Source organism: Bufo bufo, chromosome 1 (genome assembly GCF_905171765.1).
Source record: "Bufo bufo chromosome 1, aBufBuf1.1, whole genome shotgun sequence".
Classification (NCBI taxonomy): Eukaryota; Metazoa; Chordata; class Amphibia; order Anura; family Bufonidae; genus Bufo; species Bufo bufo.
The window spans coordinates 721,301,991-721,374,079 of NC_053389.1; the positions used below are offsets into that span (position 1 = coordinate 721,301,991).

General features: G+C 46.0%; 1 protein-coding gene across 7 annotated transcripts; it reads left to right on the plus strand.

Annotated features, from left to right (window-relative positions):
* The first annotated feature begins 11,891 nt into the window (after positions 1-11,891).
* Positions 11,892-48,553, plus strand: KIF23 (kinesin family member 23). Of its 7 annotated transcripts, none has more exons than XM_040414338.1 (24): positions 11,892-12,012; positions 22,314-22,383; positions 24,286-24,414; positions 24,601-24,706; positions 24,783-24,919; positions 25,906-26,021; positions 26,099-26,269; positions 26,483-26,515; positions 26,747-26,859; positions 27,028-27,149; positions 28,659-28,761; positions 29,452-29,531; positions 29,660-29,779; positions 29,869-30,028; positions 30,101-30,268; positions 30,345-30,502; positions 30,610-30,783; positions 31,831-32,013; positions 32,577-32,855; positions 36,232-36,465; positions 37,086-37,174; positions 37,310-37,391; positions 37,517-37,587; positions 47,082-48,553. In XM_040414338.1, the coding sequence occupies exons 1-24, from the start codon at positions 11,999-12,001 to the stop codon at positions 47,095-47,097; spliced, it is 2,928 nt and encodes a 975-aa protein (XP_040270272.1). In that variant the 5' UTR covers positions 11,892-11,998; the 3' UTR covers positions 47,098-48,553. The 7 variants fall into 7 exon arrangements, with proteins under 7 accessions (XP_040270272.1, XP_040270274.1, XP_040270275.1 ...); XM_040414340.1 differs by having other exon boundaries at positions 31,831-31,977; XM_040414341.1 differs by lacking the exon at positions 32,577-32,855.
* Positions 48,554-72,089: the final 23,536 nt, after the last annotated feature.

Genomic DNA, 72,089 nt, shown 5'->3' on the forward strand with positions numbered 1-72,089 from the left:
GCCACCCTGCTGTGAACATGGTTCCTCCTCCTCCATCTCCTCCTCCTCCACCTCGTCATCCTCCAGAACTGTGCCCTGGCTGGACAATTGTGTACCTTGGGTTTGTGGGTGCAGGAACCCACCCTCGGAGCCACTTGGGAATTACTGGCCGGAAACCCTACGAAATGATCGCTCTTCCTCCTCCTGTGCCACATCCTCTTCCATCATCGCCAGGAGCGTTTTTTGAAGGAGGCATAGAAGTGGGATAGTTACGCTGAGAACGGCGTTATCGGCACTGGCCATGTTGGTGGAGTACTCGAAACAGCGCAACAAGGAATACAGGTCTTGCATGGAGGCCCAGTCATTGGTGGTGAAGTGGTGATGTTCCGCCGAGCAACTCACCCGTGTGTGCTGCAGCTGAAACTTCACTATCGCCTGCTGCTGCTCGCACAGTCTGGCCAGCATATGCAAGGTGGAGTTCCACCTTGTGGGCACGTCGCATATGAGGCGGTGAGCAGGAAGGCTGAAGTCACGCTGCAGCGCTGACAGGTGAGCAGCAGCAGGGTGAGAACGCCGAAACGCTCACAGATGGCCTGCACTTTATGCAGCAGCTCTGACATATCGGGGTAATTTTTAAGGAATCTCTGCACCACCAAATTCAGCGCATGCACCAGGCAAGGGATATGTGTCAAACCGGCTAGTCCCAGAGCTGCTACGAGATTTCACCCATTATCGCACACCACCAGGCCGGGCTTAAGGCTCACTGGCACCAACCACTCATCGGTCTGTTGTTCCATGCCCGTCCACAGCTCCTGCGCGGTGTGGGGTTTGTCCCCCAAACAGATGAGTTTTAAAACTGCCTGCTGTCGTTTACCCCTGGCTGTGCTGAAGTTGGTGGTGAAGGTGTTACGCTGACCGGATGAGGAGCTGGTAGAGGATGAGGAAGCAGAGTAGGAGGAGGAAGCAACAGGAGGCAAACTGAAGCGCCCTGCAATCCTCGGTGGTGGAAGGACATGCGCCAAACTGCTATCCGCCTCAGGCCCAGTCGCCACTGCATTTACCCAGTGTGCTGTTATGGAAATATAACGGCCCTGACCGTGCTTACTGGTCCACGTATCTGTAGTCAGGTGCACCTTGCCACAGATGGCGTTGCGCAGTGCACACCTGATTTTGTCCTCTACTTGGTTGTACAGGGAAGGGATGGCTCACCTGGAAAAGTAGTGGTGGCTGGGCACGATGTACTGTGGGACAGCCACCGGCATAAGGCCTTTAAAACTATCCGTCTCCACCAGACAGAATGACAGCATTTCAAAGGCCAGTAATTCAGAAATGCTGGCATTCAGGGCTAGGGATCGCGGGTGGGTAGGGGGGTACTTCCTCTTCCTCTCCAGCGTTTGGGAGATGGAGAGCTGAACGCTTCCGTGGGACATTGTGGAGATGCTTGGTGACCCAGGTGGTGGTGTTGCTGGAAGATCCTCTGTTTGCGGGGTGGCAGGTGGCACTGTCACTCCAGAGGTGGATGAAGAGGCCGAGACTGCAGCAGAGGAGGAAGCAGAAGGAGCCAGAGACCTTTCTTGGTTTTTGAGGTGTCTACGCCACTGCAGCTCTTGCTTTGCACTTATATGCCTGGTCATGCAGGTTGTGCTCAGGTTGAGAACGTTTATGCCTCTCTTCAGGCTCTGATTGCACAGCATGCAAACCACACATGTCTTGTCGTCAGCACATTGTCTGAAGAACTGCCACGCCAGGGAACTCCTTGGAGCTGGCTTTGGTGTGCTCGGTCCCTTGCTGCGGTGGGCAGTAGGAGGCGTACTGTCTAGAGGACAGCTGCTCCGTTTTTGCACCCTGCTCCCTCTTCTGCTGTGCTGGTGGCTCTGTGCGACCACCGCCTCTTCCTCAGAACTACATAGGTTACTCGCATGACCTTAATTCCATGTGGGGTCGAGCACCTCATCGTCCTCCACATCATCTTCCACCCAGTCTTCACCCCTGCCTTCCTTGTCGGTCTGCACACTTTCGAAAGCCCCAGCAGTTGGCACCTGTGTTTCGTCATCATCCGAGACGTGCTGCGATGGTCCTCCCATGTACTCATCTTGAAAGATAAGTGGTTGGGCATCGGTGCACTCAATCTCTTCCACTTCTGGGGCAGGGCTAGGTGGATGGCCCTGGGAAACCCTGCTAACAGAGTCATCAAAAAGCAGAAGAGACTGCTGCATGACTTGGGGCTCAGACTGCTTGGCTGATTTGCAAGGGGGTGAGGTGAAAGACTGATGGACATCGGCTGCAGGTGCCAACTGTGGTCTTTCAGCAGGAGACTGGGTGGGAGACAATGTGAAGGAACTGGATCCACTGTCAGCAACCCAATCTACTATCGCCTGTACTTGTTCAGGCCTCACCATTCGTAGAGCAGCATTAGGCCCGACCAAATACCGCTGCAGGTTTTGTCGCCTACTCGCACCTGAGGAAGGGGTTTCACTTGTGCGTGTAGCTGGCACAGATCGACCACATCCTCTCCCTGCAACAGGAGCTCCACCAGCAGCACCATGACCTGGGCCACGTCCCTTATTTGACGCTCTCCTCATATTTTTCGAATTAAGGATCTTGCCCTAAATGGGTGTTTAATTAATAGTAGAATAGAACGGCAGTATTTAAAGGGTGTATCTCACACGGCCTGAACCAGACTAGGCCTCAATTAAAGATTTTTTTTTGCCCAAAATGGCTGTATTTCAAATGCCTGAATCAAACCCCTGTATGTAGAGGGTGTATCTCACACGGTCTGAACCAGTGTAGGCCTGAATTAAATATTTCTTTGCCCAACAAGGCTGTATTTCAAATGGCTGTATTTCAAATGCCTGAATCAAACCCCTGTATGTAGAGAGTGTATCTCACAGGGCCTGAACCAGTGTAGGCCTAAATTAAATATTTCTTTGCCCAAAATGGCTGTATTTCAAATGGCTGTATTTCAAATGCCTGAATCAAACCCCTGTATGTAGATGGTGTATCTCACAGGGCCTGAACCAGTGTAGGCCTAAATTAAATATTTCCTTGCCCAAAATGGCTGTATTTCAAATGCCTGAATCAAACCCCTGTATGTAGAGGGTGTATCTCACAGGGCCTGAACCAGTGTAGACCTGAATTAAATATTGGTGCACCAAATAGCGGTATTTCAAATCTCTGAATCTAACCCAAATATATTAAGGGTGTATCTCACAATGACATCTGCATCAAAGGCTGCCAACTAAATTTTTTTGGCCCAAACGAGTGTTTGTTTAACAACTGAATTTGACAGCAGTATATAAGCCTGTAATTTCACACGTGCTGATGCTTCAAGGCCTGAAAATAGTGGTTTTTGTAAAAAAAAGTGTGTTTTTAAAACCCCAGAAAATGCACCACAAAATGATACATTGTGCAGATGAAAAAATATATATACACACAAATCACTGCAGAAAATGCACCAAAATGATATGCAACTGACAATACTAGCTAATTCCTCAGGCCGATGTTAAAAGCTGAGAACTTTGCCAATATCTTCCAGTCAGGAACATATCGGAGCCCCTCATCCACCACGTCACGGTGTCTCAGCAAGCATGGGGTCTAACCACTAAAACACCTGTGTGTTTGTGTGTATTTATATTTTTTCATCTGCACAATGTATCATTTTGTGTAAGATGTCCTTGTGGTGCATGTGGTCTGCCCCGGCATCCTCCATTGTATGCATTTTTTGCTGGGGATTGCTGTTGTCTGCGGACCGCATGCGGAGGAATTGCTCACCCGGTTATAGACACGCCATAATGTGTCTGGGTTGGGAGCATTTCCACCCGTTTAGGCCACTTTTTTCAGTGAGTTTTTGTCTTTGTGTTTGGAATGTGCCACTTAATTTTGCTGGTAACGTTCTTTCGCACCTGGTAACTTCTGTGTCACATGGTCTGTTGTGGGTGCGGCTTCTGTGTCACATGGTCTGTTGTGGGTGCGGCTCACAGCTTTATCCTACCTCACAATGCATTGGTGATACCACTATGGAGGCATGTGAGAGCCTGGCTGTGAGTTGGTTTCTAGCACTGTTCAGACCCTGTTCACACACCACGGGCAGTTGAGTGGTAGGACCCCATGCGTGCTGAGACACCGTGACGTGGTGCATGAGGGGCTCCGATATGTTCCTGACTGGAAGATATTGGCAAAGTTCTCAGCTTTTAACATCGGCTTGAGGAATTAGCTAGTATTGTCGGTTACGTATCATTTTGGTGAATTTTCTGCAGTGATTTGTGTGTAAAACGATTGTGCCCTGCACCCACACAATTAATTGTATGTAGATCGCTGAGTTAGATTCTCTCCTATTCTCTCCCTGATATCACAAGTCCAGCAGCATGCTCTCCCTACACTTGTAACAGCAGAGTGACGTGCAGCGCTACGTGACTCAAGCTTATATGGAGCCTGGCCTGGGTCACATGCTGCTCTGGCCAATCACAGCCATGCCATTAGTAGGCATGGCTGTGATGGCTTCTAAGGTCAGACAGTTAACCGCTTGTTGATTGGCTGCTCTGCAGCCAGGGCCGGACTGGGGATAAAAAAGTTGCATACCAGCCCCACAGAATTGCGTCATTATTTACTTGGAGAAAGCATTCATTTTAAAACACGTGTGTAAACGCGAATATGAACTTTGCCCCACGATAGCTCTTTTGTAGAACACCCATTGTTCATATTATCACAGTGTTTTCCCAACCAGGATGCCTCCAACTGTTGCAAAACTACAACCCTCAGCATGCTCAGACAGTGTTTTACCACGCCCTTTGACCCGCCCCTTTTTTGTTGGCCACCTATTTAATGATTGTTGCATGCAACATTTTACTTGACCAGCAATTTTAGATATTCTAAGGCAGTCCTGTTACAATCCCCCTCCCCCAATGAGCCTTTCGACCAAATAATAAAAATATTTATAAAATCTCACCCATATGCTGCAAAAAAAAATAAAAAATCTGCAATGTAAAATAGATAATAAAGATCAACTACAAACAAACATATTTCACATGAAAACTTACAATTTCTTGGCTTGGCCCTTGGGGATCTCGGACACCACTTCAACAGTTTGGCCGGGGGCTCGGTGGAGCTGATGTTGTGCTTTATCCTAATGAGAAAGATTTCATAATAAGGATTTGGAGGAGGGGCAGAGGGATAGCAGAGCAGGGAGAGGCTGGTGCTGCTACTAGGGGGTCATACCATGGGGGAGTAATAAAGCCCACCATAATGCCCCCCCAGTAGAAATAATTCTCCTTATAATGTGCAAAACATACCCCTTTGTAATGCCCCCAGTTGAGCTAATGTTCTCATAATGTGCCAATATAAAATACCCCTTTTCAGTGCCCCCGTAGATGACCCCATAGTGCTCCTCCCCCCCTTCCCCATAGTACCCACCATAATGTGTCCCAGTATAAAATGCCCCTATACAGAGCCCCCCCCATATAAAAATACCCCTTCTTTTTAGCCTCAGTAGATGCCCCTATAGTGCCACCCAATAATCTGCCAGTAATAAGTGCACCAATAGATGCCTCCCAATCATGTGCCAGTAAGATGTGCCCCCATAGATGCCCCCCAATCATGTGCCAGTAATAAGAGCCCCCCCACCATCATGTGCCAGCAGCCAGAGCCCCCCCATATCATGTGCCAGTAGCCAGAGTGCCCCCCCTATCATGTGCCAGTAGCCCCCCCTTATTATGTGCCAGTAGCCCCTTATGTGCCAGTAGTCCCCCTCATGTGCCAGTAGCCACCCTCATGTGCCATTAGCCGCCCCTTATCATGTGCCAGTAGCCCCTTATCATGTGCCAATAGCCCCCCCATGTGCCAGCAGCCCCCCTTATGTGCCAGTAGCCCCCCTTATGTGCCAATAGCCCCAATATCATGTGCCAATAGCCCCCTTATGTGCCAGTAGCCCCCTTATCATGTGCCAATAGCCCCCCATGTGCCAGCAGCCCCCATCATGTGCCAGTAGCCCGCCTTATGTGCCAGTAGTCGTCCTTATGTGCCAGTAGCCCCCCTTATCATGTTCCAGTAGCCCCCTTATGTGCCAGTAGCCCCCCTTATCATGTTCCAGTAGCCCCCTTATGTGCCAGTAGCCGCCCCTTATCATGTACCAATAGCACCCCCATGTGCCAGCAGCCCCCCTTATGTGCCAGTAGCCCTCCTATCATGTGCCAGTAGCCCCCCAATCATGTGCCAGTAGCCCCATCATGTGCCAGTAGTCGTCCTTATGTGCCAGTAGCCCCCCTTATCATGTTCCAGTAGCCCCCTTATGTGAGAGTAGCCGCCCCTTATCATGTGGCAGTAGCTCCCCTTATGTGCCAGTAGCCCCCTTATCATGTGCCAGCAGCCCCCCTTATGTGCCAGTAGCCCCCCTTATCATGTGCCAGTAGCCCCCCCATCATGTGCTAGTAGCCCCCCCATCATGTGCCAGTAGTCGTCCTTATGTGCCAGTAGCCCCCCCTTATCATGTTCCAGTAGCCCCCCCATCATGATCCAGTATTGTACCTATATAAAAAATTAAAAAAAAAAACACTTACCTCCAGCGATGCGATGCAGGCCTCTTCCGGCCTGTGTCCCTCGCTATACGGCTCAGGCGGCGCGATGACGTCATGAGGCCTCTGGCAGCCTATCAGACGAACAGGAGGGGACACACCTCTCCCTCCCCTGCCGTAGCATAGACATCTGTATCGCCGTCCTGAGGACGGCGATACAGATGACTATGGAGATGAGCGCTTCCACAATGGAAGCGCTCATCTCCTGCTGTGCCCTGCCGCCGGCCGCCCCCACTTGTCACCAGGGCCGCGGCCTTGCGGCACTCAGGCCTGCCGGCCTAACGGGAAATTTCCCGGTATCCCGGCAATCCAGTCCGGGTTCAGGTCCGGGGTCCAAAAATCCTAAAGTTCGGTACGAACCCAAACTTTACAGTCCGGGTTCGCTCAACCCTAGTAATGACCAGAACACTTGTCAGGTGCAGCTTGCAGTCATTACTGAGGCCCTATATAGTTCTGACTTCTTACCTTGCGGTTGATATTTACTGCTGGAGTTGGATGAGCTGGTGTGTTATTCCTCTGGATCTCCTGCTCCTCCATTCTGCTTTAAGCTAAGTGCATTTTCTCTTGCATTTTGTTGTTCGCTTGTGTGTGGTGTTGTCTAGGCCTCAGGGAGATGTTGGTTCCTTCATCTGGGAAGGAAACAGTAGTCTTTTTCTCTGCCACCATTCCTAGGGCCTTCCAGGGTCGCCAGGGCCTAGGTTCCAGTGTATGAGTATTTCCACCTTCAGGGTCTACTCATACTGGCAGGAGTCAGGGTGAGGTCTAGGGATTCCTAGGAGGTCACCATCCCTCTCCCTTAGCTTTGAGGCCTAGACTTCGGCCTATTCCTTCTATGTGTCATTTGGTGTTATCCCCTCCCCATTACTTGTGACAACTGCCTCTGAGGACGTTAAATACTAATGGTTCTTATTTTGCCTTGTGTTAGCTAGATAGCCTAGGTATTATACTGTATTGTACAGGGTGGGCCATTTATATGGATACACCTTAATAAAATGGGAATGGTTGGTGATATTAACTTCCTGTTTGTGGCACATTAGTATATGTGAGGGGGAAAACTTTTCAAGAGGGGTGGTGACCATGGCGGCCATTTTGAAGTCGGCCATTTTGAATCCAACTTTTGTTTTTTCAATAGGAAGAGGGTCATTTGACACATCAAACTTATTGGGAATTTCACAAGAAAAACAATGGTGTGTTTGGTTTTAATGTAACTTTATTCTTTCATGAGTTATTTACAAGTTTCTGACTACTTACAAAATGTGTTCAATGTGCTGCCCATTGTGTTAAATTGTCAATGCAACCCCCTTCTCCCACTCTTCACACACTGATAGCAACACCGCAGGAGAAATGCTAGCACAGGCTTCCAGTATCCGTAGTTTCAGGTGCTGCACATCTCGTATCATCTGAAGGCAATCGTCTATGCTGTGAAGATACGAGATGTGCAGCACCTGAAACTACGGATACTAAAAGCCTGTGCTAGCATTTCTCCTGCGGTGTTGCTATCAGTGTGTGAAGAGTGGGAGAAGAGGGTTGCATTGACAATCCAACACAATGGGCAGCACATTGAACACATTTTATAAGTGGTCAGAAACTTGTAAATAACTCATGAAAGAATAAAGTTACGTTAAAATCAAGCACCATTGTTTTTCTTGTGAAATTCCCAATAAGTTTGATGTGTCAAATGACCCTCTTCCTATTGAAAAAACAAAAGTTGGATTCAAAATGGCCGACTTCAAAATGGCCGCCATGGTCACCACCCCTCTTGAAAACTTTCCCCCCTCACATATACTAATGTGCCACAAACAGGAAGTTAATATCACCAACCATTCCCATTTTATTAAGGTGTATCCATATAAATGGCCCACCCTGTATAATTGCTACACAGGGGTACCAAGTGGTAAGTCACAAGTAGATCTAACGTCAAGGGTGACCCGCTGCTAATATGTGTTTGGAGGGATTAGTCCTCCTGGAGGTATGGGAGAGCACTGTCTCCTCCTCCTAATTTGTGTATGCCCTTAGGCCTTGTGCATTGCCAAGCCAAGGAAAATTTTATAGCTACCCCGTCAGACATCAAGGCGACGAAGCGTCAAGCATGATTAGACCTTGGTGCTAGGAAGAAAATACAGGGCGTCTCATAGCATCGTGGAGGGATTACAGTACATGACACCCCCACGCTCCACAAACGACTGTGGCCAGGTCGTGGAGTATTTGAGCACTTTGTGCAGTATTTGTTTGGTTCACTGCGAGAGGGAAAACCGTGGTTAGACACCCTACTCATACAGGCAGGAATCTATTGGTAGCTGTGTCTACGTCTATATATGTGTGTAATAGTCTGCTGGTACTTGGTACTCTTAGAGCACCTCCTAAGCACAAGCCAAGGGCGGTTTGGGTTTTAAGTAAGGAGGAATGTAATGCCCCAGAGTGGCATTACCACCTCTGCACCCTGCTACTATCTCTAATGGGCTAATATCATGCCATCGGTGTATTTATTCCAGATCCTTTACAATGTGCATTTCTAATGTTGGTAACTGTTATGTAAAAGTGTAATTCACCTGGTTCACCAGTAGGTGGCAGCAAGCATGGCAGCGCTGCATTTATAGAGAATGGAACCCTTCTTTCCATTCTAACCCTCTCTCTAAGGAGGGGAGGGACTAGTTAGTTAGAAGTCAGTTCAGCTTACCCCCTTTCAAGGGAGGGTGTGCAGCAGGTACACGTCCCTGCTGGATGTGCTTTGCCCAAGCTAGCTTGAGCACCTTCAGCTCTGCTGGATGTGGAGGCCACATCCCTGGATTAAGCTAGAGTCAGACTACAAAGAAAGACGTTGCAGCATACAGCTAAAGCAAAGTTATTCAGTCAGCCTGTCAGCACAGCAGAGACAGGGAGAAATAGAAGAGTTGAGTTTGTTTGCCTGCCAGAGTTAATGCTAAAGCCTGCTGGGAACCAAGACAAAGCCTGAAACTGTTGGTGAAACGTTTATTTAAGTAAAGCTGTTATTAAACTTCATTACAAGGTCTGGACTCAATTTATTTCTTCAAATCCCTCAATTATTTATCCTATTTGCTCTGCTTCAGACGACAACACCTGGGATCCAGCGTACCCAGGTAGGAGAACCGTGACACGTGCACAAAACATTAAGGGACATTATACGCTACCCTACACCACTCTGGCATTCCTACACCTGGGTACCATCTACCACAGTATCACTAAAAAGGGTCCCTGTGCCCTTGTTGCTGCACTGCAACTCGCGTCACGAAAAACATTTACTTTAACCCCTGGCCGTTGTGGTGCGTCGCACATGCGCGGATGGATGATGGCACAGCACTCACATAAGAAGACAATGCGAGGTCAAACCAGGAGTTGTTTCTAAAAGTCACAAACTTTCCACATTACACAGAATTGCCTATGGTAACTACAAAAAGTACTGGGGCAGGAATTTGGCTGAACCTAGGGCTTTTGCTTTGGAGGTGCCTCTGATATGCCTAGGCTGGCCAAAAGTCCGGTTTTAGGCCGGACAGTCCGGTTTTCAGGCTCCTAGTCCTCTGTCTGGCGCGAGGCCAGGACAGACGGCCAGAAGTCCTCCTTTTTGTGTGGTTACACGAGTGATGGCAGTTGGCAAGGGTCAGGATGGCTTTACGTATCCCCATCACTGGCAACAGGGCCTGGCAGCATGTCCGGACTGCACAGTGCGCAGTATGACATGACTTCACAACGTCATTAGCGCTTCTGCGTGCGTGGCACGTCCGACGTGTTCCTTTAGTTCAGGCGGGAGTGGCTGCGGAGTGCGGGTGCCACTCTGATCAATGCTCACTGGCACTGCCTGCCATCCACGATTCCACGCTGGTCCAGGCCGTCCAGTGCTTGAAGAGCCAGCAGAATCAGCACTCAGCCCACTAGGCACAAGGTTCACACAGATCCCACTGCCCCAGGTACTTACAGGACTATATATCTGAGTATAAATTATATATGGACTAAGCTGAAATAACCTGGGCATCATATGGATATAACTATAAGGGTAATTTCACACTTGCGATGTTGGATTCCGACAGGCAGTTCCGTTGCCGGAACTGCCTGCCGGATACAGAAATCCGTATGCAAACTGATACCATTTGTTTACGGATCCGGATGACACATGCATTGAAATACCGGATCCATCTGTCCGATGTCATCCGGAAAAACAGATCCGGTATTAATTTTTTTTACATTTTTTAAAGGTCTGTGCATGCGCAGACCGGAAAACTGGATCCGTCAATGCGGGAATTTCCTGAACACTTGGTACCGGATCCGGCATTAATACATTTTAATGGAAATTAATGCCGTTCCGGAATTTGGGCTGGAGAAAATACCGCTTATTTTCTCTGGCCAAATACAGTAAAAGGACGGAACGGAAGACATCATGATGCAAAACTGATGCGTTTTTTTCTGGTATTGAGCCCCTATGACGGAACTCAATACCGGAAAACTTTAACGCTAGTGTGAAAGTACCCTAAGTTATAAATCTTTAATGGACCATGGTGATATAACCTGGGCATCTCCTGTATATAATTATATATGTACAGTTGGTATCAGTTATACAGTGTATAACTGATACCAGCTGTACATATATAATTATATACAGGAGATGCCCAGGTTATACCAGCATGCTCCATATCACTATATACAAGAAGATGTATAACTGATACCAGCTGTACATGTAATTATATACAGGAGATGCCCAGGGTATACCAGCATGCTCCATATCACTATCAACAAGAAGATGTATAACTTATACCAGCTGTACATATATAATTATAAACAGGAGGTGCCCAGGTTATACCAGCATGGTCCATTGAAGATTTATAACTTATACATCTTCTTGTATATAGTGACCATGCTGGTATAACCTGGGTATCTCCTGTATGTAATTATATATGTACAGTTGGTATAAGTTATACATCTTCTTGTATATTAATGGTATAACCTGGGCATTACTGTGCGCCACTGTTCCCGGCACCATGTCCTTCTTTTTGAGGCTCTGGAAGTTGCCACCCTAGATATGCCTGCAGATCCCCATGAAGATTAGCCCCACTGAATGGAGCCAATCTGTGTGGAACTAATCCACTGTTAATAAAAACGTGCTGATTCTTCTCCTGGATTCTTTTTCTTTCTGCAGGGTGGACAGACATCCATTCTGCTCATCTTTTTGACAAATCACTAATGCTGCAATTTATCCCTTTGCCACCAGGTGGCGCTCTTACCTAACTGCTCCCTTCGGCTTGTCTAGCCACTCAGAACGCGCTCTGTTGCAGAGCACGGAATGACGTCACTCTGCGCTGTGATTGGCTAAATTTAAAAAATACAAAACGCGGGAAGCGGAAACACTACAGCTGTGTTTGAGTGACCGAAACCGTGTAATCTGTTCTGTAGTATCCGGCCTCTAAGAACCCGCGTTACCGGAGCAGCGACGACCGGCTGCAGACATGATGAAACCCGCGTAAGTACTGTGGTGGAGGGCGCCGCCATCGTAAGTTTTCGTTATAGGCAGGGATGTACTCCAGGGGTTCTATCCTGGCTGCCCCCTGGAACCTCTGAGGTGCGGTCATGAATACTGCGCTCAGTGCAGGTTATAGCCAGGTGTGTACAGTGTCTGAGGAGACGGTGTAATACAGGGGATTTACTTTATTACCTTTTGTCATGGACCTTCTTGTTCAAAAACTATTATTGGGGTGCTGTCACACTAGTGTTATTCTTTTCCGGTATTAAAATCCGGTAAAGGGTCTCGACAGCGGAAAAAAACGCATCAGTTTTGTCCCAATCCATTCTGAATGGAAAGCAATCCGTTCAGTATAAATCAGGACGTCTTCTGTTCCGTCCCTTGTACGGTATTTGACCGGATAAAATATCGCAGCGTGCTGTGGTATTTTTTTCCGGACAAAATCCTGGAACACTATCGCACTTGCTGGATCCAGCATTAGTTTCCATAGAGATGTATTAATGCCGGATCCGGTACCAAGTGTCGCAGAAATTGCTGCGTTGCCGGATCTGGTCTGCGCATGCGCCGGGACATAGGAGGAGCTATTTTCCCTTTTGATCTTTAAAGAAAATGAAATACCGGATCTGTTCTGGATGAGACGGATCCAGTATATCACCGGATCCTGAAAAAACAGGTTTCGGTTCGCTGGATCCTGTCCCTTTACAGCAGGGGTGTCAAATTCATCGGGGGCCGCATCAGCAGTTTGGTCACCCTCAAAGGGCAGGTTGTATCTGTAGGACTATGTGTCCACTCTTTATTATCATAAATTATTGTCACTGCATTCAATTATTACTGTTTTTTGTAATAATGTAAGTAATAACTAGCTCTGAAAGCAGAAACATAGTCAGAATAATGGCAAGTAGATATTCAAATGTACAATTATTGTACAATTTATTGAAAAATGATTTTTGTTAACAGACAGTAATTTATATATTTTTTAAAACATCTGTGGATGACGGACACTGTTATGGGGGGGATCTGTGGATGACGGACACTGTTATGGGGGGGATCTGTGGATGACGGACACTGTTATGGGGGGGATCTGTGGATGACGGACACTGTTATGGGGGGGATCCGTGGCTGTCGGACACTGTTACATATGGGGGGATCCGTGGCTGTCGGACACTGTAACATATGGGGGGATCCGTGGCTGTCGGACACTGTAACATATGGGGGGATCCGTGGCTGACGGACACTGTAACATATGGGGGGATCCGTGGCTGACGGACACTGTTACATATGGGGGGATCCGTGGCTGACGGACACTGTTACATATGGGGGGATCCGTGGCTGACGGACACTGTTACATATGGGGGGATCCGTGGCTGACGGACACTGTTACATATGGGGGGATCCGTGGCTGACGGACACTGTTACATATGGGGGGATCCGTGGCTGACGGACACTGTTACATATGGGGGGATCCGTGGCTGACGGACACTGTTACATATGGGGGATCCACAGACCCCCCACCCCATAACTGTGCCATCCACAGATTCTGTGTAAACCCCCCCCCCTATCCTAATTGCTTGTGTATAATGCCGGCAGTCAGGACGGGCGGCCGGCGCGTCACTCACTGACGTCACTTGCCTGCGCCGCCTGCTTCATTCATAAAGGAGGCGGTGCAGGCACGTGACATCAGGGAGTTACGCTGCCTCCCGCCCGGCCTGCCTGCAAAAAGCGAGAAATAAAGGTGAAGGCCGGCGGCGGCTGCGCGGGCCACTTGACGAGGTCTGGCGGGCCGGATTCGGCCCGCGGGCCTTGTGTTTGACACCCGTGCTTTAAAGAGTTATCCATCTGAGATGTTGATGGTATATAATTAGGTTATGCCATCAAAGTCAGTAAGGTTTGCTGACCTGTTCCTTTCTCCGTGCATGCCGCTAGTCCTGTAGTGGTGAATGGAGAGACGGCCATGCATGTTCAAGCGCTCTCGACTGTGACCTCTAAAAAATAGTTGAGTGTGCCAGCCTGGATATTGTCAGAACCACCATAGCAGTGAATGGAGAGCGTACCTATCTGACAGGGATGCCATCAGTCTGAGATGGGAATGCCCCTGGCACCTAATGAGGATCCCTTCTGACAGTCAGTGTATATTAGCCGTATGCATCGCTCACCAAATCTTTTTTTCTATTCCAAAGTAGTCCTTTGAAATGCACTTCCTCATTCTGGTGACTGCACCAATGTGTTTTCCTTTCTTATTTTCCGGTTTCTCTGTGTAGTGTTCATTGTTCAATGGCTCTTGTGTATTACAGGCTACGTCCTGCTCTGCCAGCGTTTGTTAAAATGGCTCAAATACATCTAAAATACATAAGACAATTTTACACATGATGTAAAGTTGCCTTCCTCTTTTATGCAGATATCTCCATGGATACAGACTACAAACACTCCATGTGTAGTCTGACCTTCCTGTCATGTCTAAGGCCTCTTTCACACTTGCGTTGTTCGGATCCGTCGTGTACTCCATTTGCCGGAGGTGCCCGCCGGATCCGTAACACCGCAAGTGAACTGAAAGCATTTGAAGACGGATCCGTGTTACTATGGCAGCCAGGACGCTATTAAAGTCCTGGCTGCCATAGTAGTAGTGGGGAGCAGTATACTTACAGTCCGTGCGGCTCCCCGGGCGCTCCAGAATGACGTCAGGGCGCCCCATGCGCATGGATGACGTGATCCATGCGAGCACGTCACCCATGCGCGTGGGGCGCCCTGACGTCACTCTGGAGCGCCCCGGGAGCCGCACGGACGGTAAGTATACTGCTCCCCACTACACTTTACCATGGCAAACAGGACTTTAGCGTCCCGGCAGCCATGGTAACCATTCAGAAAAAGCTAAACGTTGGATCCGGTAATGCGCCGAAACGACGTTTAGCTTAAGACCGGATCCGGATTAATGCCTTTCAATGGGCATTAATTCCGGATCCGGCCTTGCGGCAAGTGTTCAGGATTTTTGGCCGGAGCAAAAAGCGCAGCATGCTGCAGTATTTTCTCCGGCCAAAAAACGTTCCGTTCCGGAACTGAAGGCATCCTGATGCATCCTGAACGGATTTCTCTCCATTCAGAATGCATTAGGATAATCCTGATCAGGATTCTTCCGGCATAGAGCCCCGACGACGGAACTCAACAACCGGAACACAACAACGCAAGCGTGAAAGAGCCCTAAGGCTACTTTCACACTGGCGTTTTGGCTTTCCGTTTGTGAGATCCGTTCAGGGCTCTTACAATCGGTCCAAAACGGATCAGTTTTGCCCTAATGCATTCTGAATGGAAAAGGATCCGCTCAGAATGCATCAGTTTGTCTCCGATCAGTCTCCATTCCGCTCTGGAGGCGGACACCAAAACGCTGCCTGACGAAACTGAGTTTTCTCTGATACAACACGGCTCCGTCATGGCTGTAGAAGACAAAATACAACCAGATCCGTTCATGACGGATACATGCGGTTGTATTATTGTAACTAGAGCTGCAGTAAATGATTTATTTTAGAAATCAAGTATTCTATCAATTATTTTTTACGATTAATCGAGTATTCTAATAAGAAAAAATTTAATTAATAGACTGTTTTCCTTTATAAAAACTCATTAGACCCCTACCATTAGTCCCCCAACAGCCTTCGTTCCCCCGCTCCTCCTGACACCCAGAGTGCACAGCTTCATTGGTCGCACCAACTTCCTTTCCAGCAGGGGCGCCGCCGACACTCCATCGTTCCGGGCTGCTTTGCGTCTGGTGTGCGTACGTCAGGAGGACAGTGCAGCGTGCGACCATGGACGTGCTGTGGAGTGTCCGGAGGCCCCCTGCTGGAAAGGTGAGTATTCCAAGTGCAGCGGGAGACCACAGAGCGGGAGTAATAGCAAGTGCTTTACGCCCGCTCCGTGGTCACGTGACACAAACGAATCCTCAATGCAAAAAAATTGCATCGATGACTTTTTTTGTGTGTAATTCCTCTATTTAGTCGAGTATTCGTTGCAGCTCTAATTGTAACGGAAGCGTTATTGCAGATCCATGACGGATCTGCAAAAACGCTAGTGTGAAAGTAGCCTTAAGCTACATTCACATGATCGTATGTGTTTTGCCATCCACAAAATACGTATCCGCAAAAAATACGGAATGAAAAATATCGTTGTGTGCACAAGGCCTAAGATAGAATTTACATTGTTTCCAGTGTCGATGGCTCAGTCTCCTGCACTATTCCATACAGACGTGTACTTTGTATGGATGCATACCTCTTATGTATGATCGGGCTGATAGACCCTTACTCTCCTCTGCTGCCTATTTTGCTGTCTGTAGTTTTTTTTCATATATGTATTAACCGCCTCCGGACCGCCTAACGCAGGATCGCGTTCCGGAGGCGGCAGCCCTGCGCACAGTCACGCATCTACGCGTCATCTCGCGAGACGCGAGATTTCCTGTGAACGCGCGCTCACAGGATCGGAAGGTAAGCGAGATGTGATTTTTTTTAACCCCTAACAGGTATATTAGACGCTGTTTTGATAACAGCGTCTAATATACCTGCTACCTGGTCCTCTGGTGGTCCCCTTTGTTTGGATCGACCACCAGAGGACACGGGTAGCTCAGTAAAGTAGCACCAAACACCACTACACTACACCCCCCCCCCCCCCCCCCCCCCCCCCGTCACTTATTAGCCCCTGATCACCCCATATAGACTCCCTGATCACCCCCCTGTAAAGCTCCATTCAGACGTCCGCATGATTTTTACGGATCCACTGATAGATGGATCGGATCCGCAAAACGCATACGGACGTCTGAATGGAGCCTTACAGGGGCGTGATCAATGACGGTGGTGATCACCCCATATAGACTCCCTGATCACCCCCCTGTCATTGATCACCCCCCTGTAAAGCTCCATTCAGATGTCCGCATGATTTTTACGGATACATGGATCGGATCCGCAAAACACATACGGACATCTGAATGGAGCCTTACAGGGGCGTGATCAATGACGGTGGTGATCACCCCATATAGACTCCCTGATCACCCCTCTGTAAGGCTCCATTCAGACATTTTTTTGGCCCAAGTTAGCGGAAATTATTATTTTTTCCTTACAAAGTCTCATATTCCACTAACTTGTGTCAAAAAATAAAATCTCACATGAACTCACCATACCCCTCACGGAATCCAAATGCGTAAAAATTTTTAGACATTTATATTCCAGACTTCTTCTCACGCTTTAGGGCCCCTAGAATGCCAGGGCAGTATAAATACCCCACATGTGACCCCATTTCGGAAAATGCCCTCATAAAAGGAATGTGGGCCCCTTTGCGCATCTAGGCTGCAAAAAAGTGTCACACATCTGGTATCCCCGTACTCAGGAGAAGTTGGGGAATGTGTTTTGGGGTGTCATTTTACATATACCCATGCTGGGTGAGATAAATATCTTGGTCAAATGCCAACTTTGTATAAAAAAATGGGAAAAGTTGTCTTTTGCCGAGATATTTCTCTCACCCAGCATGAGTATATGTAAAAAGACACCCCAAAACACATTGCCCAACTTCTCCTGAATACGGCGATACCACATGTGTGACACTTTTTTGCAGCCTAGGTGGGCAAAGGGGCCCACATTCCAAAGAGCACCTTTCGGATTTCACAGGTCATTTACCTACTTACCACACATTAGGGCCCCTGGAAAATGCCAGGGCAGTATAACTACCCCACAAGTGACCCCATTTTGGAAAGAAGACACCCCAAGGTATTCCGTGAGGGGCATGGCGAGTTCCTAGAATTTTATATTTTTTGTCACAAGTTAGCGGAAAATGATTTATTTTATTTTTTTCCTTACAAAGTCTCATATTCCACTAACTTGTGACAAAAAATAAAAACTTCCATGAACTCACTATGCCCATCACGAAATACCTGGGGGTGTCTTCTTTCCAAAATGGGGTCACTTGTGGGGTAGTTATACTGCCCTGGCATTCTAGGGGCCCAAATGTGTGGTAAGAGTTTGAAATCAAAATGTGTAAAAAATGACCAGTGAAATCCGAAAGGTGCTCTTTGGAATATGGGCCCCTTTGCCCACCTAGGCTGCAAAAAAGTGTCACACATGTGGTATCTCCGTCCTCAGGAGAAGTTGGGGAATGTGTTTTGGGGTGTCATTTTACATATACCCATGCTGGGTGAGAGAAATATCTTGGCAAAAGACAACTTTTCCCATTTTTTTTTTTTTTTTTTTTTTTTTTTATACAAAGTTGGCATTTGACCAAGATATTTATCTCACCCAGCATGGGTATATGTAAAATGACACCCCAAAACCCATTCCCCAACTTCTCCTGAGTACGGCGATACCACATGTGTGGCACTTTTTTGCAACCTAGGTGGGCAAAAGGGCCCATATTCCAAAGAGCACCTTTCGGATTTCACCGGTCATTTTTTACACATTTTGATTTCAAACTACTTACCACACATTTGGGCCCCTAGAATGCCAGGGCAGTATAACTACCCCACAAGTGACCCCATTTTGGAAAGAAGACACCCCAAGGTATTCGCTGATGGGCATAGTGACTTCATGGAAGTTTTCTATTTTTTGTCACAAGTTAGTGGAATATGAGACTTTGTAAGAAAAAAAGAAATCATCATTTTCTGCTAACTTGTGACAAAAAATAAAAAGTTCTATGAACTCACTATGCCCATCAGCAAATACCTTAGGGTGTCTACTTTCCGAAATGGGGTCATTTGTGGGGTGTTTGTACTGTCTGGCCATTGTAGAACCTCAGGAAACATGACAGGTGCTCAGAAAGTCAGAGCTGCTTCAAAAAGCGGAAATTCACATTTTTGTACCATAGTTTGTAAACGCTATAACTTTTACCCAAACCATTTTTTATTTTTTTACCTAAACATTTTTTTTTTTATCAAAGACATGTAGAACAATAAATTTAGAGAAAAATGTAATATGGATCTCGTTTTTTTTGCAAAATTTCACAACTGAAAGTGAAAAATGTCATTTTTTTTGCAAAAAAAATCGTTAAATTTCGATTAATAACAAAATAAGTAAAAATGTCAGCAGCAATGAAATACCACCAAATGAAAGCTCTATTAGTGAGAAGAAAAGGAGGTAAAATTCATTTGGGTGGTAAGTTGCATGACCGAGCAATAAACGGTGAAAGTAGTGTAGGTCAGAAGTGTAAAAAGTGGCCTGGTCTTTCAGGGTGTTTAAGCACTGGGGGCTGAGGTGGTTAATATATGAACAGATCACATTGAAAAATATACAGTTAGCTCCTTCCAGGCGACTTTTAGCTGCTGTCATATCCTCTTGGAGAAACGCTTGTCCTCTTCAGTTTTGAGAACATTGGCTTGTCATGAATGTGTATTTTGGGCCGATGGGTTTGTGTTTTTGGATGGGTGATGCAGTTGGCAGTATCCCACATTCAGATACCTGTATTCCCTATGTTATAGTTTGTGTGAACTGTTCAGTTGGCAAATGTTTCACTTTGGCACTTCGTTCGTTCATCGGGTGAAGTGATCTTTGGTGCAGACGCAATTTTTAAGTAGGTTAAAAAAATAATTGGTCATCGGCAGATTGTGCTGTCTAATCACGACCTGCTGCTGGCAAATAATGATTCTGTAGGAGAGCGAGCAATGGCATTAGTGTTTGCTTCTCCCCATACTGTGGAGGAGATCACTGCATGTAAATGCAGCAGTCACCTTCACTGAACGAGCAGCCGGTTGTCAGGAAGCTGCTCCTTGGTGCGTATTAGGCTACTTTCACACTAGCGTTTTCACCTCCGCTATTGAGATCCGTCATAGGATCTCAATAGTGAAAGAAAACGCTTCAGTTTTGTCCCCATTTATTGTCAATGGGGACAAAACTGAACGAAGCGGCATGCAAGCAGTGTTTTTCTGTCCGCAATGTGGTGCAGAGCAAGACGGCTCCGTCCTGGCACACAATGCAAGTCAATGGGGACGGATCCATTTTCTCTGACACAATAGAAAACGGATCTGTCCCCAATTGACTTTCAGTGGTGTTCAAGACCGTCATGGCTATAGAAGACATAATACAACCGGATCCGTTCATGCGGTTGTATTATTGTAACGGAAGCGTTTTTGCAGATCCATGACGGATACGCAAAAAACGCTAGTGTGAAAGTAGCCTTAAAGAGGACCTTTCACTTGAATAAAACATCTAAACTAACTATACAGACATGGAGAGCGGCACCCAGGGATCCCTCTGCACTTACTGTTATACCTGGGCGCCGCTCCGGTTATAGCCTCCGGTATCTTCACATGTTAGGCTCCACCCAGGGGAACCTGCTGGCTTCTCATTCTCCCATGCTGTAGCGCTGGCCAATCACAGCGCTCAGCTCATAGCCTGAGAGGCTTTTTTTTTCTCTCAGGCTATGAGCTGAGCGCTGTGATTGGCCAGCGCTACAGCATGGTAGAAGGAGACGCCGGCAGGTTCCACTGGGTGGAGCCTAACATGTGAAGATACCGGAGCCTATACCGGGAGAACGGAGCGGCGCCCGGGGATAACAGTAAGTGCAGGGGGATCCCTGGGTGCCGCTCTACATGTCTGTATAGTCAGTTTAGATGTTTTATTCTAGTGAAAGGTCCACTTTAACACTAGGTTCAGACCTGAGCGTATTTGATATGCGCGCTTAACGGGCGTTTTTGTTCGCGTTTTTTCCATAGTCAACGCGCGTATTACGCGCTTGACAGCAGTGTCCTATGGCTCCAAACGCGCGACAAAACGCCCCAAAGAAGCTCAAGAACTTGTTTATGCGTCGGGTGTTTTTCAGCGCGTTCGAACGCGCTGTAAAACGCGAAAATGAGAACCAGTCCCATAGGGAAGCATTGGTTTGCATCGGTTATGCGTTTTACAGCGCCTTCGAAAGCGCTGTAAAACGCGCAAGTGTGAACTTAGGGTAATGTGCCTCTAGAATACTTGCTTTTGTGTGCTGGACCCGAAGGTTATTTGATAGAAGAAGCACTAGCTATCATCTTGTAGAACTGACTGCTTCTCTTGGCTGATCATTTCCAGGAGACTTGGGTTTAAAGTCGACTTGTTCTCCAAGAAACACACAAGGCTTTTGTCTTAGTGCAAAGCAAATAATTCCTGTGTGGCTCGGTGTGGGAGCGGTGGACGGAGGAAAGCACAGACTGGTCGCTTGTCTTGCTTTTGAGGCAGTTTAGGTATTTTCTTTGATAACTCTCATAGCTCAGGAATGTGCTGGCTATGGGTGGGAAATAACCCCCCTCTCCCATCTCTAGTCATGGAGACATTTTCTGTGCTGGGAGAGAAGGAATCTGAAATGGATGACATTCTAACATTTCATCGGTCTGAGGGTCCAGAAATTCTCAGTCTGTCCTTTTATTTCCAGCATACGGCCGCTTTCACACGGTCAGTATTTTTCGTCTGTATTTGGAAAGGTTTAGGGTACGGCGGTATGTGTTACACCACACAAAAGGGGTATGGAGACATTTCTTGTAATGTATTTCAATACCATGCTGCGACGCAACAGACGCAAAAAAATCTGACTTGGATGGATTTTGTGCGACTGCCGTGTTCAGTAGCGATCAGGGATCCTCCAGCTGTTGTAAAACTACATCGCCCACCATGCCCTTCTGTAGGCTGTCTGGGAATGATGAGAGTTGTAGTTTTGCAACAGCTGGAGGGCCACAGGTTGAGCATGCCTGCGTTTGATGACATTGTCATGGGACACATGTTGCTGTAGTCTTACGCCTCCTGTGCTTTGGACCTTCTCCTAGATAGTGATGCAAAATACTTTGAAAGCGGCGTAAAACTGACTGTGCAGAAATGACAGGCTTATAGTCCGTGCTTGATCCGTCATCTAGCTAGGCTCAGCTGTGTGTGAGATAAAGGTCCACATCGGATGTGACTAATCCTCAGTGCTCCCTTTCTCTGATGGTTAGAGGGGTTGTCCAGCTGCCGGGTCTGTGGAGTCGATCATACTTGCCTGCTCATTTCCGGCTCCTTCGGTCCACCGCTTTAACCTCCTCCGATCCCTGCATGTAAGCTTCAGATGTTATTGTACAGAAAAGTGAGGCCTCCTATCTCCCAACATATGGCCAAGGGCTCAGACGTTATATATGGACAGACCAGGGCGTTTTTCTTCCGTCCCCTGGTAATAGTTATGGGCTACATTGCTATAATGGCAGTATTGAGATGTGAGGAGACTGCAGCCAGTGCTGGAGGCAGCCCTGAATACAGTGATGGACCTGTCATGTACACCCTGCTGTCTAGTGTACTTTATATGATTTATATACTTATAATATCCACTTTTCTTTTTATAATCTGCAGCCGAGCTAAACCCCCACGGAGGGCGGCCCCCAAGAAGCCGTCTAACACTGGACAGAAGGAACCAGTTGGTGTAAGTTTGTACAGTAGCAGCCGATCATTTCTTTAGTTTTACAAAACCTCCCTCCTGCCGTCCACTTTTACCAGTTTCTTAAAGGTCTTGACCCATCTCAGCTTTTTCATACATCTGTATGTTACTCCACGACTTACCCCCACTGCGCAGAAGGTCCCTTGGTCCCCATCTGTTGTCTCTGTAAACTGCTACATTCATCAGCTGCTGTGTCCATAAGGAGCAAGATGGCGGCTAGGACGTCATTCACACACAGCGTAATCCTTGGTTGAATCTTCTGTGCGTGAATGGAATATGTCCATGTTCTGTTCAGCGCATGCCAGGGATGGAACAGAAAACGGTAATGCAGGTAAATCATAACACCGGCCGCCATCTTGCTTTCTATGGATGCAGTGGCCAAATCAATGTAGCAGTTTACTAAGCCAACAGGCTGGAGGCCTTCGGCTGTCTGGCGGGCATAAATTATGGCGAGACATATCAAATATATATCAGAAGCTACTAGGAAATATTTGTAGAAATTGACCAACCCCTTTAATAATGTTTCTATCTTAAGAAAATCAGTTTAGAGCGTAACCAGTCAGTTCTGTGAGGGAGATTTTATCTTGAGAATTTTTAAAGTCAGTTTTTTTAGGAGTGGCCGCAGCGCTCACCGGTCATGTTCGTCGGTCACATGGCCAATGTGTGGCGCTGTGAGGAGATCGCAATGCTCACCGGAGGGCTGCAGCCTCTTCAATATCTGATCAGTGGGGGTCCAACTCCCAATGACCCTACTGATCAGCTATTTGAAGACCTATTCTGAGAATAGGCTATCAATATTGAAATCTAAGTCACAGACTAAGGCCTAGTTCACACGAACGTGTGAGATTTGTGGCCCGCAAATTGCGGGCAGCAATACACGGACACAGTTCCGTGTGCATTCCGCATCACGGATGCGGACCCATTCACTTCAATGGGTCCGCAAATCCGGAATTGCGGAACGGCCGCATGGAACGGGACCCCTCGGAAGCACTACGGAGTGCTTCCGTGGGGTTGCGGAACGGGCGGATCGCGGACCCATTAAAGTGAATGGGTCCACGACCCGATGCAGCTGACCTACGGCCGGTGATCGTGCATCGCGGCCTGCAATTTGCGGGCCGCAGCACGGGCACGGGTCACACACGTTCGTGTGAACTCGGCCTAATGCCTCTTTCACACAGCTGTGTGCTGGCCGGGCACCGACCGTGGGGCAGCCGCAGTGGATCGTGGACCCATTAACTTTAATGGGTCAGCAATCCGCCCATTCCTCAAAAAAGATAGGACATGTTCTATCTTTTTGCGGAATGGAAGTACAGGACGAAACCCCACAGAAGCACTCCGTAGGGTTCCATTCCGTGCTTCTGTTCCGCATCTCTGGATTTGCGGACCCATTGAAGTGAATGGGTCCGCATCCGTGATGCGGAATGCCCACGGAACAGTGCCTGTGTATTGCGGGTCCGCAATACGGCCACGGGCAGCACACGCCTAAGGCCTCTTGCACACGACCGTGGTTTGGGTCTGCATGTGAGCTGTATTTTTTTACAGATCGGATGTGGACCCATTCACTTCTATGGGGCTGCAAAAGATGTGGACAGCAGATGGTGTGCTGCCCGCATCCACACATCCATTCTGCCGCCCTGCTAAAAAATTGAACATGTCCTAAAATTGAACATGTCCTATTCTCCTTATCACAGACAAGGATAGAACTGCTCTATTGAGGACTGGACCGACACAGTTGTGTGCATGAGGCCTTATTTTGCTAATTTTTTAAGCCAAAATACTGGAGTGCAGGGAGTGAGTAGAGTCCAGCCAATATTATAGCTTACCTGCTACTCATGAGAGACAGATGGTTGCCAATAACTGCATTATCGTGTGATTGCACCTCCCCAGGTTTATTGCAGGGTTCGGCCACTCGGTCCCTCAGATCAGGAATGCTGCATTGAAGTGATCAATGAGACAACTGTGCAGCTGCACCCCCCAGATGGCTGCAGAGTCAACAGAAATGGGGAATATAAAGAGGTGAGACTGTAACTTGTGTAAATGAAATAGCTTGTTGATTTTCTGTCTGCACCAAGGTGCTGGGTCCTGGATTTCTCTGGCTGGCCTGTGTTCGTTTTCATGCACAGATGTTGAATTTGTGAAAAAAGCTGTATTTGCAGCAGCTAGTAATATGTCTGCCCTCATTCTTCTCTCGATCTGTTACAGACCCAATACTCCTTCAAACAAGTTTTTGGAACACAGGTGACACAAAAAGATCTTTTCAATTCTGTTGCTAAGCTTCTGGTGGAAGATCTAATTCATGGTAAAAATGGTAAGTGCTTAACTTTATGCCCTTTCTCATTCGGGTATCATTTAGCTTTCAGTCAAGCAATTGTTTTTTTTTTTAGGACTCCTTTTCACATATGGGGTGACTGGAAGTGGAAAAACATACACCATGACTGGGTCCCCTGGACAAGGAGGACTTCTTCCCCGATGTCTTCACATGATCTTCAACAGCATTAGTGATTTCCAGGCCAAGAGATATGTAAGTCAGTACTTCAGCTGTATAGAATTATTTTACTGACTAGCAATGTCCCCCTCCCCCGATAAGATTGGCGCCGATTGTGTTCAGTTTGAGAGCATGTAATGCATTTGTTTAAAGGGAGTCTGTCACCTACTTTGAGCATTTTACACCACTCCGTATCACGTTATAGCATAGTTGCCCAACATAAAAATAGTACCTGTATTGTGCCTTTCACATGTCCACAAGCTGAAAAAAACAAAAACTTTATAAAGATATACAGGTTAGGTCCCGCAAGTGCCCAGGCCCCACTCTGATGTGGTGGCATAACCGGTCCCATTAAAGCCCTCTTGCCCACGCTCCTTTTTTAATTCATCCTCTTCTGGCATAGATCTTGTGCTAGCGCTGGGCCCGCGCATGCGCACTGCTCTATGGGTAGAGGCACGGGCCCGGCAGTGACTGGCGCTCGCACGATCTCTAAACCAGGGGCGGAGGGCAGGCCAGAGGACTCCAAGTGAAGCGGTTATGCTGCCATATCAGAGGGGCCTGGGCACTCGCGGGACCTAATCTGCATATCTTTATAAAGTGTGTTTTTTTTTTTGTTTTTTTTTTTTGCCTGTGGACGTGGGAAAGACACAAGGGTACTATTTTTATGTTGGACAACTGTGCTATAGTGTGATATGAGTGATCTAAAATGCTCAAAGTAGGTGACAGAATCCCTTTTAACCACTTCAGGATCTAACCAATTTTGACTTATTTATATATTTTTTTTTTTGCCATATGGGGGCTTGGTTTTGTTTTTTCTAATGCTCCAGGATGAGCTGTGATTTTTATTAGTATCATATTGGGGTGCAAATGACTTCTTGTTCGTTCCCCACCCTCATTTGGGTGGTGAGGTGGAAAAAAAATATAAATAAATTTCAGTTTTTTTTTTGTCCTCCTAGGGGGCTTGAACCTGCAATCACTGTTTTGAGAATCTTTTTTTGACCATCTGATTTTGTTCACTGTAGGTTTTTAAGACTGATGATAAAAATGGCATAGAAGTGCAAAATGAGGTGTATGCATTATTGGAGCGTCAAAAAAGAGATGCGCAGCCACAGGTAGTCCCAAGGACTCCATTAAGCAGGTACGTCGAGCAGACACTGTGTATGCGAGTTGTTTCCTAGCTACATTGGCCCCGATAATCATATAAATGTTCTGCAGACAGAAACCGGAACCTGAGTTTGCGGATATGATAAATATTGAAGATGGCTGCCAAATAGAAGAGATTGATGAAGACAGTGTATACAGCGTCTTTGTGTCCTATATTGAAATCTACAATAACTACATCTATGATCTTCTGGAGGAAGTTCCTATTGACCCAATTAAACCAAAGTTAGTGAAAAGTTTTATATGTATTTGTTTTGTTTAAACTACTGCTGTCTGTCATGTCAGTGCTGCTTGTAGCTTTTGTTGGGAGGTTAGGCGTCAGTAAGCCCTGGTGAGTGTCATCCTTTTTTTGTTTCACTAAAGTATTGTCTAGCCTTTTTTGCTATAGTTGAAGTGATGCAACAAAGAGATTGTAACCTGTTGCTATTCCTTCATCAGGTGGAACACACCGGGGAAGAATGCAGAGTTTATGTATGTTTACGTTACATAGCTTTTGCCTTGTTGCCCAGCCATGCCTGATTCCCTAGTTTTGTAGACCATAGTGGTCGTCATTTTTCTGTGCCATCATGTGTTATATCTGTGTGTGTCTTCCATTATCCTGCATGTAGCTTCTCTTGCTCATAAAGCTTTCTTAGCAGTTTTCCCCCCTGGTTTCTAGTACCACGTGCGCATTTAACTGTTTCTTGATTCACTTTGTTTTAGACCGCCGCAGTCTAAAATTTTGCGCGAAGACCAGAATCACAACATGTATGTTGCAGGGTGCACAGAAGTTGAAGTTAAAACAACTGAAGAGGCATTTGATGTCTTCTGGAGAGGTGGGAATTTTATTGTGCATACCATGAAAATGTTTATTTTCAGAAGATGGAGATAATAGATATATTTAGTATATTTACAGTGAAATGTGGAGGCTCAACATTCTAGTCATGCTTGTTCATGAGGTTACCTACAATGAACAGGAAGTTAACAAACATCTCCTGCTCCAGGTCAGAAGAGAAGAAGAATTGCAAACACACAGTTAAACCGAGAGTCTAGCCGCTCCCACAGTGTATTCATGATAAAGTTGGCACAAGCCCCCCTTGATGCTGATGGAGATCATGTTCTGCAGGTAGTCTTATTTTGTTTGTTTGGGCAATTTAATTTCATGAACTGCTTTATATGCGATGGGTGCTGGCTGTCTAGTGCAGCGAACTCCAAGTCTCAATGTCTCGGATCGTAATGGGGAGCCTGAGGCCTTGAAGTCTCCCAGGCCTGCCATAGGTGACCTGCCTGTAGTTGGGCTCGATAGAGAGCCTGTAATTAGGGATGTGCAAACTTGTGTTTTCAAGTTCGGCGTACATATTTCAGGTTATCTAAGAATTCTGTTATGGATTTCGCTACCATGGTCCATAACTTATGGTCCATGGTAGCGGAATCCATAACTGTCTACTTGGATAACCCTAACCTTGTACGCCGAATTTGAAAACACAAGTTCGCTCAACACTACTGTACTGTAATAGAGTAATACAATTCCTATAGACTGCAATAATATGGTATTGCAGTCTATGGTGTAGACTATCATATCAAGTCCAGCAAAGGGTCTAAAAATTAGTTCTAATAAAGTAAAAAAAAAATACAAAAATTTACATTGAAATCGCTCCTTTCACAATTTTACATAAAGTGAACAAACAAAACTGGTATCGCTGGGTCTGAAAATGTACTCGCTGATAAATTGTAAAAAAAAAAAAAAGCTGGCACTGTGAACAGCATAATAAAAAAAAAACGGCAGATTTTAGAATTTTAATTTTTTTTTTGCTTTCGATTTCCCTCTGCTGCCCCAAGGGAAAAAAAATTATCTATAGAACTTTGGTATTGCTTTAATTGTACAAGATTAAGGTTGTCATGTCATTTTTAGTGCATGATGAAAACCATAAAAATACACCATGTTGGAATTGTGGATTATTTTAATTTTTTTTTGCAAAGGAAACGATAATGTGAACGTGTTTCCACTCCAGTGAAGAAAAATGGTATTCTGTTACTTTGTGTTTTATAAAATCTTTTATAAATATACACACGCCAAAGCAAAGGCTATATGGTGTGCACAGGTGGAACCCCCAGGTGAAAGTATAAGGGGATAAAGGTGGCAGAGCTACATACAGGTCCCTGGCCCAATAAACATGCTGTATTTGCTGCATGTGATACTAGCACCTGTGCACAGTACCCCATACACTGATCTGTGACCGCGATGGGGATTCGCTACCTACCACCCAGATACATACGAACGCAGATGTCCCTGCACTGATTAATTTGCAACCATCTCTGACCCCAAGTTTTTTTTTCTGCACACATACAATCGAACGTGCATCCTGGGGGGTACAGCAGTAAGGGATAACATAATGGCTATGTGCAGGCACAGCTATGTGAATGGAAAAATAAAAGTTATGGAACGAAAACGTGGAAATGAAAATTGGCCCATTCTTATGGAGTTAAAGGGGTTGTACATGCTGGGGTTCTACCAATGGAAAGAGTGGCTCCCGTTGTCAGACTTCTTGTTACCATTTGTTACTTGGTCAGCCATTTGTTGGGGTGCTGTACAATACTTTTCTGTTTTTTATAAAAAATATTTACTGTCCTGCAGGAAAAGGAGCAAGTAACAGTGAGCCAACTCTCACTTGTGGATTTGGCTGGGAGTGAGAGAACAAACCGCACAAAAGCTGAGGGCAGCAGGCTACGTGAAGCAGGTAAAGTATGAAAATGTGAAACTTAATGGTTTCGGTCACCTGAAAAATGGGTATTAAGCTGGCTGACATCAGCGATGTGCTAATGTCAGCTGAACATAACTATATTAGTGCCATCTCCCTGCCTGCATCCGTTATTTAGAAAAACAAACTTTTATAATATGCTAATTGGCCTCTGGGGGGGGGGGGGACACGTTGCACCTGCTCCTAGAGGCTCAGTTTGCCCATCTCTTTTTTTACGCCCTTTTTCTCTTGATTGACAGGGCCAAAGCAGTGCTGCTCTCCTCCCGCCGGCCGGGTCTGCAGTGTAAATCTTGCGCCGAATATTGAACGGTGTGAGATTTACACTGCAGACACGGCCGGCGGAGAGCAACTCTGCCTTGGCCCTGTCAATCACGAGGAAAAAGGGTGTAAAAAGAGGTGGGCAAACGGAGCCTCTAGGAGCAGGTGCAACGCCTTCCCTGCTCCTAGAGGCTAATTAGCATATTATAAAAGTTTGTTTTTCTAAACGGTGGCAGGCAGTGAGATGGCACTAATATAGTTATGTTCAGCTGACATTAGCACATCGCTAATGTCAGCCAGCTTAATACCCATTTTTCAGGTGACCGAAACTCTTTAATAGTATAGGGGTAACTTAGAACATTTCAAGTCAAGGAAGCCTTATACTAATCAAGATATTATTTATGGCCTTAGGGAACATAAACCAATCCCTTATGACCTTAAGAACTTGTATTGAGGCTCTGCGAGAGAACCAAATGTGTGGAACCAATAAGGTAAGTCAGTTTTATTGATGGAGTTGAAGAAACTGTTGTTGGATTTTATGGCAGCTTACACCTGTTGATTATTAAATCTTCATCTTAAAGTGTTTTTTTTAGTTTTATAACAACATTTTTACCCCTAGATGGTCCCCTATCGAGATTCCAAGTTGACTCATCTCTTCAAGAATTATTTTGATGGAGAAGGGAAGGTTCGAATGATAGTTTGTGTTAATCCCAAAGCTGATGACCATGAAGAGAGTTTGGTGAGTTTTGGAGAGCAGAGTAGCTAAACTGGAAAGACTTTGTTGCCTTTTGCTTTCTACTACATGTCTTATAATGTGTGGTTTTTCAGCAAGTTATGCGGTTTGCGGAGATGACACAAGAGGTTGAAGTTGCTCGACCTATAGACAAACCGATCTGTGGCCTCACTCCAGGTCGTCGGTACAGGAACCAAGCATTCAAAGACGAACTTACTCGTAGACTGGAGGATCGTGGTGGTCCAGTTAATGGAGGCAAGTTTATTCTTGGAGTAGTCTATCTGCATTTTGTGCTTTTTCTAAAGTTTAATCTTCATTTTTCCATAGAGCCTGAAGATCAAGCAGTAATAGAGATGCTCATTCAAAGCTTCCCTCCTGTTCCATCATGTGAGCTTCTTGATGCCAATGATGATCAAACTCTTCCACGACTTATTGACGCCCTTGAGAAACGGCGACGTATTCGGCAAATGATGGCTGAAGAATTCAACAAGAGTGGTGAGCTAGATCTCTGTATACTTACCATCTGTTTACACTATTTCCCTGTATATCTACTCACTTATGTTGTCTGCAGTTACATCCTTCAGGTCCATGCTTCAAGACTTCAATGGTGTCGTAGCAGCAAAGGAGAACGTAGCCCAAGGGAAAGTGACTGAGAGGGAGAGGACTATAGGGTCTCAGAGAACAGAAATAGAGCGACTAGAAAAAAAAGTAAAAACTCTGGAGTACAAAGTGAGTGTGCAGACATTTAGTTCACTCTTGAGCTGCCTGTATCTTTTACATTTATAATATTTTTGGGGATTTAATGGCTGATGTAAACTTTTTATATATGTACTTAGATTGATATTTTAGAGAAGACAACCAACATCTACGAAGATGAAAAACGCACATTACAACAAGACCTCGACGTGCAGAATCAGAAATTGCAGCGTCAGTTGTCTGACAAGAGGCGACTAGAGACGCGGTTGCAGGGCATGGTGACAGAGAATGCCATGAAATGGGAGAAGGAATGTGTAAGTATCTGTTAATTTAACCTTGATGTTGGCAACCTGTTTAATATATAGAGGAATATATATTTGTACATTGTAGAGTTTCAGTTTAGTGTACCGTTAGATCTTGCAGCAGAGTTTCCAGATTTGTCTTAATTCAACTCTGTATGCAGAGACTTGAATTTATCCATGACTAGGGTGTCTTACTGGTTTAGGAAAACATGACCGCATTCTTGTGTGTCCCTTCTTAAATTGATCCTAAACAGGGTGGATTTGATTTAAATCGCTAGTCGGTAAGGCTTGATTTAAATCATAGTTTTCTACATAAAGACTCATTCTTGCTGGTATAACTTATAATTTGCAAGTAGATGAAGATTTTTAGAATAACAACTTTTCATATTAGTTTAATTAGGTTGATTCTGCATTCATAGGTTTGTAGTTAGGATTAAGGTCTTTTTCTCAACTCAGTTCATGTTATAACATTTTTGCTGTGAAGAAGAGGCATGTGATCTCTGCTGAGTCAAATTCAGTTTTGAGAACTGCAAAAGTAAACCAAGCATTTGTGATAATATCTTGTAGGCAGAGAAACTGCCTAATAATCTTACCAAAACCTCTGGAAGAGCATGACATTGTGAATGGATTAATGGAATTTATTTACCCAAAAAATTAAACATATACAGCCTTATTCTACATTATTAAAAAACTAATCTTTATTTCATGATGGAATAACCTTTGGATGGTAATATATTTTCCTCAAAAAGCATTTTATATAAAAAATACTTATTTTTATGGGAGTACGGAGTCTCTCCTTGCAGCTGTACAGGCAGGAGCAGCACAACACCGCTTGCTAAAGCCTGGCATTAAGGTGCTATGTCAGGTTTAGCAGAGCAGGCACAGGCAGGAGAGCAATGTCTTTTATATCTGCTCCTTGGTTCGTTCATCTAACTAGCAGAACATACGTTTTAATAAATTGTACTTGAAAGTTTAGGACCTCCTTTTGTGGCCCTGTATTTGGAGGAAAGTCTATATTTTTCTAATCATTCAGTATGGTCTTTATTCCTTTTTTTGCAGGAACGGCGTGTGGCAGCCAAACAGATAGAAATGCAAAATAAGCTGTGGGTGAAAGATGAAAAATTAAAGCAGCTCAAAGCAATTGTAACAGAAAATAAAGGAGACAGACCAGAAAGGCCGTCTAGAGAGAAGGACAGAGAGCCGCAGGTTCCCATCCGATCCATCTCTCCTTCTCCTGTTCCTGTATGTGTCACATGGTGTCTATAAGGTGTTGGGTGGTGATGGATTTATGAGCACGTCTTTTTAGGGGGGGGGGGGGGGGGGGGGGGCGTGTTGTCACACTGTCTGCATTCTGCACACTTAGGTGGGGGCCTCCACCTGTTAAGCAGAGTACATACATTAAGTTCATATTTAGCTTTCATTTTCAGGATTTATTTCCCAGCAGTATGTAATCACATTTTAACATACTTTTCCTTGGTTCAGGATTTGCCTTGTTTACTAGGTTCTTTAGTTTGGGTTACAAAGGAGACTTCTTGCAATACACACAGAATCATGTCATGCAATCAGATCATCAGAAAACCACTGTATTCTAATCTCTCTCTCTCTCTCTCTCTCTCTCTCTCTCTCTCTCTCTCTCTCTCTCTCTCTCTCTCTCTCTCTCTCTCTCTCTCTCTCTCTCTCTCTCTCTCTCTCTCTCTCTCTCTCTCTCTCTCTCTCTCATAATCTATATTAGGCATATTGTGTATAGGACAGACCTATCATTTAGCATGTCAGATATTGATTTAATCTGTCTTTGGTTTCTTTAGTTCCCTGGTAACCCTGTGTCTCAGCCTCCCCACAACTCTGCTACCCCTGTGCGTTTACAGCTGCACAGGCGCTCAAACTCCTGCAGCAGTATATCCGTGGCCTCCTGTGTTTCACAGTGGGAACAGAAAACTCCGCAGCACAAAACAGAAAGCAAGGTGTGCCCCAACCGCAGGCGGTGGGAGCCTGAGTCAGCTAGGAAGTATAATGCAGCAGAGAACAGGACAGGTTATCAGACTTCCAGCATACAGGCAGAGCTAGAAGAGGAGCAGTATATCGGGGTTAGTGAGGTTTTCTGTACATGAAAATGGCTGTCCTTTGACAATAAGGCTGATGCAGCAATGCTCCATGTAAAAACTTGCTTTTACATAGAGTATTTTTCGAACTGATTTTACAAATCGGAAACCTTTAATGCCATACTGCTTTTAATGGCTCTTCCTGCTTGCATACTGCACAGCTGGGTTAAACATTAGGGTGGCTTTCCAAGTCACTGAGGGGCAGCTACCAATTCTTATCGCTTAAAGAAATGGATTTCTGAAACTGTTCTGCACACAGCAGACTACTAATAGAATGCCTATTTGACTAGACAAATCCATTGATTTTGGAAATGATTATCACAGCAGTCCCATGTGGCTGCAAAAGTGCCAGCTAGGTAGCAATTCACAAATCCATCGCTTTCTTAATTTTATGTAGCATTGCTGTAGTTTGCACAAAGCAATATTCTTACATTTATTATTTAGTAGTCATCTATTATGGTGCCGCATGTAATTTTTTACAGTTCAAGAATGTCACTAGCAGTCGCATAGGCAAATTTAGGTTGCATAGCATTTAAAATTATGCTTAAAGCTGCCATGACTGATGTGATCGCAGATTAGGCTTCGCTTCCTGCTTTTTGAAGGAGATGTGGCTAAATTTCCCAGTGCCAGAACGGTTAATATGCAAGTAGATGTCTCTGCTATGAGGTGTTTTCACGGATTGTGGAACCTTCAATAATTTCTGTAGTCTTGATTATTACAAGGTCCTTCCAGCCGAATTATTTATTTGGAGAATATTTACAGTGAATTTTCACATACCCGTTCAAGCCCTGTGTGATTGTCTTGTTTGCATGTGAAGTACAATTATAGCAGCCATCATCTAGCATTTTAATAATGCATGAAAGCCCCTTGGCATCTGTGGGTAAAGAGAAGCCACAAAGTATTATGGAGAGATGCAGATCAGCAGTGAGGTCTAACATTCAGTTCTTGACATCTCCCCAGTTACTGCTTTTCTTTAATTCTAACCAGTTTAAATGATGCATGCAAATTTGTTTAATATTTGAAACAAATGATTTACCGATAGACAGAGCTTTTCAACAGGCCTGATAAATGTGGACTTGCTAGTAAAAATTCGTATAACCACACATCACTTTGAAAGAATAACAGTTGTAAGGAATGTCTTTCCCAAAATTTATAACCTTGCCATTAAAAGGTTTTCCAAGACTTCTTCTATACTGATTGGATAGGTCATCAGTATCTAATCAGTGGGGGTTTGGCACCTGGGACCGCCGATCAGCTGTTTGAGAAGGCACTGGTGCTCCTGTGAGTGCTGCAGCCTTCTCTCAGCTCGCCAAGCACAGCGCCATACATTGTATAGTGTCTGTGCCTGGTATTGCAGCTCATCCCCATTCACTTGAATGAGGCTGAACTGCGCCTAGGCCATGTGACCAATGAATGTAACGTTAGAGGGCCTAGGAAAAGCTGAGAGAAGGCCGCAGTGCTACTGTAAGCGCTGGTGCCTTCTCAAACAGCTTATGGCTGTGGCAAATCTTAAGGCGTGTTCACATGTGGCAGATATGCTGTGTATTTTTTATCACTCATTTGTCGGTGGAAAATCTGCAACATATTACAGTAGGATTAAAGTATTTGAAATTTAACAATCATATACTCACTGCAGAAATCCACAGGACAAATTGACCTGCAGTGCAGATTGTCAATTTATGCCTAAAATGTCACCCTTTGCAATGAACAGGAGGAAAATCCGCAGCAAAATGCACAATAAATCCAAATGTAATTTACTAAGCCGTTTCCTGGCCAGCAATCATGTGGGATTGAGACTGGTCTAAAGCCCTCTCTATACACCTGCTGTGAATAGAGTTTAACACGCACAGTCTTTTGCTCCCCGTAGAGATAGATCTGGCAGCCGCTAATTTCCCTCCACCCATTTAAACTAAAATGTATACTCGGCCAAACTTTTTTTTTTTTTCTAGGGGAGTTGTGGGAATGGCCAGCTGAAAGGGGTTCTGCGAGAATTAAGAACATGAAAATACTTATTACTTATATATATATTCCCTAACACACTTGACTAACCATAATGGCTTGTTTTGTCTAGGGAGAAATCATTAGGAGAAATAAAATGGCTGCTGTCAGCAGGACATGTTACTTCACAACACAGACCTAAAAAGCTGCCTCATCTCTGCTTGTAAGGGATTATGATCCTGTATACAGCTGATAAGATCTTCTCATGAATTCCATTCCTACAGCGATTCAGCTGGAGACATGAATTACAGAGGACGGACAGGACAGACTGTGGTAATGGAGACTGCATACAAGAGCTGCTTCTCATTAGTCACATCCCCACCTTCCTCTCTATACTTCATGTCTCCTCATGAACTCCATTTCTACGGAGATTCAGATAAAGATCTTATTAGCTGTATTCAGTATTGTAATCCCTGACAATAGAGCAGAGAGGAGGATGAGGCAGCTCTTTGCTTTAGTTTTGTAAAGTAACTTGTCCTGCTGTGTGATTTAGGACATGTTTTGTGTGGACTAATAGGACAGCGGCCATTTTAGTTCTCCTCATGATTGCTCCCTAGATAAAACAGCCCATTATAACTAAAGGTGTTTGGGAATATATTTTATAATAAAGTAATATTTGTTAATTTTCTTAATTCATGGAGAACCCTTTTAAAGTAAATCTATACATTCCCATGTTTTAAAGGGATCCTGTTACTATGAAATGCAGTGCAATCTGCAGGCAGCATGTTGGAACAGCCGAGCAGATTGGTATATAGCGCTGTGGGAAATGATTCAGAAAATGTAATTTTATTCATTACATTCTCTGCTCTTTCTGAATTCAGTGGGCATGTGGCTCTGTGATTGGCAGCATTTGAGCTCAAACAGCAAAAGGTTAAATGTAAAAATTACAAGTTTTGCTGAATCATTTACTACGAGACTATGGAGAAGGCTTGTGAATTTTTACACTGTTTAAAATTAAAAAAGGTGGAATCTGGTTCCTTATGGCAACTGAGCCACCTTTCTTTTACACCAGTTTTGATAAATCTCACCTTATGTCAATCTTCTCACCTCCTGATCTGTACCATTCTGCGTGCACTGCATTTTAATTGTGACAGGCTCTCTAAGTCCAAAACTCAATCCAACAGTTGGCGCTCAATGCCCTGCATAGACATAGATTTATAAGATAACATGCCAGCTTCCTGCAGCTTGGTTGTATACTGTGCCTTTTATGGTTCTATGTATCATATGCAGCCAGCTTACGAAGTTCCCTCTAGTGGCAGCTGCAGGTATCTGTATCAGGCCTGTTGACTACTTCTGTCCTTGCACTCTGAATAATTCGGTCACTGATTTATTTTGTCTTGATTTGATTTCTGATCTTGCTTAGACCGTTCCCCCAGTGCACGCCAGACACCGTCGCTCTCGCTCAGCGGGGGCCGAGAGATGGGTAGACCATAAGCCACCTGGTAGTGTGGAGACGGAGACAGTCATGCAGCCTCATGTCCCCAACTCCATCAAAGTATCTGTTGCCAGTGAAAAGGCGCTGTCAAAGTGTGATAAGTACATGCTGACACACCAGCAGCTGGCCTCGGATGGGGAGATTGAAACTAAACTGATTAAGGTAACCACCTGAAAACAATCGGTCAGTGGGAATTTATACTTCATTTTCAGGACAGTAATAAGGCCCAGTGCACATGACTATCAGTTCTGGAGTTTTCAAAATACCTATGCAGTCTATTTGTGGACCCATTGTCTTCAGTGGGTCCCTGGTCCGACTTTTGCAGACATATATCTTTCTTTTTGCGGAAAGCACATGGGTGATCTTTGTGCTTTTCACATCTATGTCTGTTCTGCAAATAAAACTTAGCCACGAAATGTGGACCACGAACCTGTTGAAGTCAGCAGGTCCGCAAAAAATGTGGAAGCAACACAAATGATTTCTGTGGTTTGCTCACCACAAAACACACATGGTCGTGTGCATGGAGCCTAAGTAGGACTTGTAAATTTTACTGAGGTGTGCACATAGTTGGCACCTATGTATATAAAATATATAATACATACATACTGTCCTCCCCTAATTTCAGGGTGTAAAACAAAGTACTTACACTACCCTGTTAAGCTAACATACATTACATAACACAAATGTGTTTGTCTGCTGTCCATCACAATTTGGTGAGCACAAGATGGTGTTTTTCACGTTCTGATTTGTGATGAAAGGTTGGTTATTTCTCCATATTTCAGGGTGACGTGTTCCGGACTCGAGGGGGAGGTCAGTCTGTACAGTTCACAGACGTTGAAACCCTCCGACAACAATCCCCTCCAGGCACCAGGTGAGTCTCAGAATTTTGACATCTCCTTCTGGCCTAAACCTCGTTGGCTTTGAGTGTACACAGTACAGAGAGAAGTCTCCCTATGAGCTGCTGACTGACCGTTGTACTAACCTGTTATTGCTTCCTGTCACATAGCCGCAAGCGCAGATCTTCTGGATCTAATCAGCCCCCACAGATCGAGAACACAGATTCCGAGTGGACAGATGTTGAAACCAGAGTATGTTTATGACTATTACGTTCTGTTGCTCTCTCTAGTAGTACTGCAGATCTGTACCTATAGTGATAGGTTCACAGGTTTGCCCTTTAGTCATACTTATGCCAGTAACAACTTCCTCTTTATAGTGTTCTGTTGCTATGGAAATGAGAGCTGGATCCAACTTGGGACCTGGTTACCAACATCACGCTATTCCTAAGTAAGTTACTCTGCTTTCTTTGCTTTTCCTCTGTTATGCTCCTGTCAGTGCTTTGCTCCTAGTTTGTAAGCAGCCTATGACACACGGCAGTTTCCAGCAGCCATCGTTTGGCACTGCCTGGTTAGCATAAATGAAAGCAGGGCTGTAATTGACAACCCAGATCCATGCATCTTACAGAATTAACACCCAATTGGTAAATGCATACAGAGCTGTGGTGGGGGATTTTCTTTAAACTGCAATTATACCCTGTTTGTGTAGTTAATGTTCCTCATTGTTTCATTAAAGGGAATTTGTTGAGAGATATATATATATATATATATATATATATATATATATTTTCTATATATCTATCTATTATATCTCACCTAAAGAATTATTAGGAACACCTGTTCTATTTCTCATTAATGCAATTATCTAGTCGACCAATCACATGGCAGTTGCTTCAATGCATTTAGGGATGTGGTCCTGGTCAAGACAATCTCCTGAACTCCAAACGGACTGTCAGAATGGGAAAGAAAGGTGATTTAAGCAATTTTGAGCGTGGCATGGTTGTTGGTGCCAGACGGGCCGGTCTGAGTATTTCACAATCTGCTCAGTTACTGGGATTTTCACGCACAACCATTTCTAGGGTTTACAAAGAATGGTGTGAAAAGGGAAAAACATCCAGTATGCGGCAGTCCTGTGGGCAAAAATGCCTTGTGGATGCTAGAGGTCAGAGGAGAATGGGCCGACTGATTCAAGCTGATAGAAGAGCAACGTTGACTGAAATAACCACTCCTTACAACCGAGGTATGCAGCAAAGCATTTGTGAAGCCACAACACGCACAACCTTGAGGCAGATGGGCTACAACAGCAGAAGACCCCACCGGATACCACTCATCTCCACTACAAATAGGAAAAAGAGGCTACAATTTGCACGAGCTCACCAAAATTGGACTGTTGAAGACTGGAAAAATGTTGCCTGGTCTGATGAGTCTTGATTTCTGTTGAGACATTCAAATGGTAGAGTCCGAATTTGGCGTAAACAGAATGAGAACATGTATCCATCCTCTGATGGCTACTTCCAGCAGGATAATGCACCATGTCACAAAGCTCGAATCATTTCAAATTGGTTTCTTGAACATGACAATGAGTTCACTGTACTAAAATGGCCCCCACAGTCACCAGATCTCAACCCAATAGAGCATCTTTGGGATGTGGTGGAACGGGAGCTTCGTGCCCTGGATGTGCATCCCTCAAATCTCCATCAACTGCAAGATGCTATCCTATCAATATGGGCCAACATTTCTAAAGAATGCTATCAGCACCTTGTTGAATCAATGCCACGTGGAATTAAGGCAGTTCTGAAGGCAAAAGGGGGTCTAACACCGTATTAGTATGGTGTTCCTAATAATTCTTTAGGGGTGTGTGTGTGTGTATATATATGTATATGTGTGTATATGTATGTGTATATATATATATATATATATATATATATATATATATATATATATATATATATAAAATTTGTGGTCAGGGCGCCGGTCCCTGGAGGTAGGAGCTAGCGCCAACATCTGGCTTGGAAATGCCGGAAGCCTGTAACGAGGATAGGCCTAAAAGGGGGCCTATCCTTAAAGGGTTTCTATCACTTGGTATGACATAATTAGCTGTCAGACACTAGCGATCTGCTAGTGTCTGCTCTGGCCAACCATCCTACTATAATCACTTGTGGGGCAGCGGTTTTGCTAAAAAACGAACTTTTATAAATATGCTAATGAGCCTCTAGGTGCTATGTGGGCGTCATTAGCACCTAGAGGCTCCGTCTACCTTCATACACAGCCGCCGCCCAGCGCGTCCCTCCAGCCCGCCCATGTCCTCCTCCGTGTGACGCAGCGGACGAGTTCTCGCGCATGCGCCGTGCGCGGCTGTATTCGGCGCATTTGAGATCTCAGCTCGGAGCTGTATTCGGCGCATGCGCATTGAATGTCTGACCGCTCCGAGCTGAGATCTCAAATGCGCCGAATACAGCCGCGCACGGCGCATGCGCGAGAACTCGTCCGCTGCGTCACACGGAGGAGGACATGGGCGGGCTGGAGGGACGCGCCGGGCGGCGGCTGTGTATGAAGGTAGACGGAGCCTCTAGGTGCTAATGACGCCCACATAGCACCTAGAGGCTCATTAGCATATTTATAAAAGTTCGTTTTTTAGCAAAACCGCTGCCCCACAAGTGATTATAGTAGGATGGTTGGCCAGAGCAGACACTAGCAGATCGCTAGTGTCTGACAGCTAATTATGTCATACCAAGTGATAGAAACCCCCACCCTCCCTCCCCTTTTTCTTAGCTCTTCCTTAAAGGGTAACTGGCTGCACGTCCCGTCCCTTGCACTCCTTGGGTCTTATAGCCAAGGGGGCGGGGCCTATGCCCCTCCCACAAATACAGGCTGCACGGCAGCCTTAACTACTTGTGGTCAGGGCGCCGGTCCCTGGACGTAGGAGCTAGCGCCAACATCTGGCTTGGAAATGCCAGAAGCCTGTAACGAGGATAGGCCTAAAAGGGGCCAAAAAGGAGACAAACATACGGACAGATTCTTTATTGCACTGTTACAGGGCAAGAGAACAGAAAGCCTCACGGATCTCTGATTGAGGGTTAGGAATGTATCTAGAAAAACATGACTACCTCCAGCGCCCCATGCTCCTGATGACATGAGGAGGTATCTGGTGCCTTGATGCCGCAGAGGCTGCCCCAATACGAAAAGAGTGTCCCGAGATGCTCTTTGGGTCTTGACCTAACCCCGCCACCAATGACCGCACATGTGACATGAACTGGGGCGTGGACAATGGCCCCCCTTTGAAGGGGAGTAGGGGACTATCAGCTGCTGCCGCCTGCAGAGCCACCGCCAACTGCCGCAGCACCTTGACCGGGCACCAGTCGTTGTGCGAGGGGTAGAAGGAAACCAAGGTTGGAGGTCCTGTCTGAGCGGTCTTGGTAGATGGAATGCTCAGAACAAACTGGTCGTGATGCCAGGTCAAGTGCTGCTTCTGGAGATGACGACCGCTGCGGACGGAGGTGGTGAATTCCCCTGGACGAAGGAACCCGTAAAACCCCAGGTAAAGGGCGGCCTTAATGATTGTGCTAATGAAGGGCCCAAAAGGATCACCATCCAGAGCCAAGGACAATAGCCTAAATAAGGAGCCGGCCATGGGTTGCCGGACCACCGGCCTGCTTGCACCGGCTTTCTCAATGCCCCGGAGTGTGGCCTTGATTGCCTGTGAAGTTAAGAAAGAGATCCGGGCCGGATTGTCCAACGTGAATTGATGTTGCACCCCTGCTAAATACAGGCGGATGGTATTGTGAGCGAGCCCGAGGTTGGCATGACAATGCGCGATGAAGGCCATGATGAACGACATGTCATTCACGTCGCCCTGTTGATGACTCTCGGTGAATTTCTTAAACCGATTCCAGCCCGTCCGATATTTCCTGACTGTATTCTCAGACAGGCTCTGGTGCAACAGGTCCTTTGCCTTGGTGATTAAAGATGCCAGTCCCACACCAGGTCGCTGTACGCCGGAACGTCTGCCTCCGTTGCGTCCGCGAGCGGCATGTTCTGAAAGAAGACATCGACGTTAAACCTGGACAGCGCATCAGCAGCCATATTCTTGGAACCCTGTATGTGGGAGCACTCAATGCAGAAATTGTTTACCATGGATAACCACACCAGCCTACGCATAAGAGCCATGATTTTTGGGGATTTAGCTCTGCCATTGCGGATGATGTCGACCAAGTCCTGACTATCGGTAATGAATAATACCCTTGAGTTAGACCAAACGTGGCCCCATACATGGGCCGCTGCCACCATTGGATACAACTCCAAGAAGGGAGAAGACCTGAGGGCCTGCCCGTCCAGCATAATCTGAGACGGCCAGGCACCGGCCAGCCAGTGGTTGCAAAATATGGCTGCAAAGCCCTTGGATGCGGCCGCGTCTGAATAGACCGTGGGAGAGGATGAGTCCCGGGGGGGAATAAACAACCTGACGCCATTCCAAGAGGACATGAACGTGCTCCACATGGACAGGTCCGCCATGGCCTGTTGGTCTAGACGAATGATACGGTCTTGTTCCGGGGCTGATGGCAGGAGCAGCAAGAGCCGAGACACGAAGGTGCGCCCCTGGGGCATGACCCTCATGGCGAAATTCAGCCGGCCCAGCAAGGATTGGAGGCTTGTTTTGGTCAGGAAGCAGGATTTGGCAGCCTCCTTGATGGCTAACCGGATCTGCTGTAACTTCTCCTCAGGGAGCCTTGCTTCCAACTTCACAGAATCCAGAATGACCCCTAGGAAGGTGATCGTTGAGGAAGGACCGACCGTCTTCCCCGTGGCGATAGGAACCTGGAGCGCCGAGAACAACTCCAGCAGAGAGGATAAACCGGAGGGCTGACTGGAGGGGTGCTCCACCAGCAGGAAATCATCCAGGTAGTGGATACACATAGGAGCCTGCCCATGTTCGACCAGAATCCAATGCAGGGCCTGGGCCAGCCGGTCAAACAGCCATGGGCTGCTTTTAGAGCCAAACGTAAGACGATTGGCAAAGTAATATCTTCCTGCCCATTTGATGCCATAATATTGCCACAGTTGCGGGAGGATTGGGAGCAATTTAAAGGCATCGGCAATATCAGTTTTAGACAACCAGAACCCCCTGCCTGCCTTGAGAATGAACTGAATGGCCTCATCGATAGAGGAGTACTTCATGCTGAACTCTTCTGATGGTATGAGCGAGTTAATACTAGGAATGTGTGAGGAATGAGGAGCCGAGAGATCATAGATCAGCCTTTTTTTTATTTTTTTATTTGAGCCTCTCTTTGACACCACACCAATTGGGTTGACCCTCCAAACTTCAAAAGGAATCGAGTCAAAAGGGCCGATGATGAAGCCTTTTTCCAATCCGCTTGCACCGCCTCAGGATCTTGTCTGGCCGAGAGGAGGTTCTCACACTCCCAATTCGAATGTGGCAGGGCCACCAATCCTGTGTGGAACCCTAGTGACAGGCCAGTGACCAAGTGTTGCACGAACTGCCGGTCGACATGACTTTCCAGGAGTGTTTCCAGGAGATCCACGTTGACGTTGGTCAGTCATGCTTGTTTGGCAGATTTTTTGGGACAGGTGGACCTGGGATGTGCCCGAAAGCAGACCGTGCACACATGAAGGGCCCTGCACCCGCTGAACATGCAGTGACCGAAGTTGAAGTTATTGCATATCTGGCTTTTGCCCAGATACACAATAGGCCTGCCAAACTTGTCCATGAGGGCCGGGCCCCTGGGGACACCTGATGTACCTGGAAGGGCTCTGTCCGGACGGGCAGACGCCTCGTTGGGGCACCATTCCGTGGCATGGAAAATGGACTGGCATGAGCCACAAGTGGGGGCTCGGAGACCAGCAAAGTGCCTGCAGAAGAGCTCCATATCCAGCACAGCCCAATTAGTCATAAACTGGAACTGTGCTAAGGAGGCAGCGGCTTTAGCTGCGAAGGATCGGTGATAGTCATAGAACCCCGAGCCCCCATACTTGTGACCCAAATCAGTAACCTGATACAAATAGGCGTCCAGCTCCTCCCTCCTATTAGGCTGCGCCGAGCAGATGACGTCTCTGAACAAGCTAAAAGCGAGAACAAATTCTGGAATAGACAGCTTGCGATTCAACCTGGCATCTTTAGACTTCATCACCACTGACACCTCCCCGCAATCAATGGTTCTGTGCTCACTAGCATCGTGGGAAGCTATGAGGATAGATGCCAGGTTGACTTCTTTGCCTGCCAGTATATCCCTCCTGATATTTTCCGCCACAAAATGAGCTGGGACAATGGCCGGCGGAGTAGAAGACATACCTAGGGAACCTGCCAACGGCCCAGATACTGCCGACATGGTCGCTACTGACTGCGACGAGGTGGAGTCCCTGGACTCCAGCTCCACGACCCTGTGCTGGATGTCCGCTACCGAGGCAGCCAGACTCCCCATAGTGGCATTTAATTGAGCCAGTGATGACTGGATAGAAGGCACTACCAGCTGCTCGCTGGCTGGAACCGGGCTAGATACCAGTAGCCTATAAAGTTCGGCTTTCCTGGCCGAAGCCGGGTGACTAATGCCCCTTCTACTTAATTCGGCCACCAGTTTTGGAATTGTCCAGCTCCTCAGAGATCCATGGACCCGGAGATGGAAGAGGCATCGTCGATGTCTGAGGCCTGGGACATGTTGACCGCACTGTAAACCTCTACGCCCTGGATAAGACCTGAGGACAAAACCTTTTGTTACTTGTGCGGACCCAGGTGTGTCTAGGACAACCCGATGGGCCCCCTTTTTTTTTTTTTTTTTTTAAAACCGCCCCTAGATTCTGGCCAGCCTAACGAACCTGAATTGATACTCGCCTGGTTATGGAATTTGGTGAAAATGACAACGATACCGTACCGGAGGCTCATACCACCAATCGAGGTGGAGGCCTTGCTTATGGAAAACTGCCGGCACCGAAACCCCAAACGTGCTGCCGTATAAACAAAGAACAAGTATGAAAATCTTTTTGGGCAACAATGCTGAGGACAGAAGAGCCAAAATACTAGGATGACGTGCCCCCTGGGCGTGCTGCTAGGTCAAGCATGCTGCTATGGGCGGAGGTGTGCCAAGATTGGTGAAACAAAAACCCCTAGGACGTACTTAGACAGGACACCATGCCACGGGGGCGGCTGACGCGACATTGCCTGAACGCTTCAGACAAACGTGTAACAAGGAACAAGAAGACAACCTGGGCGTACCAGGTAGGACCAGGTGTCACCGGGGTGACGGACGTAATATTTCCCTGAACGTTTAAAGCAGACGTACAACAGGAAATGAATATGACAACCTTGGACGTTCCAGGCAGGACCACGAGCCACCAGCGTGGCAGACATATTTTGCCTGAACGTTTCAAGCAGACGTGCCGCAGTAGACGAGTATGGCAACCTGGACGTTCCAGGAGAGAACAACATAATAATGCTTGAACGCTTCAAGCGGACGTACCACATGAGATGACGAGACACCCTGGAACCAGGACACCGTGCCACGAAGTGGCGGACGTGACTTTGCCTGAACACTTCAAGCAGACGCACCACAATAAACAAATTGACAACCTGGGATTCAAGGCCAGACCACATGCCACCGGAGCGGCGGACGTAACAAAGCCTGAACGTTTCAAGCAGACGTACCACAATAAACAATACGACAACCTGGAGTACCGGGCAGGACTACATGCCACCGGAGTGGCGGACGCCACAAAGCCTGAACGTTTCAAGCAGACGTACCACAAAAGACAAAGTGACCCCCTAGATGTTTCAGGCAAAATCATGTGCCACCGGGGTGGCCGACAGAATGGCGCCTGAACGTCTCAAGCAGACGAGCAACGAGGGAGAGAGAGAGGGAGGTATGACCACCTGGACGTGCCATGAGGAACCACCTGCCATGGGTGTGGTGGACATCACATATGAAACATGTGAAAGTGCCTGCGGCCAAACCCCCCAGACACATACCATACCCGTATAGAAGACAGGACGTACTACCTACTGCAAGTAATGAATCCTTGAGCCGGAGTGGAGCGACCGATAACCGACCAGAAGCAGACACTGCAATATGATGATGCAAGACAAAAAAGGTAAAGGTGTTTTTTTTGTTTTTTTTTTAAGTACACCTGCACTGCTGCTCCCGCACGGAGAGCCCAACAACGCCGCTCTAGAGCAGGAAAGCAAAAGACTCTAGAATCTTGCGATATACCATATGACACTTACAGCCAGAAAAAAGATGACTGGGTAACCGCTCCCATGAACACCCAGCCACGTACCCCACCAAGTGCACGTGCTGATGCGCATGCGCCTCTGTCCCAGTGGCCACATATAACCAGGAACTATGGAACCCCACATAGGTCTGCCGACTGATATCCGAAATATAGAAGAGCAAGGACCCAAATGTAAATTCCCATTCCCACTCTGTGACGTACCATTACGTCCCAGGACGCTGGTCTTTAATACTCTGTGCCATAATAGAACGTCACAGTAATGAAGCAGGGTCTGAACCCTGCCGTTCCAGCACCAGACAATAGCAACTGCGGCATCTGAGTGGAAAGGCAATGGGAGGGAGTCTCCTCTGCTCTAAGCACATCGCTCTTAGAACAGAATCGTGGGGTGCTTGGCATGGCAACCAGGGAACTTCTAAAGGACCCTAGGCCTCCCATATCCTGGCCACTAATACATCCTGCCTTTCAAAATTACTATGCACTGGAATACAGAAGTGCAACATAAGTGATCAAAGATTGCAGGTTCTAGTCCTCAGAGGGGACTAAAAAATATATATATATGTGGTAACATCATATATGCAACCGCAATTACATCTTGCTCAACAGTAATCATAATCTACAGGTATATCACCAGGAACTGTCAGCTCTCGACTATTTTAGTAAGAGTAATAACGTTGTACTATGGTCAGCTGGTACTTTGAACAACATTGTGGGCGGGATTCCCAACACGGTGCGAGCGTTACCAAGGGGCGGAGCCGCAGAGCGTGCCTAGCAACCGGCACACGCGGCTGCCCCCGGAACACCCGCCCGCACGCACTGCCCGGCCACGGCATCCCCGCAACGTGCCTGCCCGCGGTACGATCTTGGCCCCGCTGGGGTGAGGACCCGACCCGCCGTGCGGTCACCACGCTGCCGCACCGGCATCGGATACCCCCCGCTTACCTGACCGACAGCACGCGACGAGCCGACGCCGACCAATACTCACCCAGACCGAGACGAAAAAGAGCAGGACGTGCAGGAACCAGACGTGAACCGGAAGTACCAGGTAACTGGCTGCACGTCCCGTCCCTTGCACTCCGTGGGTCTTATAGCCAAGGGGGCGGGGCCTATGCCCCTCCCACAAATACAGGCTGCACGGCAGCCTTAACTATATCTCTAATCTCATCCAGTAGGAAAAAAAGTAGAGCTTTATTGAGCCACAGTGGCTCAATAAATCTCTCCTTTTTTTCCTACTGGATGTGCTGTCCGTTTTCGTGGGTGAGCAGTGACAACCCTGGACAAAGCACCCGCTATTGCATATTGTGAATTGGTGCTGCCACACATACATATACATATATATAGATTATGGGGGGCGGCCAACTTGCCTGGGCCACAGACACAATAGGCTTGAGGTGATAAGTTGACTTCTATGGGAGAGTTTTCTATGTGTGATCTGTGCAGAGGTCAGGGGGAGCTGATAAGCCGTTTTAGGAATAGTGTATCCTGGGTTATCTATACAGAGGTGATATGTCCTTGTAATCCTGCCTGTGGTGCTAATGAGATGACTTCTTTAAAGTGATCTGTACAGAAAGTGAGGAGTGGGAAAACTAGGATATTGGTAAAATGGAAATTGAAAGTATCACCAAAATGTATTTCATAGTATGTTTTAAAATAAAAATTTGATTTAAATAATAGTTCATTTTCTGATGACATTACCTTTTTTATTTTCAGGCGCAGGAAACCTTGAATAAAGGTTAATGGAAAGTGTTCAGCGCCAAGATGGATATCGGGGCAGTCGAGCTTCTGTGTGTGTATATAGGAGAAACAGGAACATTCTTATAGCAGGCTGATCTGTGAAGAACATGAAGCTGATACTCTACCTGCCCACCCTGAACTTACTATATGGTGGACTGTATTATATATATTTTTTTCTTTTTATACCATTTTGCTGCGTGTATTTTATGAAACCTTTCATGAGCTCTAATCATTTATCCCAGCACATACAGCTTTGGCATATTGACCTGGACTGTATACACATTCCTAAACTGGTCATGAAAGGGTTTTTATCTATATATTTTCTTTGTACTCTTATTTAGAAGATCTGCTGCTGTTTAAGTAGCAAAAATGCACTTTACCAAAGCTGTTCATTCGGAAACACTGTCTATTTAATGTGTCCCAAGTATTGTACAGGATTACGTCAATGAGGGCTAGGATCCAGCGTGTCTATAACATACAGGCTGGGAGTGGGGATTTAATAAAACTTTCAGTGGCTTTCATGAAATCATTTTGGGCTTTGTGAATTTCCCTGCTGTGTTGAGACCAGCAGATGGTTATTTTATATATATATATATTTTTTTTTTCTCCAGTGTCCTCTCTTGAACCTCCCAGCCCCACACCAGTAGAAACAGGACATGTTCATAGGTTAAACCAATAGAAACAGTGTTCTGAAGCAACCCTGTATCTGTCAGTGGTTACACTACAGGAATCTGGGAAAAATTGGTCTGCTGAAAATTCCTTAACTTCAATGAGTTGTAGAGAAATCATGTATCTATGTAATTATGCTGTACAACCAGTAGAGGGGGATAGTACTGGTTTTTTTCCTTAGTTTTAACAGTATGGTGTTTTTTGTTTGTTTTTTTTCTTTTCCTTGTGTAATTTTATAATGGTTTTAGTCATCACCTTTACACCTGTTAAATGCACTTGGGCAAAACTATTCTCAAGAGTGAAGCTTTTATTATTGTTCACAAGGTGGGTAATACTGCTGTGCCATCCCGAGCACAGAAAGATGTTCTCCATGACTGGGGTCATATCTTTGTCATACCCCCTCCCTAAAAGTGTGTGTGTTCATGCTAGTGCTCCACTGTGTTGTAGATGAGCTGCGGTATAATTGCCAGACGGCAGACACGATCTGTGTTTTCCTATGGAAAAAGTTCTGAGCCACTATGTGATCCTAGCAAAAACAAGTAATAGAAAGCAGGAGACCTTCTAACTGTTAAATGACTGTCGCTCACTCATAAAGGGAAAAACAAAGTCATCCTGTAAAGTGACCACAACTTGTTGGTGGAGCTAGGAACAGGCTATATGCACTGCCAGAAAAAACGCTTACTCTATGGTCAAGTGATAAAATACTGAATATATACAGTAGTCAGGTTTATTCATGTCTTTTCTGTTTCTGAAGTGACCCATCACATGTTCAGATATGCAGAGGCATTCTACAGTTCACTGCCAGATCTCCATTGACTATAATGGGGTCCGGCAGTGATCTGGATGATTTTTGGTGTAAATTGCGTGTTTCAGCCTGAGAAACTGTTGAATGCAACTTTTTTTTTTTTGCCCAGCTAACATTTCTTCCGGATCAGGCATACTGCCGATATGAAACCTATAACTTCTTTACTGTGAGCCAAAATTCTCTCTGCACATTCCTATTAGGGATTTAATGTAAGTTTCTTTGGAAAGACTGACTAATCTCTAGATCAGGGATGCTCAACTTGCGGCCCTCCAGCAAAACTACAACTCTCAGAATGCCTGGACACCCTACAGCTATAAGGGCATGCTGGGAGTTGTAGTTTTGCAACATCTGGAGGGCCACAGGTTGAGCATCCCTGCTCTAGATCATCCACATTACCACACAACTATAGATTAAGTGTTTTTTTTTTCCTGGGAATACTGCTATATGCATTTGCAGCATCATGCATATACTTGTATGTCGTATGTGAATCTTTTTTTTTTTTTTTTTTTTGCATATTGCACAAAGAGGTAAAAAAATTTGCTTACTATTCTCACATCACTTTTTCTTTTTTTTTTTTGGTGGTGTGTGGTGATGATGAAAGCCAAATGAAGATCTGTCAGTCATGGCTGCCTAGTCTTCTATTCTAGAACTACTGTATAATAAAGAACTCTTTTGTAAGGTACTTGTTTTAGACCCTTTGGCTTCTGAATGACATTTCCTGCTATTGGAAAATATCAGTTAGAGAACCTGTCACCATGAAGATGCAGTGCAATATGCAAGCCTCATGTTGGAGCAGGAGGAGCTGAGCAGACTGATTTTATATAGTTTTATGGGAAAAGATTCAGTGAAACTTGGGGCTCATGCAGACGACACTATGCTGTCCACAAAAATGTGTGTGTGTGTGTGTGTGTGTGTGTGGGTGGGTGTGGTGTGGTGTGGTTTAGATGGTGACCCATTCACTTCTATGGGGCTTTTTTTCTTCCATTCCATGGCTCTGCAAAACAAATGAAACGTCCTATACTTGTCAGTGAAAATCAGGATGTGGACCCATTGAAGTCTATGGGTCCACGAAAAGGGTAAATTACTCTTACTGGTAATTGGTTTTTCCAATAGCCTCCACAACGCCCTTTACCTGCTTCAGTTAATGAGATAGGACTTGTTTAGTAATGCAGGCTTTGGACCTCTACGACCACCTTGGTTTGATGTCACTGACTTCAGGAGAGATATTTCTCAGTCGGCAATAACATGAGACACACACACAGGTATCACTGAGAAATACTCTAACTTTATTATGCTATTGCTTGGCCTTATATATGCAGTAGAAAAGTTTACATAACAACAGCGTTAAACCAATCATATAGATAAACATTGGTGCTCATACACATACTATGGGAACATCCTTATATGGTATGTGTATGTGCAGTAAGCAAAAATAGGTTTTAATCAGTCACATAAGAATGTACGCAGTTGTGCTGAATGACCCTGAATAAGGCAAGAACGTTTGTACTAGCTCTGGGGATTCCCAGAATCTGTCCTGGGACAGATAAGCGAACCTAACTCACAGCGGGGGAACGTGAAACAGTGCGTGGGTGAGATGTTATAACAATTCTTTACATATATAGAGCAGGAACAAGATGGATTCACATTTCTCTTCAATCCCCTCTTAGAACCACATTTCTTAGATAATATGGTTCTTGCCCTTTTCCCTGTATACCGCCAGATATTTTCTATATCCTTCAGGATTAGGCAGCAGAGTCTCATAATAAAATGACAGTTTCCGTACACATGGTATGATACATGTTGCAACGTGAGTACTGGAGGAATTGTACCAGAAGGTAGTGATTCCACCTTTCTGAGTTATAGCAACTTCAGCTTTGTTATCCTCCCGCCGAGTCATTAGGATCATCCGTAATCCCACAGTCCAAGTGGACCGTCTGTGCCATCTTCCAGAATTGAGGGAGTGCATCCTGGTGGAGGTCAGAGCTCCTGTCCTTTTTCGAAGTCAGGACTGTCTGTCCCCGTTATTACCTCCTTTTGGGGTGCCTCCTCTACCAGTTTTACTCTGGTGACGTGGACCCAGGTAGGTGCATCTTCTGTAAGTACAGCTGTGCAGGTCACGGCTACCACTGTAGTCGGTGGTCCGTAGGTGAAGTCTCCTGCGAATTTTCCTTTCTTTAATTTCTTTATCAGCACGATATCTCCCACTTGGAATGGGTGAGTTGGTTCCTGTGGAAGACAAGGAGACTTGCAAGCAACTTTTTCCTCAATTTCACTTAGAGCTTTAATCAATCTGGTTACATATTCTTCTCTAATGAGGTTGAGGTCCCCTTCTTGTACTACCAGAGGGTTCTTTGTTCATGGTGTGGGAAAAGGTCTCCCCATAAGTATCTCAAATGGTGATATCCCTAGCTTTTTTATTAGGGGTCATCCTGATCTCAGCTAAGACTATTGGCAGTATATCTTTCCATTTCTCAAATGTGCCCCGTGTTGACTTTCTCAATTTATCTTTTTAGGGTTCTGTTCATGCGTTCCACAATGCTGGAGTTTTGTGGGTGGTATGGGATATGAAATTTCAATTCAACCTTAAGGAGTCTTGTCAGATCCTTGTTTACCTTTGAGGTGAAAGCTGGCCCTTGGTCAGATTCAATTACCAATGGACAGCCCCACCTTTGAATGATGTCATGTGTCAGTATCCTTGCTACTGTTTTGGCATCTTCTGATCTTGTAGGGTAGACCTCTGGCCATCTTGAGAACATGTCAACTATGACCAAGGCGTATTCTTGTTTACCTTTCTCTCTAGGTATGTGTGTGAAGTCTACCTGCAGATGTGTAAAAGGAGTGGTGGGGTAATCAAGGTGTTGATGTGGGACTTTGACATTGGTGTTTGGGTTGTTCCTCAAACATGTGATACACCTTCCCACATAATCTGACACTAACTGTTTAATGTCTAATATAGAAATTCTGTGCTAGCAGCATGTGTGTTGTTTGAATACTGTTGTGTCCTACTCCATGAAAATGTGCAATGAACAGAGGGAAGCTGTGCTGTGGTATGCATGGTTTCCCCTCTTTGCAGATTAATCCTGTCCTAGGATTTTGCTGCAAGATTGGATAACACCAGTCGGCCATTTCATCGTCCGTAGCTGAGGACTGGAGATCCACAAGCATCCGAGTTAACTCAAGTGAAGGAGGTACTAAATTCCCCATTTGCAATGTGGCCGGGGCCATCAGTGCAGCCTTCTTGGCCTCTGCGTCTGCCAGGGCATTGCCTTGGGACACATGATCTTTACCACTAGTATGCGCCCTGCAGTGGACAATTGCAATCTGTGAGGGCAATCTTATGGCTTCTACAAGTTGTGAATGTGAGATGTGCTTACCATCAGCTGCAATGAATCCTCTCCTTTGCCAAATGACCCCATGGTCCCAGACCACTCCATGTCTGTACCTGCTGTCAGTGTAAATGGTGACTGGCTTGCCTTCATGTAGTATGCATGCTCTCGTGAGTGCAATTAATTCTGCTGCTTGTGCAGATGGTATGTGATGGGTCTGGCTTCCAGGACAACATCGGGTAGCATAACCATAGCATATCCTGCATAATAAGTGTTGTTATTTGGTCTGCTGCAGGATCCATCAACAAAAACATCAGGAGCCCCATCTACTGGTACAGATTGTAAATCAGAGCGGGGTGATGTCTCATGTTGTATGGCGTGTATACAATCATGTGCCTCTGTCAAGTGATCCTCAGGTCCTTTAAGTCCTAATAGGGCATTCAAGATAGGTGCTGGACCTGAGGTGTGTGTTGCGTATTTGATTTGGAGGGAGGGATTGCTGAGGAGTAGAATCTCATATCCAGGTAGTCTTTGTGCGGACATGTGCTGTGTGTGTATGCCTTTTGAGAAGGCCTACTACATCATGTGTGGTGTACAGGATAGTCTCATGTCCCATTGTGAGTGGCGTTGCAAGCTCAACCATCATAGCACAGGCTGCAAGAGATCTCAGACAGGCCGGCATTCCTTGGACGGATGCCGGAACCACCTTTAAGAAAAAGGCACAAGGACGTAACTTGCCTCAGTGATATTGTGTCAGCACACCTGCCATGTTTTTACAATTTTGTCGAGCATATACGTGGAATGTGAGTTTGTAGTCAGGGAGGCCCAAACCCGGACTTGTCATTAACCACCTCCCGTCTTGCTAACGCCGAAAGGCGTGATTGCTGCGGCGCTGCCAGTCACACTAACGCCGATCGGCGTCATCTCGCGTGAGCCGAGATTTTCATGTGAACGCGCACTCCCAGGATCGCGTAGTTCACAAGTTCAGCGGCCGCGATCATTGGCTGGCAGGCTGTGGATTTTTGAAATGACCAATGAAATGGTTATGTCAGACACTATTTTGAAAATAGCGTCTGATATAACTGCTACCTGCTCCTCTGGTGGTCCCTTTTGCTTGGATCGACCACCGGAGGACACAGGCAGCTTTGTAAGTAGCACCAAATCACCACACTACACATTAGACATTACCCTGTCATTTATTAACCCCTTATTTAGCACCTGATCACCCATATTAGACTCCCTGATCACCCCCTTGTCCACCCCCCCCCTGTCATTGATCCCCCCCCCCTGTAAGGGTCCCTCATCACCGCCAGGTAGTTAGCTACTTGCTAGGTAGTTTAGCGCCCACCGCACCGCAGTCACTGATTAGTCGCTGATTAGCGTCATCGCTGTCGCTAATCAGCACTAGTACTATATAGTTTCTGTAAGTGATCAAGACTGATTGCGTTTTGTAGAGCCTAAGGTGACCCTAATGTACTTATATAGATCTGAATGCAGTGTTCGCCCGATCAGGCCTGATCTTGTGCGCACACTTGTGTTCAGTCCGCCCCACCGCAGTGACAGAATATTTTTTTTTTCTGATCACTGCAAAAACACTGTAAAATCGCTGCGCCGCTATAAAGATCACTTTTGAGCTTTTTGGATCTTTATTAGCGATCGCAGCTTTACTTCGCAAGCACTCCTTTTTACTAGGTAGGTTTGCTCTTTTTCCTGGGTAGTCTCAGAGGAATACCAGCTAAATTTAGTGAACCCAAAATGTCAAACAATGGGTATTCCGCTGAAGAGGCCTACAGGCTTCTGGCCGTGATGGATGAAAGCGATGGGGACGCCTCAACCGCTGAATCCAGTGGTTCAGAATATGAACCTGTAGACAGCAGTGGCACTCTAACCGCTAGCGAAGATGATGAGGTAGAGGTCCCTGCTACGGTCAGGCGTACCCGATCCCATGTCGGGGTTCTGCATGATGAGCCTCATTTGCAGCAGAGTGGTGCTAGCGCTGATCTTGTTTATGGTGCAGCATACACCAGCAGCGCAGCACATCCTGGACCTTCTACCAGCACTGCCGTATTCCCTGGTGAAGTGGCGAGCACAGGGCTCCAGATGGCGTCCAAAATGGTCGCCAATGCGACTTAGAATTGCAAAATGGCGACAAGACTTTGTAGTCTTGTCGCCATTTGCGCCTAGAGCCTCCGCTGCTCTGCCGCTTTAAGAAGAACGGGATTTCATCCAGCAGGCAGGCGGCAATCCAATAACAGAACTCCGCACACTATAGAGCTCTGTTATTAGAGAGGAGGCTGCTGATTGGTCAGTATCAGTGTGCTGCTGTACCATTGGATGCTCCTCTCACACCCCCATTCTCCCGCGCTGAACACAGCAGCAGCTTCAGAGTCATGAAGACAGGGAACCGCTCCATAGAACAGAGGTTAGCTTGAGAAGCGGATACTTAACAATCCACAGACTGTCACAGTCACCCCTGCGCTGCCGCTGATAAAGGCTAATCCTTATCGTCTTTACAACCCTGATAACACTCAGGGGGCCGCTGCTGGTGCTCCGTGTGAGCTCCCTGCCTGGGCTCACAAACATTCTTAATAAGGGAATAAAAGGGTTAATAGGAGCCGCTGGTCAAGACACTAAAAAGCCAGTGAACCATATCTCTTTCAATAGTCGTGCTTAGTAGGAGGAGAGGTTATCTCCTCCTCCTAAGACTTTTGAAAGAGATATGGTTCACTGGCTTTTTAGTGTCTTGACCAGCACGGGGCTCCTATTAACCCTTTACATACTTAACATTAGCAAGTGGTGAGATGACTGATGATCACCTCACCACTTGCTAATGGCTGCTGCTGCCGCCCAGTATTCCCCCCGCCTACCTACCTACCTACCTACCTAACTTTCTCTGCACATCTCCTATTTTATGCTAAAGTGGGGGGGAACCTTTTCTGGTGTGAGCCTGATAAGTGTGATTGTGACCAGTTCCATCAGTTGGCGCACGTGCAGCGGTATGAGGGAGCACTCTGCCATTTGTACAGCCTACGATGCGGAGATGCCACCACGCTGGGGAGGCTCAGGTGTGGCTGGCAGTGAAGGTGTTAAGGCTGCCGGTCGTTAAAGTAACGTTAGGCTGATATAAGGGGCAGCCGCGCAGCCCACCTGCTCCTTGCAGGACTCTGATCATGCACCCGCCCTTCCCAAACTATGGGCCCACTTACCGGCTACAGCCCCCCTACTACAAACCCAAGGGGCCCTACTGGAAGCCTCCCTACAAGGGGCCCATGAAGTCTGCCCTTCTCTTTAACTGCCTGGATAACTACCGGATATGGGCTCAGCTGTAGGGCTTGCTCAGCCAGCTGGGGCCGGAGCTGGGGCTGAGCCGCTCTTACACCAAAGTAGTAGGGGTTCAAGTGAACCCCAGAGTGGACGCGTCTGTTCAGTGTTCACTGGGGCCCCGTACGCTGAAGAGCCGCAAGGGATGGGCCCTACTGTGCCATGCCACACCTGGGCAGCATGCCGGACTGCGTAACGTCACCCCAGTCCGCTTTCCCCGCACTGTAGCCAGACAAGTCTTTTATTTTTTATTATAATTACATGTATTTTACATTTGGCGACTAAAAAATTCATTTGGCTCCTAAATTTTTCAGATTAGGAGCCAATGGCTCCTTGAGATTTTTTTTTGTCTGGAGCCCTGGAGCACCAGAAGGGCAGTTCCAGCTGGTACGGTGGCATGTGCAATAACTCCCCCGTCGCAGCCACCGCGTTCACAGGCCCGTAGAACCCTTAGTCTCCCAGATGTGCTGGCAAATCCTAATTGGCACTCCCCTGCTTCCGCCACACCTGTATTGCCCCCTTTCACCGCCCAGTCTGGAGTTTGTGTGGAGACGGCTCATTTAGGATCGGCCCTTCAGTTTTTTTTAGCTATTCTTCACCGCGGATCTCTGTGACCTAGTTGCGGCAGAAACCAACCGCTACGCCACACAGTTTATTACCGCCAATCCGGAAAGCTTCTATGCCCAGCCTTACTGGTGGAAACCAGCCACAGTTTCCGAGTTAAAAAATTTTTTGGGCCTTATCCTCAGCATGGGTCTAACTAAAGAAAATGTATTGCGGTCATATTGGTCTAAAAACCCAATACATTACATGCCCATGTTCTCTGCTGCAATGTCCAGGGCACGTTTTGAGGTCATCATGTGCTTTATGCATTTCGCTGACAATAACACCTGTCATCCAAGAGGCCACCCTGCTTATGACTGGCTCCACAATATTCGGCCCCTCATAGACCATTTGTCATCCAGATTTGCAGATGCGTATACCCCTAATCAAAACATCTGCATAGACGAGTCCCTAGTACATTTTACCGGGCGCCTTGGCATAAAACAGTACATCCCCAGCAAGCGCGCCCGGTATGGGGTCAAACTGTATAAGCTCTGTGAAAGGGCCACAGGCTATACATATCGTTTTAGGGTCTATGAGGGAAAAGACTCAAAACTGGAGCCAGTCGGATGTCCTGACTACCTGGGGAGCAGTGGCAAGATTGTCTGGAACTTGGTGTCACCCTTACTCCACAATGGGTACCACTTATACGTGGACAATTTTTACTCAAGCGTGGCCCTCTTTCGGCACTTACATCTAGTCGGAATTCAATGCTGTGGCACCGCGTGACCTAGTCGCCGGGGCTTCCCCCAACGGCTCGTTAGTACCCGACTTGCACGGGGGGGAGAGGGCTGCCTTGTGTGACCAAGAACTGCTTGCGGTGAAGTGGAGGGACGTTTACCTTCTGTCCACCATTCACGCAGACACGACTGTCCAAATTGAAAGGGCAACTGGAGTCATTGTGAAACCCCTCTCTGTCCATGACTATAACCTTCACATGGGAGGGGTGGACTTCAATGACCAGATATTGGCTCCCTATTTAGTTTCCCGACGCACCAGACGCTGGTATAAGAAGGTGTCTGTATATTTGATTCAATTGGCTGTATATAATAGTTTTGTTCTCTACAGTAAGGCTGGGAGAACAGGATCCTTCCTAAAATTCCAGGAAGATATCATTTCGGAAATCCTGTATCCAGGAGGGTCCGTGCCCCAAGTCCCTGATGTAGTGAGCCGGCTATATGGCAGACACTTCCCGTCTGTCTATCCTGGTACCCCAACTCAACGTTCCCAAGAAAAAGATGATGTGTATGTAGCAGGGGTGGAATAAGGCGTGACACCACCTTTTTTTTGTCCTGACCTGCATAGGGGAGTGTTTCCGCAAGTTCCACACACAGGTACACTATTAGTATAGGGATTGCGTGACACAGGACAGGCACACAGGGGTCTTAGGGCCCTTTCCCACAGAGCTGCCACAAACCTCTCCTTTCACCTGGGACAAAGTGCATAATGTACTTCGCCACATGTCTGGGCGATTTGCGCTTTGTCCCATGGGGAAGGAGAGGTTTGTCCTCTAAAGGTAAAAAAATAAAAATAATCACCGGTAAGCAAAAAAGTTATTGTTCTGTTTCAAAAGTTTATAAAAGTTAATGTTCAGTTCAAATGTTATATAAAGTTAATGTTAATAAATTTATTGCATTGCGGCCTGTTTTTTTTTTTTTTTACCTTTTTATTTTTTGTCACAATTTAGGTAAAAAAAACACATCATTTTCCGCTAACTTGTGCCAAAAAAAAAAAAATTCTAGGAACTCGCCATGCTCCTCACGGAATACCTTGGGGTGTCTTCTTTCCAAAATGGGGTCACTTGTGGGGTAGTTATACTGCCCTGGCATTTTAGGGGCCCTAATGCGTGAGAAGTAGTTTGAAATCAAAATGTGTAAAAAATGCCCTGTGAAATCCTAAAGGTGCTCTTTGGAATTTGGGCCCCTTTGCCCACCTAGGCTGCAAAAAAGTGTCACATGTGGTATCGCTGTACTCAGGAGATGTTGGGCAATGTGTTTTGGGGTGTCTTTTTACATATACCCATGCTGGGTGAGAGAAATATCTCTGTCAAATGACAACTTTGTATAAAAAAAATGGGAAAAGTTGTCTTTTAGAGAGATATTTCTCTCACCCAACATGGGTATATGTAAAGACACCATTTTGGAAAGAAGACACCCCAAGGTATTTCGTGACTGGCATAGTGAGTTCATGGAAGTTTTTATTTTTTGTCACAAGTTAGTGGAATATGAGACTTTGTAAGAAAAAATAAAAAAATACATCATTTTCCGCTAACTTGTGGCAAAAAAATTAAAATTCTAGGAACTCGCCATGCCCCTCACGGAATACCTTGGGGTGTCTTCTTTCCAAAATGGGGTCACTTGTGGGGTATTTATACTATCCTGGCATTCTAGCACCTCAAGAAACATGACAGGTGCTCAGAAAGTCAGAGCTGCTTCAAAATGCGGAAATTCACATTTTTGTACCATAGTTTGTAAACGCTATAACTTTTGTGCAAACCAATAAATATACACTTATTGCATTTTTTTTATCAAAGACATGTAGAACAATAAATTTAGAGAAAAAATTATATAGAAATGTAGTTTTATTTGAAAAATTTTACAACCGAAAGTGAAAAATGAAATTTTTTTGCAAAAAATTTCGGTAAATTTCGATTAATAACAAAAAAAGTAAAAATGTCAGCAGCAATGAAATACCACCAAATGAAAGCTCTATTAGTGAGAAGAAAAGGAGGTAAAATTCATTTGGGTGGTAAGTTGCATGACCGAGCAATAAACCGTTAAATTTGTGGAGTGCCGATTTGTAAAAAAGGGCCTGGTCACTAGGGGGGTATAAACCTGTGGTCCTTAAGTGGTTAAAGAGCATTTCAAATAATCAAATGCATTAAACATTTCCTCAGACCACCTGATGAGATCTGGCATGTCTGCCAGAGTGGCTTGTCTCATTTCATTGTCACAGTAGGAGCAATCAGGAATCAATTGTCTGCAGTAGTTTATCATACCAAGGAAAGATAACACTTCTTTCTTGGTGTGCGGGGTGACCAGGCCCGCAACAGACTGGACTCTTTCTGTGCTGATTCTTCTTTCTCCCTTTGTGAGAACAAAGCCCAAGTATTCAACTTGCTTTTTACACCATTGCATTTTCTTGCGTGACACCTTGTGTCCACATTTAGACAACCATTTCAACAAAGATAAACCATCTGTTACATACCTCCTCTGACACACTGCACAATACCAAATCATCCACGTATTGCAAGAGTACAGAACCCTGGGGGGGGTGCCATGGTTTTAAACTACAGGTGAATCAGCATATCTCTGGGGCATCCTGCTCCAGGTGAGTTGACGACCCTCAAAGCAAAAAGGAGTCTGGTCTGCTTGTCAACCGGGATAGAGAAGAAAGCATTTTTCAGGTCTATCACGCTGAAACAGACAGCATCTGCAGATGTCTGAAAGCAGTTGTGTCACATCAGGTACAATGGGCGCAATAGGGATGATGAGACTATTAATTGCCCTTAAGTCTTGTACAAATCTTACCGTACCATCGGCCTTCGTCACCGGATTGATGGGTGTACTGTATGGTGAGACAGTGTCCTCTAGGACTCCGGTCCGTAGGAATTCCTGTATCATGGGTCTTAACCCTTCTATTTTCTCTTTCGATAGTGGGTATTGTTTTTGGTACACCGTGGTTGCATCTGCTTTGAGTGTGGCCCTATATGGAGTACAGTCAATGAATCCTGTGTCATAGTCTCCGGATGACCACAGCTTAGGGTCAATGTCCTCCAACTCTTGTGACTCAAATGTGGTGAGTGTAGGAAAAAATGATGATGATGAGGGTTTGGCAATGGGTATGAGATCTGATCGCACATCCAGTCCTCCCTGAGATGCAAAAACCTTGAGTTTCAACTTGTAGAACAAATCTCTACCTAAGAGGTTTACTGGACACTCAGGGATGATGCTGAAAGTGTGGTCAGTGATGTAATCTCCGTCTATGGTTTCAAGTGTCAGTGGGTCAGTTTTGTATGTTTTTGTAAGAACCCCGTTGATTTCCATGGAAGGATCGGACTTTCTTAAAGGACCTTTGTAAAAATCCCTACACAGGACACTGGATGTGGCTCCGCTATCTACCATAAAACCTACCTATCTCCCCGCTACAGTTAAGAGAATGACAGGTGAGTCTTTCCAATCTTTTGTGACCTGTGTGAAAGTGGGGGTACCATCCTCTGGGCAGCATCAGTGTTGACCCTGTTGGTTCCAGTCAATGGGAAACCTTGGGTTCTGGCTATCCCTTACCTGGGGCTGATTGCCAGGATTTGAGTAGCGCTGTCGTCTGGGCAACAGGCATTGCCTCGTCCAGTGTCCTTCTTTACCACATTTAAAAAATACAGTAGCAGATGGTGGCTGCTGCTGCTCAGGGGTTTGATTTGGGCTGTAAGGTTTCTGCTGAGACTGGGGTGGACCTCTGTTACCTTGACATTGATAGCCTCTGTTCCTGTTCCCCCGTCCCCTCTGGTTTCTGTTGCCGGCATACCCATGAGTAGTTATAGATTTCCTTACCTCGAAACAGCCTGCTGCCTCTTTCTCATATAAATGCTTTTTAAAATCCGCAACGTCATCAGAAGTCCAGGAGGATACTTTCTGTTTCACGGTAAGCATCAAACTAGGCGATAGGTTGTTTACAAAGGTTGAGATAACCAAACTATCTTGCCAGTCCTCTGACGTCATCTGCTGCTGGAAGTGACGCGCAGAGGCTTGGCAAGCGGATCTCTTGGCCCAGAGAGTTCCGGCCTATCTGCGCATGCACGCGATCCCTCGTTCCCCGCAATGACTGAAGCAGGGGAACGGAAACCCGGGGCTTGCTTCATGGACGGACTTATGCCGAAGGCACGGATAGAGGTTGTGCCCCTACAGTACCCGTCCTCTGCACGGCCCTGCCGGAATGGGGCAATATCCATAGGCCGTGCGGCATCCACTTTAAACCCTGACGTGGCAGGAGCGGCTTCCACGTGATCCCGAGGACAGGAAACAATAAAACTAAAGCAGGTAAAGGGAGGGGGCCTTTTAAACTTGAGTTTCTACGTTGTTTCCTGTCCTGGGGAGGCGGGGACACCCTCCTGGAGTGCTGTTGTGGAGGCGCCAGGGAAAATACAGACTGCAATCCTGTTTTTTGAGGACAGTTCAGCATGTCTGCAAAAAAACTATCTGCATTTTAGCGGACAGCAATCGGCTGTCTGAATGAGCCCTTAAGTTCAGAAAACGGAGGTTTAAATGTTTTAAGACTGCCTCCTTGGACGACTAGCTATGACTGATAGCATTCTTTGTGTGACTACAGAGCTAACAATCACTGATAACACCTCCTGTGTCAGCAATGAAGTCAGACAAACCAAAAATATTAATGTATAAATTACAAGTTTTACTGAATCTTTAACCACAAAACGATATCTGTCTACTTGGCTCCTTCTGCTCTGTAACATGGTGCCTGCAGATTACACTGCATTTTCCTCTTTAAATAACCATTGTTAAAGCAGTAATGGGACACATAAAAACTGTGTATGATATGGCTACAACCATGAGACTATCTGTAGGATCTATCAGAGATCTCAGTTGTCATCTCTGTCCAGATGAAATCTTAATGTATCCTTTTGCAAAGGAAATCTGTCAGCAGTTTTGACCATGCATTACTAATGACGGCATTGTGTAGGAGCTGGGGCAAGCAGTACAAACATCCCTTTTGTGGGGTTGTAAGAATGTCAATGTTTATTCTGCCATGTTCTGAAAGTGCCCATGGGGTGGGGCTTTACTGCGGAGAGCTCCATGCATTGTGTGGCTTCATAGCTCCTCCCCTTTGCTCTGAGTGACAGCAGTAGCATCCATCCAGGAGACCATTACAGATGTCACTCAGAGAAAAGGGACCGTGAAGCAGCTCAATGTAGAGTATTGTCCTCGTGGGCACTTACAGGAGAAGAACATGGACAAATAAAAGTTCATATTCACTCCACTTCTGATAATAAAAGCTGCCTAAAAGGTAGTTTTGTCCCACCTGCCCTGGCCCCTACCTAGTGCTGCCAGCAGAGATTTATACCCTTATGGCTGAGTCATAGAAGAATAATTGCAGAAAAAGAACACATTGTCCATCTAGTCTGCTCTCAGGGCACAACCACACGGCACAGTTATGACACAATCGGGCGTTTGACAGAGAGGAAATGTTGCGTGGCGGCTGCTTTGTGCAACCCTGTCACAGGTAACATTATTCCCTAAAATGAAGGCTTTAAGGGAGTCAAATGGATTTGGGTTTTTATACAATATTCTATTTTGTCATTTTATAAATCTGGAAATAAGAAATAAAGAACTTAACCAGTGATAGGTCATCAGTATATAAGTCTTGGAAAACCCTTTTTACCGCTGCTCTTGTAACAGGACTTCACAGCATTATAATGATTTGCCCTATAACAGCTGTAATCAATTGTACTGATGGGATTATGTGTACAATCAGGGACACACAGTATTATAAATCATAGTGCTGTGAGGTCCCGTTACAGAGTTCAGCCTCCCACACAGAGCTTGTTTCCTGCAGAAAAAGAAAAATTAGAACATGTCATATTATGGGCTAAATGTTCTGCAAAGTGCGTAACGCACAAAAATGGCTACAGCCGTGTGCATGAGCCCTATCTAATGTATGCACATGTAGCATTTACTATTTGTAATGATTGGCAAGAATTTGCAGCATTATGGTGTATACGATGATGATTGGCTTTTAGATAATGCTTTTATAAAATAAGTCATGAGCTGCCTAGCAGAGAAGTTTGTGCTTGGAACAGACCTTACTTCTGTCTGCTCTCCAGTGATCACTGAATATCTTTGTAGATCTGGAACACTAGACGAAAAAAGGATGTTGTCCTAATGTGCAGACCTAAAAGGAAAATTAACAATGGCATTCCCGCATGCTCCTATGCAAGTCCCTGTGCAAACCTGTGGGGAAAAATATCCATATAAAATTAGACCTCAGCGGCGCCTCCCTCACCTCAGCACCGCCTCCGAAATTGTCCGCTCCCTCAGCCAGATCCCGTGCGGCTGTGAGAGGATGGCTGCAATAGGGCGGTCAAGGCAGGTTTGAGCGAAGTGCGCCGGCCGGCGCATGCGCACTTCGCTCAACGAGGCCGCTGCCAGGAGTCCGCATGGGCGCATCAGGTTATACCTAGTGCGCACGCCCGGGATCTGGCTGAGGGAAGGCGGCGCTGGGCACCAGACGGAGATGGCTGCAGCCGGGCACCCTGTATGAAGCGACGTCTCCTTGGGCATCTTAGGTAGGTGAATGACAGGTTATAAAAACCTGTTTTATGTGCTAATAGAGCCACAGGCAGATTTAATAAGGACAGTTTCAAATTCAGGTTATTAGTAGGGACCTGGCCATATGTTTAGGTTATAGGCCTCAAATGTCATGACAGAATCCCTTTAAAGGGGTTGTCCGAGTTATATCTATACATGTTACTTTGTCTTATAACAGTATTAAAAAAACATTTGTAATTTACTTACATAATTTATTCTGCATTGTTTGTGAACTGCCGATGCGGGTCATGTGACCCCTGACGTCATCCAGGCTCCGGCAGTGACGGCTTGTCTACAGGCTTCTCCCTGCCTTAGGCCAAATGCACATGGACATAAGTGGTCCGTGGTATCCCGGCCTGGCATCCTGCTGACAGCATGAGCGCACGGCCTCATTGGTTGCTATGACGCCGTACGCTACAGTAATACACTTGTATAGATCATACGAGTGTATTACTGTAGTGAAGCGGCGGCATGAAGCGCACAGCGTCATAGCAACCAATGACGCCGTGCGCTCCTGCTGTCAGCAGGATGCCAAGCCGGGATACCACGGACCGCTCACGGCCGTGTTCATTCGGCCTTAGGGAGTGGCCGGGCTCTGTATACGAAACGTCAGAGCCTTGTGTCTCCGCCCCCTCTCTCTCCTCTGGCTGCCGCTGCTCCTGTGAGGTATCGCGCATGCGCGATCCTTATAAGTGCCGGCAGCGGGGCAGAGAGATTCAGTGGTGTGCCCGCTCCCTCCCTGTGATTCACTTCAGTATTCGTCTACTTATTCATGCAAAGCAGTTCCAGGGTCGGTAAGTGTGTGCCCAGATTATTGTTGGGTGGCCTGAACCTATACTTATGCTGCCTTACACCACCATGCTGAAGCCATGCTCAGTGACCCCGAAAAAAATAAACATCTCCCACAAATAAAATGGCCGAATTGTGTTTTTCTGTTTTCCACCCCACAAAAACCTTTTTTTAAAGTGTTTCAGTACACTTGCCCAGATTTATTTATTAATAGCTTAGATACATATAGATTAGATAGATGTAGGCGTCATATAGCTTAGATATATACACTCACCTAAAGAATTATTAGGAACACCATACTAATACGGTGTTGGACCCCCTTTTGCCTTCAGAACTGCCTTAATTCTACGTGGCATTGATTCCACAAGGTGCTGATAGCATTCTTTAGAAATGTTGGCCCATATTGATAGTATAGCATCTTGCAGTTGATGGAGATTTGAGGGATGCACATCCAGGGCACGAAGCTCCCGTTCCACCACATCCCAAAGATGCTCTATTGGGTTGAGATCTGGTGACTGTGGGGGCCATTTTAGTACAGTGAACTCATTGTCATGTTCAAGAAACCAATTTGAAATGATTCGAGCTTTGTGACATGGTGCATTATCCTGCTGGAAGTAGCCATCAGAGGATGGATACATGTTCTCATTCTGTTTACGCCAAATTCGGACTCTACCATTTGAATGTCTCAACAGAAATCGAGACTCATCAGACCAGGCAACATTTCTCCAGTCTTCAACAGTCCAATTTTGGTGAACTTGTGCAAATTGTAGCCTCTTTTTCCTATTTGTAGTGGAGATGAGTGGTACCCGGGTGGGTCTTCTGCTGTTGTAGCCCATCCGCCTCAAGGTTGTGCGTGTTGTGGCTTCACAAATGCTCTGCTGCATACCTCGGTTGTAACGAGTGGTTATTTCAGTCAACGTTGCTCTTCCATCAGCTTGAATCAGACGGCCCATTCTCCTCTGACCTCTAGCATTCACAAGGCATTTTTGCCCACAGGAGTGGACTGCCGCATACTGGATGTTTTTCCCTTTTTCACACCATTCTTTGTAAACCCTAGAAATGGTTGTGCGTGAAAATCCCAGTAACTGAGCAGATTGTGAAATACTCAGACCAGCCCGTCTGGCACCAACAACCATGCCACGCTCAAAATTGCTTAAATCACCTTTCTTTCCCATTCTGACATTCAGTTTGGAGTTCAGGAGATTGTATTGACCAGGACCGCACCCCTAAATGCATTGAAGCAACTGCCATGTGATTGGTTGACTAGAGAATTGCATTAATGAGAAATAGAACAGGTGTTCCTAATAATTCTTTAGGTGAGTGTATAGCAATGTGACAGGAAGGTCTTCTGCCTGTGTGAGCTAGCAGATGATCTTGTGTTTTTTTTATTTTATTTTTATGCAAAGTTAGGCTGTGCAGAGCAGGGGGAGGGGAAGGTCAGATTATTCACGCCCACAAATATTCATGAGAGAGAGTCATTGTTGTTACACCCCCCCACAGCTTTGCTGCCACATGTAAACAAAGCAATAATAACAGAACCATGCAAAGGTGTAAGTATGGGGTTTTTCTCTTAAGAAATCAAGCTTAAAGAGGACCTTTCACCTGTATAAACGATGTTAACTGAGTATTTTGCCATATAGAGCGGCGCCCGGGGATCTCACTGCACCTACTATTATCCCCGGGCGCCGCTCCGTTCTCCCGTTCTAGGCTCCGGTACCTTTGCTTCTTAAGTTATAGTAGGCGGGTCTTCCCTTGTCCTGTGGGCGTCTCCTTCTCCTAGGCTGCAGCGCTGGCCAATCGCAGCGCACAGCTCACAGCCTGGGAGTTTTTTTTCTCCCAGGCTGTGAGCTGTGCGCTGCGATTGGCCAGCGCTGCAGCCTAGGAGAAGGAGACGCCCACAGGACAAGGGAAGACACCGCCTACTATAACTTACAGAGCAAAGGTACCGGAGGGCATAACGGGAGAACGGAGCGGCGCCCGGGGATAATAGTAAGTGCAGTGAGATCCCCGGGCACCGCTCTATATGGCAGCATACTCAGTTAACATCGTTTATACAGGTGAAAGGTCCTCTTTAACTAATGTATATCCTGATGAGTTTTATAAGGTTTTTTTTCCCCATAACTCGGATAACCCCTTTAATTGTCAGTTTTTTTTGTTTTTTTTCATTGATGGCCTATCTTCAGGATATTCAAGTGAATAGGACGGAGCCATCATCAATAGGAAAAAAAGCCTTAAAGACCGGGCCTTTTTTTTATTTTTTCCTCCCCACGTTCCAATAGCCAGATCTTTTTAATTTTTCCATTCACATATTAGGGCTTAATTTTTGTGGGAAAAAAAGCATTTTTTTAATGCCACAATTTAATTTACCATGAATTGTATTGGAAAAACGGGGGAAAAAATTTATTTGTGGTGTAAAATTGAAAAAAACAACAACAATAAAAACAACACAATTGCGCCAGGGTTTTTTGACATAACGGCATTCAATGGGTGATAAAAATGACATCCTTATTCTGCAGTTCATACAGTGATACCAAACTTGATTAGTTTTTATTTTGTTTTATTACTTAAAAAAATAAAATGGGGGGCGTGTCCAGCTATGAGAGAGTGAGGACGCGCTCTGTAGGAGCTCCGCTGCATCCCTCATCCCCATTTTCCCCTCATGCTCACCACTCTTGATGGGCAAAATGATCAAAAAGGGTAGAGCCCGACCATTGGCTCCCCTGGCATCCTCTCAAGGTGATCTCCCTCTCAGGGGGCGCGCTTCCCTTTCCTATTCGACCATTAAAAAAGTTCGAAAATCACTACTCCAATTCCAATTATATGACTGGTGGCATCATCAACACCCTGCAGACAAAGATTACACTTTTTACTCTGCCCTACATTCTTCTTATAGCCGCATAGACTACATTCTGCTCCAACAATCAGCTCTCTTGTGGCTGGATTCCACACACATAGGAAATATCTTGTGGTTGGACCATGCCCCGGTATACTGCTCTCTAAACCTCCCTTTCCTTAACCACTTCAGCCCCCAGTGCTTAAACACCCTGAAAGACCAGGCCACTTTTTACACTTCTGACCTACACTACTTTCACCGTTTATTGCTCGGTCATGCAACTTACCACCCAAATGAATTTTACCTCCTTTTCTTCTCACTAATAGAGCTTTCATTTGGTGGTATTTCATTGCTGCTGACATTTTTACTTTTTTTGTTATTAATCGAAATTTAACGATTTTTTTGCAAAAAAATGACATTTTTCACTTTCAGTTGTAAAATTTTGCAAAAAAAACGAGATCCATATAGAAATTTTGCTCTAAATTTATAGTTCTACATGTCTTTGATAAAAAAAAAATGTTTGGGTAAAAAAAAAATGGTTTGGGTAAAAGTTATAGCGTTTACAAACTATGGTACAAAAATATGAATTTCCGCTTTTTGAAGCAGCTCTGACTTTCTGAGCACCTGTCATGTTTCCTGAGGTTCTACAATGGCCAGACAGTACAAACACCCCACAAATGACCCCATTTCTGAAAGTACACACCCTAAGGTATTCGCTGATGGGCATAGTGAGTTCATAGAACTTTTTATTTTTTGTCACAAGTTAGCGGAAAATGATGATTTTTTTTTTTTTTTTTCTTACAAAGTCTCATATTCCACTAACTTGTGACAAAAAATAAAAACGTCTATGAACTCACTATGCCCATCACGAAATACCTTGGGGTCTCTTCTTTCCAAAATGGGGTCACTTGTGGGGTAGTTATACTGCCCTGGCATTCTAGGGGCCCAAATGTGTGGTAAGGAGTTTGAAATCAAATTCTGTAAAAAATGACGAGTGAAATCCGAAAGGTGCTCTTTGGAATATGGGCCCCTTTGCCCACCTAGGCTGCAAAAAAGTGTCACACATCTGGTATCTCCGTACTCAGGAGAAGGTGGGAAATGTGTTTTGGGGTGTCTTTTTACATATACCCATGCTGGGTGAGATAAATATCTTGGTCAAATGCCAACTTTGTATAAAAAAATGGGAAAAGTTGTCTTTTGCCAAGATATTTCTCTCACCCAGCATGGGTATATGTAAAATGACACCCCAAAACACATTCCCCACCTTCTCCTGAGTACGGAGATACCAGATGTGTGACACTTTTTTGCAGCCTAGGTGGGCAAAGGGGCCCATATTCCAAAGAGCACCTTTCGGATTTCACAGGTCATTTTTTAAAGAATTTGATTTCAAACTCCTTACCACACATTTGGGCCCCTAGAATGCCAGGGCAGTATAACTACCCCACAAGTGACCCCATTTTGGAAAGAAGAGACCCCAAGGTATTCGCTGATGGGCATAGTGAGTTCATGGAAGTTTTTATTTTTTGTCACAAGTTAGTGGAATATGAGACTTTGTATGAAAAGAAAAAAAAAAAAAAAAAAAAATCATCATTTTCCACTAACTTGTGACAAAAAATAAAAAATTCTAGGAACTCGCCATGCCCCTCACGGAATACCTTGGGGTGTCTTCTTTCCAAAATGGGGTCACTTGTGGGGTAGTTATACTGCCCTGGCATTTTCCAGGGGCCCTAATGTGTGGTAAGTAGGTAAATGACCTGTGAAATCCTAAAGGTGCTCTTTGGAATATGGGCCCCTTTGCCCACCTAGGCTGCAAAAAAGTGTCACACATGTGGTATCTCCATACTCGGGAGAAGTTGGGGAATGTGTTTTGGGGTGTCATTTTACATATACCCATGCTGGGTGAGAGAAATATCTTGGCAAAAGACAACTTTTCCCATTTTTTTATACAAAGTTGGCATTTGACCAAGATATTTCTCTCACCCAGCATGGGTATATGTAAAATGACACCCCAAAACACATTCCCCACCTTCTCCTGAGTACGGCGATACCAGACGTGTGACACTTTTTTGCAGCCTAGATGCGCAAAGGTGCCCAAATTCCTTTTAGGAGGGCATTTTTAGACATTTGGATACCAGACTTCTTCTCACGCTTTGGGGCCCCTAGAATGCCAGGGCAGTATAAATACCCCACATGTGACCCCATTTTGGAAAGAAGACACCCCAAGGTATTCAATGAGGGGCATGGCGAGTTCATAGAAATTTTTTTTTTTTGGCACAAGTTAGCGGAAATTGATATTTTTAATTTTTTTCTCACAAAGTCTCCCGTTCCGCTAACTTGGGACAAAAATTTCAATCTTTCATGGACTCAATATGCCCCTCACGGAATACCTGGGGGTGTCTTCTTTCCGAAATGGGGTCACATGTGGGGTATTTATACTGCCCTGGCATTCTAGGGGCCCTAAAGCGTGAGAAGAAGTCTGGAATATAAATGTCTAAAAAATTTTACGCATTTGGATTCCGTGAGGGGTATGGGGAGTTCATGTGAGATTTTATTTTTTGACACAAGTTAGTGGAATATGAGACTTTGTAAGAAAAAAAAAAAATTATTCCGCTAACTTGGGCCAAAAAAATGTCTGAATGGAGCCTTACAGAGGGTGATCAATGACAGGGGTGGTGATCAATGACAGGGGTGGTGATCAATGACAGGGGGGTTGATCAATGACAGGGGGGTTGATCAATGACAGGGGGGTGATCAATGACAGGGGGAGTGATCAATGACAGGGGGAGTGATCAATGACAGGGGTGGTGATCAATGACAGGGGGGTTGATCAATGACAGGGGGGTTGATCAATGACAGGGGGGTGATCAATGACAGGGGGAGTGATCAATGACAGGGGGAGTGATCAATGACAGGGGGAGTGATCAATGACAGGGGGAGTGATCAATGACAGGGGGAGTGATCAATGACAGGGGGGTGATCAATGACAGGGGGAGTGATCAATGACAGGGGGGTGATCAATGACAGGGGGAGTGATCAATGACAGGGGGAGTGATCAATGACAGGGGGGGGGTGATCAATGACAGGGGGGGTGATCAATGACAGGGGGGGTGATCAATGACAGGGGGGTTATCAATGACGGGGGGTGATCAATGACAGGGGGGGTGATCAATGACAGGGGGGGTGATCAATGACAGGGGGGGTGATCAATGACAGGGGGGGTGATCAATGACAGGGGGGTGATCAGGGAGTCTATATGGGGTGATCACCACAGACATTGATCATGCCCCTGTAAGGCTTCATTCAGACGTCCGGATGCGTTTTGCGGATCGGATCCATCTATCAGTGCATCCGTAAAAATCATGCGGACATCTGAATGGAGCTTTACAGGGGGGTGATCAGGGAGTCTATATGGGGTGATCACCACAGTCATTGATCATGCCCCTGTAAGGCTTCATTCAGACGTCCGGATGCGTTTTGCGGATCGGATCCATCTATCAGTGCATCCGTAAAAATCATGCAGACATCTGAATGGAGCTTTACAGGGGGGTAATCAATGACAGGGGGGTGATCAGGGAGTCTATATGGGGTGATCACCACAGTCATTGATCATGCCCCTGTAAGGCTTCATTCAGACGTCCGGATGCGTTTTGCGGATCCGATCCATCTATCAGTGCATCCGTAAAAATCATGCGGACATCTGAATGGAGCTTTACAGGGGGGTAATCAATGACAGGGGGGTAATCAATGACAGGGGGGTGATCAGGGAGTCTATATGGGGTGATCACCACAGTCATTGATCACGCCCCTGTAAGGCTTCATTCAGACGTCCGGATGCGTTTTGCGGATCCGATCCATCTATCAGTGGATCCGTAAAAATCATGCGGACGTCTGAATGGAGCTTTACAGGGGGTTGGTCAATGACAGGGGGGTAATCAATGACAGGGGGGTGATCAGGGAGTCTATATGGGGTGATCAGGGGCTAATAAGGGGTTAATAAGTGACGGGGGGGGGGGGGGTGTAGTGTAGTGTAGTGGTGCTTGGTGCTACTTTACTGAGCTACCTGTGTCCTCTGGTGGTCGATCCAAACAAAGGGGACCACCAGAGGACCAGGTAGCAGGTATATTAGACGCTGTTATCAAAACACATCTCCAGCCTGCCAGCGAACGATCGCCGCTGGCAGGCTGGAGATCAACTCTCTTACCTTCCGTTCCTGTGAGCGCGCGCGCCTGTGTGTGCGCGCGTTCACAGGAAATCTCGGCCATCGCGAGATGACGCATATATGCGTGACTCTGCGCAGGGCTGCCACCTCCGGAACGCGATCCTGCGTTAGGCGGTCCGGAGGTGGTTAACAAACAGGAGTGGACATGGCATTTGAGTCAAGGAGGAGAGATTCATTCAGTTTGCACTGCTGACCTTACCAGCACCATAGAAAATTTCCTCACTGACCACTGCACAGATCCCACCTCCCTCCCTACACAATGGGAAGCTCTGAAGTGTGTTCTACGCGAGGGTTCTCATTAAACTTGGCTCTCATCTCAAGAAGAAGGCACTTTCTCTCAAACCTGCACTACAGAAGGTTGCTTCTCTCGAGCTTGCCCACAAGCAAACACTCTTTATCGACCCTCCGCGTTCTCCAGAACGCACGCTGTCACGACCACCCCCGTTTAAATCAGACTTCTGACCGCCAGGACGCCCCAGCGTGGAGAAAAGCCCAACCGAGGGTGGACCGCGACAGGGGGGAGATTCAGAATTACCCAAACAGTCAATCCTGCACCCCCCTTATTTTCTGCTGCCACCACGTTCGTGAGTGAACGACTCTATAATTGTAGGGATAGGGGTTTGGACCACTCACAGATCAGCCCACTAGCTAACCCAATCGAGTCATAAAACAGTTATGTCTCTAATATCAGTCTACTATAAAACAGGTAGGTCTCTTCAGGGCGTACGAGTACTTTGTTGCAGTGGGGCTTAGAGCAATAAGAGAGAGACAATTTAAAAGATATGAAAATATCTTTTACTATAAGTAACACAGAAGTGAAACAAACAATGCATACAAAAAATTTACAGAAAAATATTACAATAGCAAGCTGGAATCATGTGGAAAATAAACAGGGATAAAAAGAGAAATACTATCTTGGATTTTGCCTATGCAAAATCCAGGCACAAACTTACGTTCCAACGGACAGCCTATCGGCGATCTGACCACAGGGCAAAAAGCTCCCCTCTCCCCTTGCGCACTGACCTTTATGCCCCATTCTGTGGGAGGGTAAGGGGGGCTGCACGGTGGGTGTTTCTGAAGGAGGGTTTTGGGAGGGCTTG

Coding starts and splice junctions, on each gene's coding strand:
- KIF23 (XM_040414338.1), top strand. Junction 26,270..26,482: donor ATTGACCCAATTAAACCAAA/GTTAGTGAAAAG, acceptor TTCCTTCATCAG/GTGGAACACACCGGGGAAGA. Junction 29,780..29,868: donor ATGACCATGAAGAGAGTTTG/GTGAGTTTTGGA, acceptor GTGGTTTTTCAG/CAAGTTATGCGGTTTGCGGA.